Below are 72,089 nucleotides of genomic sequence, written 5' to 3'. Positions count from 1 at the left end.
AGGAATCGAACCGAGGTCGGTAATGTGGCAGGATACTATTCTACCACTAGACCATTGGTGCATTTTGTTTTAAGATTGTCTTTTAGTTTATTTATACTTTTTAATTGTATTTTCGCACGAAAATAACAGACCAAAGTTGGTCGTTTTTGTTAAAAACTAAAATTACCGACCAAAGTTGGTCGGTTTTTTAAAATGACCGGCCGAATTAACCGAACGATTTCGGTTGATTTTTTAATATTAATTTTAATTTATTTTAAATAAAAAACCGACCAAAGTTGGTAGATTTCTTGAAAAATAAATTTTGCAGGACTCAAAAATAGTTTCCCGCATTTTTGTGCCAAAGCAAAACTAACTAAAGTTGGTCAGTTTCGTAAAAAATAGTTAAAAAATAAAGTATTTTGAAAAACCGACCAACTTTGGTCGGTTTTTTGACCGACTAAAATTGGTCGGTTTTTGCCGAATTTCTAGTACTGCAAATTGAATAGCTTTGGCCCTTGAGTTCAGTCACCCTTGAACCAAAAGATGCTTCAACTGACTTATGAACAGAGTAATAAGATAATGAAAGTTAGAAAATGACAGTATATTTCTTTGTATTGCGTGAATATGATGTGTTTTACAAATGATCAGATCCCCTTTATATAATAGAGGAGTCCTACTCTTGATACAATTCTATATGAGGTAAGAAATCTCATGATTAGCTAATTAATCAGCCTCTTCTTGATACGTGCCGGGATTTCCGCCGAGATCTTCGCCCGATAGCAGATATTTCGGCTTTTCGTTATTTGGTTCGATAAACTTCCCTCGATCTTGCTCGATCTATATCTTGCTTGGTGTCGTTCATGAACGATATCGGCCTTGATCGGTCTCTGGATCACGAGCTCGACAATCTAATTTTGCACCATGGTTCGATATAACATGAGGTCGAACCTTGACATATCATATTTCAGTCTCGATTAGTCACACAAAGACAGGCTCGATTTTAACCGTATTAAATCATTTGACTATTCAACGAAAGATTAGGTATTCATTCAACATACAAAGAAATTAAATCAAAGCCATCCATACAAGAAAAATAAGGGAAATTACCAGCTATGTCCATTTATAAGTAGCTCATTACAAAAATTGGCCAATTGATAAAATATTACTAATATTAGCCAAATTAGCCAATTAGCTATTTGTAGCAAAAAATATCAAATTTTTGCTTTGTTTTGAGTGGGTGTTATTAGAATAGATTGGGCACAACTTAAGGAACTTGAATCTCAGTTTTGGAATGATTTGGTGAAGTTTTGAGGTGGTTTGAATTGAAAATTCGAAATAAAAGTTGAACATGAAAAAAAATGATATGTGTATCATTTTTGTATCACATATGTATCATATTTGTATCAATTGTGTATCACATGTATATCCCTGTATACCTCTATGTGTGATACATGCGTGATACATGTTTGATACATGTGTCGCAGAAGACTTTTATGAACTCGATTTAATTACGAATTTTGATACAAAACCAGTCCAAATCACCTCCAATCTTCCTCAATTTTTGTATATTGACTTATCTATATATTTTCAATGAATTTCAACTATACCCATTGAAAAAGTTCCTTTTTTGTTTAGATTTTTGGAATATTGTATAGATTTTTGTATTTCATCACCTTATTTGCTACCCCGTCCATGAAATTTCCTTTCCGTCTTGTATCTAATGTTTCTAATCACGCTTAAAAATATGGAAGGTGATTTTTGCATGTGATTCTTTGAGAGAGAAAACCCTATTATTTGGTTTTTCAATTTTTGTTGGCTAGTTTTGGTAAGTCTATGACTAATGGCTAGAGGTTGGTAAGTTGAGATTTATTTGGATCATTTGTGTAAGTTTCCCGAAAAATAACACTCGTGATTATTCCCTGCATTCTTTTTTACTTTTTTATTCTTTTAATTCTTTTGGTTGCCCGTAATTGTGCCTAAGCAATTAAAAAAAAAATCATGATAGGAAATCTGATACGACTTCTTAGTGGGCGTTTGGACATAATGGCCAAACGGGCTCTTATTAGAAGCAAGTAACTAATAAATTTGCGTTATTACAATACTAATTATGTTATCCATGATGAATCCCTTAATTTTTTGGTAACAAAATTTAGTAGATTTCAATAAGGTAATATAGCATTTGATATCTTTCTTAAATAAGACATTCTATCATAGTATAAAATGACCCTCTATTTTACCCTTTAACACAAACGCAAAATTCTACGTATACACAAATAAGAAAATTATGCCGACCACATAGTGGTTTCTGTTAGCCATTACTACGGTGGTTTTAGCCACTCTCACTAGCTCAATATTATGAATATAATAATATATTTAAATGAGCAAATGGCAAAAAATTGCTAAATCTTCCTCGCAGTTTTGTTCTGCAGAGCAAGTAAGAGCACCGGAATTTTCACATGCACTTACATCATACACATAATGTTTTAGAATGAATCTAGACACTTATTATAGAATAAATGTAGACTCCTTTTTGGTAGTGTACATAAATAGCAAATTTGTATGAATTTTTTTTATTTCTTTCCTTAGTTAGCACATTATGTATATGTATTTGTATTACTCACCTGTTGGAATGATAAAATAAATTATTTTCTCCATTCCGTGCACATGGTATCACTAGAACTTGATAGTTTTTGGAGAGTCCTTTGGTCTGGCGAAGTAACTCTCACCACCAATCCTTTTGATGTACATGTTTCCAGATTCCGGCAGCTGGATTCATTGTTTGTGAAGCCCAAGCGCCGGTAGAAGAATTCTGACATAGTCTGACCTAACGGCGCATGAGGGCGCATGAAAGATCGGTAGGAGACTTGGTTCACTGTTTCCAGGTCACGTCGTTATTTTCGACGTGTCTCTGGTGGTTTCTACTCGAACTGACCACGTTTGAGAATGTTTTCTTGTTCCCAGAAATGTTGCTCATTAACATTCTCGTCGAAAAGTCCCCGGTTACTGATTTTCATCTAAACTTTATTTCTTCTATCTTGATTTGGTCCTTCGTAACTACCTACCTATTTGGAGTTTGAAGATAATCTGGTATATTTGAGTTTTTTTTTTGTGGTGGAATATACTTCATTATTCTTGGATATATTTCCTGGTGGAGTATAGTACTGGTTTGTGTGATTTGTTTGTGCATCATTAGTTCTTTGGTTTGGTCATATTTCTGGTGGAATATGTCTTTGTTGAATACCTACTTGGAACTTAGTTAATCTCTCCTTGAATATATTTTTTGAGTTTTATTAGTTGGAAATACAGAATGACTATAAACAATAAGCAAGGAGGAAACAATGATATAGCTCCAAGTCCAACAATCTTTGTTTCGGATGAGTTTCTTCAATATTATAAATCAATGAAGGAATCTTCTTCAGGTAGTGCTTTTGCTGGGTCAGATAAGACATGTCTTATCACCCTTAATCACCACTTCAAATAAATGGGTGATTGATTCGGGTGCCACAAATTACATGACAGGTAATTCAAATATTTTTTTTCTAGCTTTCGATCACATAAAACACCCTCTTTAGTTACTGTAGCTGATGGAACAACTTGTAGCAGTGTTGGATCTGGGACTATTAAACCAACTTCCTCTATTACCTTGTCATCTATATTAAGTCTATCAAACTTGGCCTTTAATTTGATTTCTATTAGTAAAATCACCAGAGAGCTTAATTATTGTGTAGTGTTGTTTCCCAATCATTGTTTGTTTCTAGATCTTATAACGTAATATATTATTGGTAAAGGATATGTATCTTTTGATCTCTATATCCTTGATGAATGGGAGCCACAGTTTATTACATGTTGTATCGTGTCTCCCTTTGAAGCACATTGTCGATTGGGACATGCCTATCTCCCTTTTTTGAAGAAGTTCTGTCCTCAGTTTTAGAATAGTTCTTCATTAGATTGTGAATCATGTTGATTTGCAAAATATCATCGCATCTCGTTAGGTCCAAGGGTTAATAAGCGAGCTGAGTCAACTTTTGAGTTAGTTCATTTTGATATTTGGGGACCATGTCCTGTTGTTTCTAAAATTAGGATGTATTTTGTTACTTTTGTAGATGATTTTTTCCGAAAAACTTGGATTTACTTTATGAAGAGTCACTCTAAAGTGTTTATTCACTTTTCTGCCTTCTTTACTGAAGTCAAAACTCAATTTAATGCTTCAGTGTGTATTCTAAGGAGTGATAATACTAGAGAATACATGTCAGAGTTATTTCGGTCCTACATGAGCCAACATGGTGTACTACATTTGTCTTCATGTGTTGATACACCCTCTCAAAATGGAGTTGCTGAGAGGAGGAATAGGCATCTACTTGAGACAGTTCGGCCATTTTTTTTTCCAAATAAAGGTTCCTAAACAGTTCTTGGCCGATATGGTCTCCACGGCTTGCTTTTGATTAACCGCATACCATATATTGTGCTTGGTGGTAATATGCCTTACAACATTTTTTTCCAAACAAGTCATTATTTTTCGTGGAATTTAAGGTGTTTGGAAGCACATGTTATGTTCGAGATGTTTAACCATTTGTTACCAGATTGGATCCCAAGGCATTGAAGTGTGTTTTTCTTGGTTATTCTCACCTTCAGAAGGGGTATCGATGTTATTCAACTGAACTTGGAAAATATATGGTGTTAACTATTGTAATATTTTCAGAGACTATACCATTCTTCTATGCACCTCCCGTCTCTACAAGTCAGGGGGAAGAAGATGAGTGGATAGTATACCAGGTTACCCGTACTTTGACAGAACAATCAGATGATGTTCCTCCATCTCCTAGCTCTTCAATCGAGCACCAATCGACTATTGTGCTTTTAGCACCTTCTCCAATTGTGTTCGAAGGACCACCAATTGTTCAAGTTTACTCGCGAAGGCAAGAGACAAATGATACATGTCTTACACCAGTTCGTTCGTCATCTAATCCTCTTCTGCCTGATCCTCCAGAAAACCTTGGCCTTCCTATTGATTTACGCAAAGGTACACGTACTTCCAAATCCACATATTTTATTTTTACTTTTGTTTCTTACGATCACTTATGTAACAATTCGGCCGGTCGTTTTGAGTATTTTAGTCGTGTTCCCTAATTTATTGCCTCCTCTATGTTGTATTATGGTTATGTGACTTTATGGGTTGGTTGGTTTTGTTTTGGGTGAGTTTTGAAGTGAATTGGGACACCTAGTTCCAAAGTTGGAAGGTTAAGTTGAAAGAGTTGATTCGAGTTTGACTAATGTGTAGACGACTCAGGAATAGAGTTTCGACGGTTCTGATAGTTTCATATGGTAATTTTGGACTTAGGTACGTATTCGGATATTGATTTGGAGGTCCGTGGGTCATCTTAGCTTGAATTGGCGAAAGTTAGAAAGTTGAAGGCTGGAATGTTGAGAATTTTGATCGAGGGTTGACTTTATTGATATCAAGGTCGGATGTCAATTCCGAAAGTTAGAATAGGTCCGTTTTATCATTTACGATTTTGTGCAAAATTTGAGATCAATCGGAGTTGGTTTGATGTGTTTCGGCGTTAGTTTTGGAAGTTGAATGTTCATGGTTTCAATAGATTTGAATTTGGTTGCGGTTCATAGATTCTATGTTGTTTGATGTGATTTTAGGCATCCAGTAGGTACATTATGTATTTTGGAACTTGATGGTATGTTTGTACGGAGTCTCGGGGGCCCTGGATGTGGTTTAGATTGAATCTGGTACTATTTTGGATTTGGTTGATTGTTGAAACACTGCTGAGTTTGGTGCAATCGTACCTGCGCACTTTGGGCCGTAGGTGCGGCACCGCAAAAGCGGCCTCAGAGCTGCAGAACCGAGGCTTGGCCTGGTGTACTGGTTCAATAAGTGCAGGGGGAGGCGCGCAGATGTGCATCCGCAGAAGCGGAAGTGGCACCGCAAATGCGGAATTTGGACTTTTGGTGTCGAACCGCAGGTGCGGTCGAGCGCCGCAGAAGCGACTCGCAAAAACGGTCACTAGTCCGCAGAAGCGGGAAAGTATGAGTGATTCCTGACAACAGAAGCGAATTTGCCTGAGCTTAAGTGAAAGTTTCTCCTGTGATGGATTTTCCGCGTGTGCGGAGCCACAGAAGTGGCTGTTGGTCCACATAAGCGGATTCACTGGGCAGAAAAGGGGCAGATCGAGGGTTTGTTCTCATTTTTCATCTTTTGAGTTAGAGACCTCGATTTTGGGAGATTTTGAAATATTTTTTCAAGGAGTTGATCGAGGTAATTTATTTTGACTCGGATTTGGCTATTACACATAAATCTATTATTGTTTAATCATTTAATTAGTGTTTTGAGTTGGAAAAATTGGAGAATTTTATTGAAAACTTCCTAAGCTATAATTTGAGGATTCAAAAGTCGATTTGAGGTCGGAATCGAATAACTTTAGTATGGTTGGACTCGTTATTGAATAGGTGTTCAATTTTTTAAGTTTGGTGGGGTTTTCGAGATGCGGGCCCGAGGTTGACTTTTTGAGTTGACTTTTTTATTTTCTTTAAAGATTGCAACTTTATTATCCGGAATAGTTTCCTATGGTTTGTATTTTTGGTATAAAGTTATTTTTGGCTATATTCGAGCCATTCGGAGTTGGATATTCACGAAAAAGGCTTACTAGTGGAATAAGTTAGCTTGTTTGAGGTAAATACATTGCCTAACTTTGTGTGCGGGAACTAACCCTTAGAATTTGGGTTGATTGTGATACTTGTGATATGTGAAAGCCGTGTACGCAAGGTGACGAGTGGGTACACAGGATATATGTGATATTTCACCTGTTTAGACTATTTGGATTCTTTTCATGTCTTTAATTGAATTGTCATAGCATATTATATTTTTTATTGTTAGTCTACCCTTACATGTATTAATTTACCCTCACATGTCTTATTTGACATTGTTAACATTTGTTCCACATTCTACTTATTATTTTCTCATATATGCTTTAGTTGAAGTTATTGTCTTCCTCATTGTCTGTTACTTCTTTAATTGTTAAATTGTTTACTTGAAGTTGTTTCATGGAATAGCTTCTTTCTGAGTTATTGGTGTTGAAGTTGTAAATGCCGTGATCACATTGAGGCAAGTTGTTTTGTTGAAATACCATTCTTCTTGAGCTATTAACTTTTAGTTTACTATTGTTGAAACTCTTGTACATATTGTGGTTAAGCCATGGGCTATATATTGTGAAAACATTGATATTATTGATCCTTTGGCAAGTTGTGGCATATGGGCACTTGTCGTGTGAGTTGTGATTATGTTGTGATATTGATGCCCATGCGGCAGTATAAGGATAAGGGTTAATGTGCATGTGGTGGCATAAGGTGGAATTTATGTGTATGTTGCTAACAAAGGAATTACTTGAAGCCACATGGCGATATAAGGTGGCTAAAATGCCGTAGCTATTTCGAAAAAACTATTTTCAAAACTATCTAAATGTCGGGCTCACGCGACGGTATAAGGAAAGATTGTCATTATGGTTGTGAGATGAGATACGAGGCGATACCTCGGTTGTGATTTTTGTTGTTATCTTTCATTTACCTCGCTTGTATTTGTCTTCATTGTCTCCTTGATATTCTTATTATGTGTTCCTCCCTTGTTGCCTTTATTCCCTTAAATTCATTTGTAGCTTATCTGTTGTATTTCTTCATTTCCTCGTTTTCATTATTATACCGTACTATACTTGTTCAGCTTCTTTTCTTATCCTAGTAGGTGTCTTGACCTGACCTCATCACTACTCTACCGTTGTGGTGTACTCATACTACGTTTTTGTATATCTTTTTATACAGATCCAGGTACCTCATATCAGGCTAGGCCTCAGTGAGTAGAGCATTCAGTCCGGAGACTTCAAGGCATACCTGCACGACGTTCGAAGGCCTCGGAGTCACCCTCTGTCCTTGTTTTTCTATCACATACTCTTTATTTCGATAGTGATGTATTATGGATGTTTCGGTATGTTCATATAAAGCTTATGACTCAGTCTCACTAGATGTTAGGAGTTATTGTTAGCTATATTGTGGAGTTCTTAAATGCTAGCTAGTTGGTTTAAATTTAAAATTCTATTATTATTTCCGTTATTTCTCCATGAATGTTAGACTTACCTAGTCTTAGAGATTAGGTACCATCACGGCATCCTACGGTGGGAGACTGGGTTCATGACAACTTATCCGTTGCGTCTAGATCTTTGATTGCGTCTTTAGACTCCATTTCTATACCAAAACGGTGAAAGACACTTTGAATCATCCTGGATAGTTCGAAGCCATGCTTGAGGAAACACATGCCTTAGAGGAAAACTATGCTTGGATTTAGTGAATTTACCTAGTCACGTTTATACCCGTTTTTACTTTCAGTCCAAATATATGCCTACCATTAATAAAGTATATAAAATCATCCCAAACCCTAACAAATTTTCAAACGTGGCAGTAGGACCCCTCACTTAATGTGCCAACTAGGCAAATACCAACTCGAGTCTCATTACCTGGTCATACCCATTCAGACAACCCAAAACTCATACCCATTCAAATAACCCATTACCCGTCGGAACCATTTTCCCTTTTAAAACCCGTTTCTTCTTCCACCCCACCCAAATGGCGGCAGACGAGGGAACAATTTTTTTCAGTCACCTGTGCTAAGGCACTGGAAAACGCAAGCAAACCACTCATCAAAATATCCACCTTCGGATACATCAACAACATCATTGTTGAAATCGTCTGCAATCCTTCATGGAGAAAACCAGCGACGAAGATCTGAATTTGATACTGTTTTGAGCTACGGCAACAGTGGAAACTGATGACCCATCCAAAAAAAGAAAAAACTCGCTATATCCACATGCGGTGAATTGCTATTTTTTCCACTGTCCTTTTGTCTTCGTCTTTTTTGGGTGAAGAAGTTGCAATTTGTGGGTGAGAAAGCTGACCTCAAATTAGAGTTAGTTCGAATTTTATTCTAATTTTATGGAAGTTTGTTAGGGCCAAATAAGTGTTAAGGTAAATTAAATTTTAGGAAATGATTATTATATGGATTTCAGGGGGTTTGAAAAGAGAGGGGAAATGGGACAGTTTAATATCGAGGAGGAAGAGTGGAAAGAAAGAACAACTGATCACATCAACAATTATTTTGAAAGCAAACACCATAAATTGGAGCAAAGAGTAAAGATGGCGAAAGGAGAACGGAGAGAAGCTGATGCAATTGAAGCTGGCCTTTATTCGGTGGTTACATAGCACGGAACTTCCGACCGGGTAATTATTATTTGAATGGGTATGAGTTTTGGGTTGTTTGAATTGGTATGACCGGGTAATGAGATTCGGGTTGGTATTTTCCTAGTTGGCACATTAAGTGAGGGGTCCTACTGCCACGTTAGAAATTTGTTAGGATTAGGGATGATTTTGTATACGTTACTAACGGTAGGCGTATATTTAGACCGAAAATAGAAACGGATATAAACGTGACTAATTCTCAATAGTATAGGGACGATTTTAGCCTTTTTTTCCTTTTTAAAATAATAAAAGACATAAGGCATCAAGCCTTTTCAGGCTTCTGAACGCCGACGAGGAATCCAAAGAAACACAGAAACAAAAATTGCTCGTCGTCGACATAGAGCAAGGGGATTCTACTTTTCCTTTTATCTTTTTTTCTTTTTTTGTTACTTTACTTTAATTATCAGTTATATATGAAGATAGTTAATTATAATTCCAAACAAGAGTTAGGATTTGAGCAGTAAAGTAAAAATTTGATAAATTCTAAACCCATTTGAGTTGTTGCCAAGTTTTGTAGATTGGAAACATGATTAGAAATATTAAAATAGTGGAGAATTTATTTTTCATCTAGTAATGGAAAAAGCTTTAAGGGTAAAGTGAGGATCAGATTTGAACGTTGCCAGAGTATTTGGATTATTCTTATGGTCATAGGTTTTGGATGGTCTTATTTAAGCATGGACATGTAATATTTTTTATTTTTACATATGTTTCTTCCTCTCCATTACCAAGTGGTCAAGCATATTGTAGCAGTAAGCTTGACAGAGAACTACAATTTTTTTCACAGATGTGTCGATTATATTGAGTAATTCATGACTTAGAAATTAGTTCAATTGGTGGTGAATTGAACTTGTTGAGTATGAACTGATGATTCTAGCCCAAATATTTGTAGATCGTGAGTTGTTGAACTCCCGGGAAGTTTGAAAGGATGAATTGAAGCTAAGACTTGAGGTGAGCCGATGTTACACCCCATGTTTTTGTACGTGAGAGTACGTCGTAAGTCAATTGATGTAAGCTTAGAAATGAGATCGTCTTTGAAAGTACATAAAGTAAGTTAATCATGTTACCTTGGAGATTACAAATATTTAAGATCATGAGTAACAAGTACCAAGAGTGTTGGAAAGCTTAGAAGCTAAACGAATTGAAAAAAAAATAAGTTTCGTCGAATGTCGACAAGTTGGGAATGTAATAACATGTACTTTTGGGGTAATACTAGGATTCTTAACATGATAAGGAGGTTATGTTATGATTTATTTTAGGCTTATGATAGTCGTGTGTTACGTTTTGAAGTCAAGCAATTGTGGAACAAATGTTGGCAAAGTTCATCACAAGTTACATTCATAAATATGTTAAAAATTAGGTCAAATGTAGCGGCCCTTTTCTCCCAATATACTTGGAACTACGGGATGATCAACATATCAAATTGAAGATATACGGGTCTAGTTTCTAACGCGTTAAACTGTTTTTCAATACGAGATTGGAGTAGAGAGATATTTGTAGTTTTACGAGACTGCGCAGACTACATAGGTGACAAGTAGGTGTGTTACTGAAGCTTTCTGAGCAATACATTTCGTGTGTTATATGAGATCTTTTTGGGACATATTATATACCAAATTGAAGGTCTTGAAATTTAGTTTCCAACGCTCTTAACCTTTCATTCATACAACATCTGGATAAAGAGATACAAGCATCGAAGATGGGCCAATGCTAGGGTGCCAAGCTAGCACCTCTTTCACTTTTCAAAAGTGGATATATGGGTCTTAAGTTGTCTCTCCCTTCCTTTTTACATAGAACACGACCACAGAACACCCATAAAACCTATCCTTGATCTCTCTAATAGGGTCTCAAAGAAAATTAACATCCGGGTATGAAATTGAGAAGCGATAACATTAGAGCAATCCCTACAAAGTAAGTATTATTATACCGCCTATCGTTTTCTTTGTAGTTTGAGTTTTGGAAGGTATTTCATATTTAAGAAAATGTCTAATTTATGTATTTAAGTGTTTAAATATCAAGGAAGATTGATAAATTGGTTTCCTAATAGTTAGAACTCATGGGACGGTGATCGGAAGCCGTGAGTTCCATTTATTCCACTTTTGGTGGATTATTTTGTAGTCTACTCATGTTGGCCTATTGTTGTTCTGATTTATGGAGTTTGGAAGGATAAAAATGGCGTGGAGAAATGCCACATGTGGTAGGGTAGTAGGTTGGTCGCTCGTCGTTGTAGTTTCAGGCTAATGATAACTTGTTGATTGAGTGTGTTATGACATATTTGGGGGTTTTGTCATATTGAAGGTCCCGAATTGTAATTAGGTTGGTTTTGAGTTGCTGATTGTATTGTGTTTGTACTCGCCTATGGTAGGATTTAGGGAGCAGTAAAATTAGGAGAAATGTTGCCCGTTTTATTTTAGAATCGAGTTATCATTTGAGATACGTTATATACTAGTGCCATCTAAGTTGTATATGTATTTCTTTGTTATGGTGTTGGCGCGCTAGTTGTCATGAGCTTGTTGTTGATGTTGTTCTTATTGTATTTCTCTGGTTGTTGTTGTTGATATCTGGTATTGGATGAGGACCTTGTTAGAGGGGAGATGCTGCCCAAATTTACATAAATGAGCTACTAGTTTAAGTTGCGGACTTAGCCTTTACTCAGCACTGATTTTGGATCTCCTTATGCTATGGTATGTTATCGTTAGCTAACATTTCTAAAGGGTAGTGCAAATATGGTAATAGATCTCCTTATGAGACACCCAGATGGTGAACTCTAGAATAGTACAGTCAGATATGAATATTAGAATGTTCAAAAATTTAAGAAGATAGGCAGTGGAATCCTAGAAGAGATAAATAGTTACCTTAGTATGCTCCCACCCCTAGAAAAAAAATAGAAAGAGAGATAAAGTTAGGAGTCCCAAAGGCCAATGGGATGAAGTAAGGGGAGCTAAAAGTGAAAGAATATTTTGTTGAAGTTTTCAATATAAGGTAATAGACGAAAATATTAGCATGAGAATAAGAAGAGAGTATATGAAGCATTATGAGCAAGATGTGATAAATGGGTAATAATGTTAAATCAAAAAATGACAAGACGACAGAGTTTATATTCAAGTGAAGGAAAAGACAAAAGGAGACAAACCTTGAGACTATAAAACGTATAAGCCATGAAGTCATATCCTCATTCCGAGAAATAAGTTGGTGATTCCAACGTGATTACCGGAAGGAAAAGTTAGACCTTGGAGTAATAGAAATCAGTATGGGCGGGAGAACAAGATAAACTGAACATGAATTAGTGAGCAAATGATTTGATAATAGTCGACATCGTGGCAATTTCAGAGATCATGTTCCAGAAATAATAGAATGGACAACAAAATAGTAACCTTTAAAGTTCATTTAGAAAGACGCTTCCCTAAAGCAAGCACTATGAGAAGAGTTAAGCTTAAGGGACTAAGTGTGCCAGTTACACCAGGTGTCACCCTGGTGAGTAAGAAATTTCGTTATCCTTGGTACAGAAGGGTTTCCGCAAGACGAGTAAGATGTCAGTGAATATGTGGAAAAAAATGCCAAAGATGAAGAGGTAACTATGGAATAGTAAAGGAAGAATGTGGTTAAAAGGCGAAAGGAATGATATTTCATTCATTCAAATCCTACATATATGATACGACTCTGGAACATTATGCAAGTATGACGCCAGGGAGAGGCAGTAAAGGTTCTAGCACTAGATGTTATTGATAACTAAGTGCAAATGAACACTTGATACATAAGGAGCCGGTGACCCCTATGTTAGGCGGCATTTTGTTACGTTCTACCGCTGTTACGCCAGAATAACAGGTTCCACACGAGCTCCCTTTCTGCGGCGCGAGGGGTAAGTTAAGAAAAAGGACATAACCCAAGAGAGATTACGCAGAATATAGCTATGAGAGTAGACCAACGAGTTGTTAGTAGTTGATTCAGGAAGAGCATAGTTATGGCTAGACAAGAGGATACAGACAAATCAGCAGATTGTGCAAGATAAATGTAGTGAACCCCAACATAGGGAATTCAGTCTCGCAGATATGACGTTGTAATCCTTGAGAAATGTTCAGATAGGAGTTGTGGTAATTAAAGGTACCTTACAAGTGTTACGAAAATAAAAGAGAGTGCAACTAGGAAGACAGTCAAAAAAATTTCGTTCAGAAGCAACCCTACGAGAACAAGGACGCGGAGGTAAGTAACTAAGGATAATTATAGGCGAGTAAGAACATCAAAAGTTCTTTCGGGTATACGATGTAATAAGCTCGCAACTTTATAGGAGTCAAAGGGTCTCCCCTAATTACTACAAAGAAAGACTAGCTAAGGAAATAAGGAAGAAGGCTTTAACTTAAGAAAACTGACATAAAAAATAAATGGTCTTGTAACAACAGTCTCACTACAACATTGTATGCACTCCATAAGAAAGTGGTACCTATCGTGGCTAATGAACGGGAAGAAGAAAAAAATCAAAAGATGATATTTGAAATCATATGGTTTACAGGAAATTCCAGTATTCGTGGGCAATGAGATAAGCCATGCATTCATACAACAAGTGGCAAAATGACCAGAAAATGTAATTGCTTATGTTTAAAGACAACTGAGAAGGAACAAAAGGAAATCTATAGTGCTAGCAAGAAAAGGAAGGTTGCGAGTAGTATAAATAGATATGTGTAGGTCGCAAGCTAAAGTAAAGTAGAGCAACAAGGTTTTAGGTAGATAGGAGTAAGGATAAGAAAAGATGAGTGAGAAGGTGACAAGAATAGGTAAGGCTTCGGGATTAAGCCCATCAAAACAAGAGAGCTGATGGTTGCCGTAAGTTAAAGAAAGCTAGGTATAGCTTAAATTAACTCGGAGGAGTCTAAGACTAGGTGCATTTAGAAGAGATGGAATGCTTCCCTAGTAGTAGAATAAGGGTGTAATTATGATAAATAAGAGGATGACACGTAGGCCTTTGATTGAGTAATGATTTACAGGAAAGGTATTTCATCAATTGCATGGGATTAGAATACCACCATAAGATTAATCACATTGGGATGCGATGAAATACAATTATTGCAGTATAGTATCATCCCTAGGTGGATCAGGCGAATCACATCAAATGTTCCCCTATGCAACATGAGCCCTAGTGACAATGTATTACGCAAGAGGGTTCAAGTTATCAACGGTAGGTTATGGATCAACATTAAGGTCAATCAATAATGGGTGGATAACAGTTACAAAGTATGAGATGAGATTAGACCGTCATTATTAAGATGAACAGTAATGAGGAAGCATTAAAGGACTTAGATTTATACATATAGGATAAGCAACAAGAGAGTAACCTGGAGTTGGGTAGCAGGCATCGGTAATAATAAATCGAAGTAAGAGTTATGGTATCATATGACCTACCTAGTTGTAGTAAAGCCATAAGCATAGATAACCGAGGCTACGAAACAAGATATATCAATAGTCGTAAGTTCGAAAAAGTACCGAGCGAAGAACTTTAGTACACCTATAGATGCCCAGAGGGAAAGCTTGTGAAAGTTAGTTATACCAGACCTTGACGTATGAACAAGAAAACATGTCCTTAACGGGATGGTACTGACTTTCATACGGGTGTTGCATGGCTGTCATCAGCTCGTGTCGCGAGATGCTTGGTCAAGTCCTATAACGAAGTTCCCAAAGTGAGACCTAGAGATTGGCTAAAAGCTGGAGGAAAAAGGAGAGAAGAATCGCATAGGCGCAAATACATGAACAAAGTTGTACAGACTGCATGACAAAAGGTAGCAACAGTTACGAGATTGGAAGAATTCGGACAACAAGTCGTGGTAAGAGAAAGAGGCCTAAAGGGGGGAATGCCCTGGCCTTGGGATTTATTCGCAGAAAAATTGCTTAAATGGAAAATAAAGTATTAAAGTATTCATAAGAGCTATAGGTTATGAGACTGATAAGCGCATCGGTCAATATTCGAGGACGAATGTTCCAAAGGGGGGAACGATGTTACCCATGTTTTCGTACGTAAGAGTACGTCGTAAGTCAATTGATGTAAGCTTCGAAATGAGATCGTCTTTGAAAGTACATAAAGTAAGTTAATCATGTTACCTTGGAGGTTACAAATATTTAAGATCATGAGCAACAAGTACCAAGAGGGTTGGAAAGCTTAGAAGCTAAACGAATTGAAGAAAATAAGTTTCGTCGAATGTCGACAAGTTAGGAATATTATAACATATACTTTAGAGTGATACTAGGGTTTCTAAACATGATAAGGAGGTTATGATATGATTTATTTTAGTCTTATAATAGTCGTGTGTTACGTTTTAAAGTCAAGCAGTTGTGGAACAAAAGTTTGCAAAGGTCATCACAAGTTACATTCATAAATGTGCTGAAAATTAGGTCAAATGTAGCGGAGCTTTTCTCGCAATATGCTTGGAACTACGGGATGATCCAAATATTAAATTGAAGATATACGAGTCTATTCTCTAACTCATTAAACCATTTGTCAATACGACATCAGAGAAGAGAGATATTTGCAGTTTTGCGAGACGGCGCAGACTGCATAGGTGACAAATAGGTGTATCACTGAAGCTTTTTGAGCAATACATTTAGTGTGTTATATGAGGTCTTTTTGGGACATATTATATACCAAATTGAAGGTATTAGAATTTAGTTTCCAACACTCTTAACCGTTTTTTCATACGACATCTGAATAAAAAGATATAAGCATTAGAAGATGGGTCAATGCTAGGGTGTCAAGCTAGCACCTCTTTGACTTTTCAAAAGTTGATATATAGGTCTTAAGTCGTCTCTCTCTTAATTTTTACATCGAACACGGCCAGAGAACACCCATAAAACCTATCCTTGAGCTCTCTAATAGGGTTTCAAAGAATATTAACATCCCGGGTACGAAATCGAGAAGCGATAACATTAGAATGATCCCTATGACGTAAGTATCATTATACCGCCTCTCATTTTCTTTGTAGTTTGAGTTTTGGAAGGTACTTCATAGTTAAGAAAACGTCTAACTTCTGTATTTAAGTGTTTAAATATCAAGGAATGTTGATAAATTGGTTTCCTAATAGTTAGAACTCATGGGACGGTGATTGGAAGCCTTGAGTTCGATTTATTCCACTCTTAGTGGACTGTTTTGTAGTCCACTCATGTTGGCCTATTGTGCTGCTGATTTAAGGAGTTTGGAAGGATAAAAATGGCATGGAGAAACGCCACATGTGGTAGGGTAGTAGGTTGGTCGCTTGTTGTTGCAGTTTCAGGCTAATTGATAACTTGTTGATTGGGTGTGTTATGGTATATTTGGGGGGTTTTGTTGTACTTAAGGTCCCGAATTGTAATTAGGTTGGTTTTGAGTTGCTGATTTTATTGTGTTTGTATCTCGCCTATAGTAGGCTTGAGGGAGCAGTAAAATTAGGGGAAATGCTGACCGTTTTATTTTAGAATCGGGTTATCGTTTGAGATACATACTAGTGCCATCTAAGTTGTACATGTATTTCTTTGTTATAGGGTTGGCGCGCTAGTTGTCATGAGCTTGTTGTTGATGTTGTTCTTATTGTATTGCTCTGGTTGTTGTTGTTGGTATCTGGTATTGGATGAGGACCTTGTTACAGGGGAGATGCTGCCCAAATTTTACATAAACGAGCTACTAGTTTAAGTTTCGGACTTAGCCTTTACTCAGCACTGATTTTGGATCTCCTTATGCTATGGTAGATTGAGTTTAGTTGTTTGAAGAATTGCTTGGAAGGTATTAAGGACTTAACGAAATTAAGGTATATTAAGGCTATCCCTTCTTTCCTTTTGGCCTGATCCATGTGATACAACGAAATGAGCAAGCACGCAACTTTCATAAATGATTCTATTCTTAGAACTACTAGGGTTGCCTATGTTCTTGATTCTCCATATGTCCTACTATCATTGCCTTTTCATGGGTTTCATGACATTCCAAGAGATCTTATTGACTTACTTTATTATGCATTGAATTCATTTATACATGTATATTGACCCATGACCAGATGGCATTATATATGCGTGTAGTATATGTATATGGGGTATGGGGAAAGCTTATGGCATTATATACGCACCACCACCTGATCATCTGGTATACGAGGATGATTTCGCCCATAGAGGCCGAGATGATATAATGGGATGCCCTCAGAGGCTTGATGATGTTATGTACGCATACACATATGCATGATATGACATTTATACGCATATTCATGACATTCTAAACGTTTCAAGATTCATAGAGCTATTCAGACTTACAGGTTGAGTTCTTTACTCCATGTTTCTTTCATGTCTTTTATATACTGCTTTCATGCTTACATACTCGATATTTTATTTGTACTGACGTCCCTTTTTGCTTGGGAATGCTGCATTTCATGCCTGCAGGTCCTGATAGACAGGTTGGCAGTCCTCCTAGTAGGCTATCAGCTCACCGGAAGGTGTTATTGCACTCTACTTGCTCCGGAGTTGCATGTTTGGTCAGTATGATTTGGATATGTATTGACTGGTGATGTCCCGACCTTTATGACGTTTATGTACTCTTAGAGGCTTGTAGATAGATGTCATGTATATGGATACTTGTATGGCCTTGTCAGCCTATGCTCTGAGTGTGCAAATGATCATGTTGGCCTTATAGGCCCGTATGTCACATGTATAAGTTTCCATATCATGTTGGGTCATCCTATGTCTAGTATTCCCTTATGTTTTATTCTGGTTATCTCATGACTGCCCTTTTGGCCCATTTACCTATGATGGTGTGATAAGAAATATATGTTATATTGGTACTCGGTTGAGTAAGGCACTAGGTGCCCATTGTGGCCCTCTAATTTGGGTCATGACAATCGAGGCTTACTCTCCTAGTAGGGAATTTTGTTAAAACCCTTGTGCTTCATGTGTTCGATAAATCTACGCCATGTCTTTTTGTACTCCATTTCTCATTTCACTTCACTCTTATAAGTATTACTTTATCTGTGATAGAATTTCAAGCTTACTTGTATTACTAATTGTTATGTGCCTTTATTTGTGATATTCACATTCAGTAGGGAAAAGTGGCCAACCTCCCCCAGTGTGAGTGCCATGATTTCAGGGTTACCTACCCCACGCTCGCAGGTGCCAACTGTTTATTGGGAAGATAGGCCCTCGTACGTGTTCCTATATGCTCACGTATGCAGGGCCATTATGCGTAACAATTTTTGTTTTTTTGCAAAGTTATGTCTTAAAATATATATATATATAACTCAGTTTCTATTTCAGATATCAGTTATGGACTCAATTTCTACGTTAAGTTTCAGTTTCAGCTTACAGTTTAGCTTATAGTTTCAGTTTCCAGCTTATTACTCGGTTATAAAATTTTATATGATTTATATGATTTTTCTGTATATACATTTTCTTTCTTATATTTCCCAGAAGGTCTCGCTCCGTCTTTCTAGGAGGTAGCCTACGAGACTTACGAGGTATCCTTTGGTGGAACTTAGCCCGTTTGGGCCTACTATGTCGTGTGGCGGATATTGAGGACGCAGGTAGCGAGGCACGTGGCTAGAGGAGATATTCTAGATTCAGTTTACAAACTTCGTTGATTCATCCCATCGGTAACGGACCCTATTCAGACTATTATTTTTATCTTTTTTTATGTTTATTTTATTTTCGGGGAATGCCTCTGTAGGCTATGTATTTCAATTTTGTTTTCCAGATTCTAGAGGCTCATGACTTGTTAGTGGGTCAGTATTAAAATATTTTTGGATTATTCTTTATTTATTATTTTTATCAGTCAGCTTAAGAACTGCAACTTGATTAGAATTAACATTTAAGCACGTTAGATTCTTTGCTATTGAACTTGAAGTTTGATACAAATAGTACAGGGTTCACTCAACGAGCGGTAAAGGTTGAGTGGCAATCACGCCCCACCCCAGTTTGGGGGCATGACAAGTTCTTCCATTTGCATTGTCCTTGTCCTGCTATGTGCACCTGTAAGACAATATCTCTAATTATGTCAGCACTATCCCTCTTCATCTGTTGAAACCTACGAGCATTCATCTCCTTCCAAGTATGATATATGGTAGCTGCAAATAGGAACCCTCAGGATAGCAGATCTTGGTCTTCTGTTGTTGACTATCTTTGAAAGCCACTTTACCTCTTTTTCCCAACAACATATTTGTCTCCTCACTCTAAACCAATTCAACAATACCTATCATATATTCCTAGTGTAAGGACATCCAAAAAACAAGTGTGACATTGTCTCCTCGGTGTTTAGAGAACACATTACACACCTTTTTTCCACCTGGATCCCCCACCTAGCCAATCTTTCCACTGTGGCAAGACTGCCTTGGAGATCTAGCCACGTAATAAATCGATGTCTTGGGATCAATCCTTTCAGCAATGCGAGCGTCTTCCAAGGCACTTTCTGATAAAGAGGAATAAAAGAACCATAAGATTTTTTTATGCTAAAGTAATTATTGACACAGAAACTGTTCAAGGATTCTAAAATAGATATTCCAGCAGTTAGCCAACTCCTTGCATCAAATATTTTCCTTACCAACCAGGTTTCCTGTTTTGGTGAATCCATATTTGACAGATCTCTTCCTTTTCTGTAGAAATCATGAATCCAACAAACCCAGAGTTTATCTTTTTTCTTTGCAACTGCCATAGAAGCTTATAAATGGCAGCCTTGTTCCATAGAAAGAAATTTAGCATATTTAAACCACCAGTAGATCTAGGTTGACATAGCCTATCCCAAGCTACCAGGTGCCTTCTTGAGTACTCATTACAGCCGGTCCATAAAATTTCCTACATATGCTAGTAACCATAGTAAGTATCTTCTTAGGTAATAAAAAAACTTGCGCCCCATAAGTCTGCATTTCAAATAGCACACTTTTTATAAGCTGCAACCTACCACTGTATGATAGAAACTTGGATGTCCACCATCTAACTCTAGCTATAATATTGTCCACCAATGGAATACATTGACTAATAGTTAGTTTTCTAGGAGAAAGAGGGACTCCTAAATATTTGAAAGGCATAACCCCTAGTTGACCCTTGAAATCAGTAGAAACCCCAACAACATATATTGAACTTTTCTCCAGATTAGCTTTGAGACCAGAAACTGTAGAAAACTGGTCAAAACTCTTTAGCATAAGCTGGACAGAGACTTTATTAGCCCTGCAGCACATAATCAAATCATCTGCAAAGAAAATGTGGACAAGATTCAACCTAGCACACTTAGGATGGTAGTTGAAATCAGGATTGAGTCTAAGTTGCTTCAGAGATCTGTGTAAATATTCAATAGCAAAGACAAAAAGATAAGGGGGCATCAGATCTCCTTGTCTTAGGACTTCTTTTTCTTGGAATTGTGTGGTCAATCCTCCATTTATAATCAATGAATAACTCACAGCGGTTACACAAGTCATTATCAGATTTACAAACTTATAGGGGAAGCCAAACTCAATGAGCACTATTCTTAGAAAGTTCCATTCAACTGAGTCATATGCCTTTCTAATATCCAATTTGGACATTAAGAATATATTTCTTCATGGTGATCTTCACGAAGAGGTGTATATGGAGCAACCACCTGATTTTTGTTGCTCAGGGGGAGTATAGGAAGGTCTGTCATTTGAAGAAGTCCTTATATGGCTTGAAGTAGAGTCCCCGAGCTTGGTTTGGAAAATTTTGTGAGGTAGTTCAAGAATTTGGATTGAAAAAGAGCAAATGTGACCATTCAGTCTTCTACGGGAAATTAACGAATGGATCCATTCTCCTGGTTGTATATGTTGATGACATTGTTATTACAGGAATTGATTATGCAGGAATATCTTCTCTCAAGTTTTTCTTGCATACTGAGTTTCATACGAAATACTTGGGACAACTAAAATATTTCTTGGGAGTAGAAGTAACCAGATGCAAGAACGGGATTTTTCTATCTGAGAGAAAGTATATTCTTGACTAACTAGTAGAAACTGGTAAGTTGGCTGCCAAGCTTGCAGTACTCCAATGGTTCTTAATTTGCATCTTATGAAAGATGATGGTGATCTATTTAATGATCCAGATAGATACATGCGGTTAGTTGGGAGATTAAACTATCTTGTTGTGACTCGTCCAGATATTATTTTTGCAGTAAGTATGGTTAGTAGTTCATGTCCGCACCCACAATTAAAAATTGGGAGGCTTTGGAGTATATCCTATATTACTTAAAAGGTTCTCTTAGACTTGGCATATTATATAGCAATCACGAGCATTCTCGCATTGATTATTTTGCAGATGGGTATTGGGCTGAATCCAAGATTGATAGAAGATCTACTAATGGTTTGTGTGTATTTGTTTGGTGGAAACTTGATATCATGAAGAAATAAGAAACAAAATATGGTATCTCTATTTAGTGCATGATCCGAGTATAGAGCGATGGCACAATCAACTTTTGAGATAATCTGACCATCTTTTAACTGAAATAAGATTGAAGCATCCTACTCCATCGAAGCTCTATTGTGATAATCAAGTTGCGCTCCATATTGCCTCAAATCCAGTTTATCATGAAAGAACCAAACATATCGAAGTTAACTGTCATTTTATTCGTGAGAAGATTCAGGAGAACTTGATTTCCACTGACTACGTGAAGATGATCGAGGCCAACCATGTACTACTACAAAGTAGCAAGAGAGGTCGAAGCAGCTTTTACCCGAGAAGGTCGGGATCGATTTTCACAGGGAGCTAGAGATTGGAACTGAGTTTCTATCTAAGTTAGAGTTGCGTAATTGTTCCTAATTGCACTTTTAAACATTTTTGGTTTTGATATTACTTCTAAATTTATACTACTAAGATGCTAAATTAAGCTAAGTTAAGCTAAGAAGAGAATATTGAAGATTGTCTAATTAGTTAAAAGGCACTAGGGGAGTGACTTTCACCTAGGTGGATAATTGACGGGTTCTCATGACTAAGGCTAGGCTGTCATATTTGGGGATTACGATATAATCATTGCACGATTGTACTCACTCTATACCTCTCGGTAGTTCAAGTGATTTTGCCCTAATTGACTTTCTCAAGATCAATTGGGTATGATCATTTGTGCAAGCAATTGAGGTTCAAGTCGGGTATTACGATTTCTCGGTTTAACCCTTTAATTGGGGCTATCAATTCTCTTGAGTACGCCACAATTCCTTGTTGGACTAATTTTAGAGACTCGGGCTCTCTTTCTCAAGAAGAGCCAAAATCAACTAAGCATAAACTAGTGTTTACAACCACTAATTCAACAATAAAATCATAAATTAGTCAAAATATCAAACATCCATAAACAATCAAACCTTAAAACACAAGACCCATCAATTACCCACACTAGGGTTGAGCCACAACCCTAGCTGATGGGTCTAGCTACTCATGATAATAGAGGAAAACAAAGAAATAGATGAAGATAAACCTATAATAATAAATTGCTAATTAAAACTTGAAGATTCAATGGTAAAACTCTTGTAAAATTACTCCAAATAGTAAGAAAATACTATTCACGAGCGCAGCTCAGCTGTAGAATCTAACTGATGACCTAAAAATGGGAAAAGAAACTATTTATACTAGGCCGAAAATTTTGTACAAAAATACCCCTGCGGGGCTAGTGCGGACCGCACAAAATCAAGTGCGGCCGCACTAAGGCTCTTAACTGAAATTCCTGGTCTCTGAACATGGCCACCGCGGACTGCACAAAATGCACCGCGGCCGCGGTGGCTCCTGTTGCGGTCCGCACAAAATGGAACGCGGACCGCATTGGCATCAATCCTCCAACTTGACAGCTCTCTGAAGTTTAGCTTTGCGGACCGCACAGAATCGAGTGCGGCCGCAATGAAGTCAATGCGGACCGCGCAGAATGGAGTGCGGCCGCATCACTTGGCTGCCTGAAATTGAGCATTCTCTGATCTCTCCTTTGCGGACCGCACAAAATGGAGAGCGGACGCATTGCTTTTCTGCCTTGGATGATTACTCTCTGAAACTCTCCTTTGCGGACCGCACAGAATGGAGTGCGGCCGCATTGGTCCTGTTTTGCTGAGCTTGGACTTGTTCTTGGTACTTGTGCATGTTTCCCTCCTTTTTGAGCTGGTTTTGACGAATTGTCACCTTGTTGATCAAACCCTGCAATCAAGTACAACACGTAAGCCTTTGGGACTATTTTGTATACATTTTTAATCGAAACTCAAGTAAGAAGGAGTGTAAAATGCATCATAATCCCTAGTTATCTGAAGACAAGAGAGCAACTAGCTGATTTGTTCAGTAAAGCATTGAATGGAACTCGAGTTGGTTACCTTTGTAACAAGCTAGGCATGATCGATATATATGCTCCAGCTTAAGGGAAAGTGTTATAGAATAAATTTAGACACTTGTTCTAGAATGAATGTATTTAGTAGTGTACATAAATAATAGATTTGTAGGAATTTCTTTAATTTCTTTCCTTAGTTAGCACCTGATGTACATGTATTTATATTGCTTACGTCTTGGAATGATAATATAATTTTTTTCTCTCCATTCTGTACACATAGAACAAGTTTTCAATAAGGAGTTAAATGAAAGTTAGAAGTACAAATAACATCGCAAGTTATTACCACCATCTCTCGTAGAAGCGCCAAAAGAGCATAAGCTAAGCACAAACATTTTTTGTCCACAACGACCTCATAAGCACAAACATAAACATGAACATATGATCAAGCACAAGCCAATACATCCACCCACTGAAGCACCAAAGAGCGACCATAAACCAAAGCACAAGTCTACACCATCGCTTTTGGCCAGTCACTACAACAAAAAAAGCCTTTAGTGGTAATTATTTAGTGGCAATAACCTAATTGCCGATAATTTATTCTTATATTATGAATATTCCCAGCAAAGAGATATTGGCCGAAAAAAAGGTATTCTTATACTGGTAATAAAAAGGATTGGCCACTAAAAATTGCTTAATTCAGAAAAAATATTTTTATTTTATATTTTCCTCCTATTTTTTCACACTCCTTAATTCAGAAACAATATTTTTATTTTATATTTTCCTCCAATTTTTTCACACTCCACTCACCTATTCCCCTCATATCGTTTTCTCTGTAAATCAAAAATTTTGGGAATACTTCAAAAAGTCTCGATTTGTCTCAGCACCGCCGCTGCAAACCAACCCAACCCAACTCATCTCTCTCTTACAAATCTTAGGTAACACAACATTTCTTTTTACTCGCTCTTTATGTTATTGATTTTATTAGATGTTAAACATACTTTCATATCTCTCTTTCCTTGATCTGGTATTTAGGTGTATGTATGTATGTATGTATGTTAAGTACTCGTATATACACATGATTTCAGTTAATTATATTCTAATTTGATTCTTTTCCATCACACCTCAAAGTAACTAAGGTGATTTTTGTATATCTAGGGACTAGGGTCGGGGTTCCCATTCATCAATTTTTAAGAAAATCAAATGGCTGCTCCACCCGCTAGCGCTCAACAAGCTCATCTTCTTTGGTGACAGCGTTAAGCTTTGTTTTTTTTCCTCAGTTCTAAGTCACAGTTTTATGGGTAATAACTAATATGTGTTCAATGGTGCTAGAGAACTTTTATCGGTCTAAGAATGTAATGGAGATTTGGTCTATAAAATATCATGACTGCTTGAGGATTTCACAGTTAGCATTTTTAATATCGTTCTTGTGCTTGAAATATGCTTCATTTACTAGTACATCTTGCACTTTAATGTGACTTGGTGTGGAAATATTTAATAGATGCTTTATTAGTCAGATTCTACTGTAGCCATGTCATGACCCAAAATCCATTAAAGGCCGTAATGGCGCCGGACACCTCAGTCAGGCAAGCCAACATTTAATAATTAATTAAACTCTCATTTTAATATTTTTTAAACCATAAATTTCATTTAATTTAACTAGTAAAAGTAATCTTCACGGAATAAATAAAAGTGTTTACAATTTTCAATATTGAATATCCCATAATCACCCCAGAACCCGGTGTCACAAGTGCATGAGCTATCACTAGGAAATCAAATGAAGTACAATAACTGTCCGGAATACAAATTTGGACAGACAGTAAATACAATACTCTGAAAGAAACTCTGCTGGTTGCGGGTCGTCTCGAGAGATGCAGCTCACCTAAGTCTCCTTATCAACCATGCTGCTACGCCCACTAGGCCACTAGAGATACATGTGCCTGTGCAACAAAAATGCACAGCAAGTGTAGTATGAGTACGAAAACAACGCGTACACAGTAAGTATCCCGTCTAATCTCGAAGAAGAGTGACGAGAGGTCGACTTCAACACTTACTAGTGGTCCAATAATATACCGATAATATAGTAAATCGAGGATTTTTGTAAACACGGCTGTAACTCAATAGTATGAAGCAAGTAAATGATTCTTTTATTAATAGGGAATTTCCAAATTTATTTTCATCATTTATACATTTATCTCAAGCCAGGGAGGCAATATCATCATTTATAAATTTGCAAGTCAAGCAATACAAGCATGCACAAATCATGTCGAGGTCGTACGGCCCGATCCAACATAATAATAATAAAATGTGCACTGCCAGAGGGTCGAATGACGCAACCATAGATGCACCTATTACCCCGCTCGCGAATCATATATGCGACGCGGTCAAATATAAATATACACACCAAACAGTCAATCAAGAATTCATCAGGGAAACAATTACCCAAAGAAATGGCAACTTCTCTTTAATGGTCAAGAAAATGATGTTTAATTCCTTTAGAAATTCTTTTACCAATTCGATATGATTTAGGCATTTTAAATTGACAACAAGGTTTCAAGTATTACAAGTAATTCATACTTTTGAGTCCTAGACTACCCGGACTTAAGCATAATAGTAGCTACGCACGGACTCTCGTCACCTCGTGCGTACGTATCCCCCCACAAATAGGAGCACATATTCAATTATTTCACCTATGGGGTTAATTCCCTCTTACAAGGTTAGAAAGGAGACTCACGTCGTTCTGAAGTTCCATAACCGGCATTCCACGCCCTCCCGATGACTCTAATCGAGCAAAGCGCTCCAAAACTAGCCAATAATTATGCAAACCCATTAATATATATGCTCAATTACTCATTATAATCCAATTTATAACAATTTCTAACCCCGATCGAAAAGTCGATAAAATCACCCTGAGGCCCACGTGCCCGGTTTCCGAAATTTTCAAAGATAAACTTTACCCCATAACCTCACGAACTCAAATATATAATTTATTCCAAGTTCCATGTCAAATTTCGTGTTCAAAATTCGAAAATATAAATTTCTAGGTCTTCTACCAAAAAACTACAATTTTCATTAATTTCCATGTTAAAATCTATACATAATCAATGTATTTAACTCATAATAGGTGGGGATGGCTTACCTTTCCATTGATGATGAAAACCCCCTATTGAAACCCTTCAAGAATCGCCCACACCAAGAGAAAAGTGAAGGAAAATAGGCCAAATCCCGTTCTTAAAACTACTCACTGCCCAGCGATTCTTCGCACCTGCGGTCACTTGACTGCTTCTGCGATTTTGCATGTGCGGACCAAACACCGCTTCTGCAGTCCTTCATCAGACCCCTTGATCCCGCATCTGCGATCGCCATCCGCTTCTGCGCCTTCGCATCTGCGGCTCCCCGCTCGCAGGTGCGGTCCCGCTTCTGCGGAACTCGGTCGCATCTGCGGTCCTAGTCTTCTCCAGCCTAAGCCGCTGTTGCGCCCCTCATGGCCGCTTCTGCGGCTCCGCACCTGCAGCCCTAACCTCGCAGGTGCGGTTACACCAGAAGACAGCAGCCTCAATTCTTCTTCAAATTCCAAATTTGATCCGTTAACCATCCGAATTCCACCCGAGGCCCCCGAAACCTCAACCAATTATATCAACACATCCCAAATCACATTATGAACTTAGTCGACCCTTCAAATCACATGAAACAACATCGAAATCATGAATCACAACCAATTCAAGCTTAATGAACTTTAGAACTTCAAACTTCAACATTCCATGCCGAGACCTATCAAATCACGTCCGATTAACCTCAAATTTTGCACACAATTTATATTTGATATTATGGACCTACTCCAAATTCCGGAATCGAAATCCGACTCCGATATCAAAAAGTCCACTTCCGGTCAAACTTCTCAAAAACCTTCAAATTTCTAACTTTAGCCAAATGACTCCAAAATGACCTACGGACCTTCAAATCCACTTCCGTTCGCGCTCCTGTGACGACCCAAAGGGTCATCGCCTGTTATTAATTGAATTCTATGACTCCGAGGCCTTGAAAACCTCATTTAGAGTCGCCTCGATTTGCATGCGCATTTCGGGCGCGTAGCCGAAAAGCTTAAATATGAAATTCTGTGAAAAATGCCAAGTTTTGATGTTAAAATGAATAAATTAGACCTTGGTCAATATTTTGGATAAACAGACCCGGACCCGTGATTTGACGGTTCGGAGGGTCCGTAGGAAAATATGGGACTTGGGCGTATGCCCGGAATCGAATTTCGAGGTCCCAAGCCCGAGAAATGAATTTTTTAGTAAAATTGTTTTCTGAAATTGTTTAAGGAAATTTGAAGTGAAAATTGATTAGAACGTGTCGGTATCGGGCCCGTATTTTGGTTCTGGAGCCCGGTACAGGTCTTATATATGGTTTGAGTCATTCCTGTGAAATTTGGTTGAAAACGGACGTCGTTTGACGTGATTCGGACCTAAATTGGAAAATTTGATGTTTTATGAAGTTTGAAAGAATTCATGGATTTTGAGGTTTAATTCAATGTTTATGATGTTATTTTGGCGATTTTATCGCACGAATAAGTCCGTGGGATATTTTTGAGGTTGTGTGTATATTTGGCTTGGAGCCCCGAGGGCTCGGGTGAGTTTTGGATAGGCCACGGGGTGCATTTTTGAACTTAAAAGTTGCTACGCCTGGGCAGCCTTCTTCGCAAATGCGAAGATTTCCATCGCAAATGCGAAGGCTGGGAAATTATGAAGGGATTGCAAATGCAAACCCTGTTTCGCAATTTCCACATCTGAGAATTCGCATTTGCCATATCAGAGACCTGCAATTTTTACACTTAAACGATTTTGAGCTTCATTTTTCATATTTTCTCAAACCCAAACACACTTAGGCGATTTTTCAAGAACAAGTCTTCTTCCAAATCAATTGTAAGTTAGTTTTTACTCATTTCTTTCAATCATTTACATCTTTTAACATGATTTCAACCTAAAATCAAAGATTTTCATGGGGGAAATTGGGTGTTTCGGGTGTCCGATTTCAAAACAAATTACATATTTGAGTTCGTGGGGAATGGGTAATCGGGTTTTGGTTCGAACCTCGGGTTTTGACCACGTGGGCCCGGGGGCGATTTTTGACTTTTTGGGTAAAACTTTGGAAAACTCATTTTCATGCATTGGGGTTGATTCATTTAGTGTTTATTAATGTAATTAAGTGATTTGTGATTAGATACGAGCGAATTGGCGGTGGAATCAAGGGGTAAAGCTATAATTGAGGCTTGAGTTGTATTCAAGGCATCGAGGTAAGTGTTTGGTCTAACCTTAGCTTGAGAGATTAGGAGTTGAGTCATATTTGCTATGTGTTTCTTGTGGAGTACGACGTATAGGCATGGTGACAAGTATCTATACGTCGGTGTCGAGCATGACCGTGAGTCTTAAATTGATATTTGTTGTGTTCTTGAATAATACTATGGTTGCAATAGTGAGTAGATCCGTGGTATTGAGTAAAGGATTAGCTTATTTTCGTAGAAGTTATTTATGAGTTGGAAATGGTGATAATGGAGATGTTTAGAAGTTGAATTAAGATTGGTTATAGCTGGTTCTCCCTCGCCGGGACAAATATACTTGTACTGTTGAGTTTCCTTGCCGGGATAGAGTATTTAATTGTTAATCCCTTGCCGGAATTTTGTCATGATTACTGTGAGTTGTATATTTGGAACGGGTTGCGCGCCGCAATATTTTTATTTATGTATACATATATGGATCGGGTTGCACGCCGCAACATATATTATATTGGATCGGGTTGCACGCCGCAACATATATTATATTGGATCGGGTTGCACGCCGCAACATATATTATATTGGATCGGGTTGCACGCTGCAACAGACATTATATTGGATCGGGTTGCACGCCGCAACAGATATATTATATTTATTGGATCGGGTTGCACGCCGCAACAGATATATTATATTTATTGGATCGGGTTGCACGCCGCAACAGTTATATATATATATATATACCGTACTGTTCCTTCACATTTGTTTAGTCTCTGCTAAGTTGAACTATTTCCCCGAGGCATGTACCCCCTCCCTCTTAACTGCTCATTTCTTGTTTATTTTTCTGCAATATATTGTATATCTGTACAGGTTTATTTGGTAGTCTGGTCCTAGCCTCGTCACTACTTCGCCGAGGTTAGGCTAGGCACTTACCAGCACATGTGGTCAGTTGTGCTGATACTACACTCTGTGCTCTTTTGCACAGATCCAGGTCCCGGAGTAGCATTTGGTCATCAACAGTAGATTGGGAGCTATCCTTCAGTCTGAGACCCCGAGGTAGGCCTGCTGGCGTTCGCAGGCCCGACGTCTCTTCTATCAGTTTTTATGTTCTGTTGTCATTTGTACTCGAGACAGACTATGTTCTTTTCTTTCAAACACTTATTTGTAGTAATCCTAGACAGTCCGTGGATGTTGTGACACCAGGTTCAGGTTAGAGGCATGTGTTGGTCTTCATGATATTTTGGTTTTATATTTTATTTAAGACTTCCGCTAAATTTCATATTCCGCTGCAATTTATTGGTTTATTTCCGGTAAATTTAATTGGTTAAAAAGGAATTAAAACAGAAAGAGTTAATGATTTTTAAGATCGTGGCTTGCCTAGCTTCTACGAGTAGGCGCCATCACGACTCCCGAGAGTGGAAAATCCGGATCGTGACACGTGCCCCATGTGCCTATAAATCCGCCCCTGGGAATAAGTCACTTTCCATACCACTTGTTCCTACTAAAATGTACAGTAAATATATTCGTTAAGCGTTATTATTCACAGCTATCACCAAAAAAGTACCCTCTGCCCTAGCGCCCTCGTTCTGTTACCATCTTATGCAGGGGCTTATCTAGGCCTAAGGGTATGGGTTCACGTGAATCCATACTCCTCACCCTAAAACATGTGTAATTATGTTATATTTTTTCAAAATTACTTAAATATATTTGAGTGCACCCATGCTCAAAGACTCATATGGTGCAATAATTATTGGGTGCATCTCTACGAGTAAAATTGGTGGTTCAAATCCCACTTCAGACGGACTTATTTTCGGCACAGGGCATTGATATATATGTGAAAATCACCAAAAATTTTAAAACTGGCATTGATAAATAATTTTTACAATGTAGTGAGTTCATGGTAAGAGACTAAAGTAAAACACGTGATTCTAGATCCACCTCTTCACACTAGTGCACCCATCCTCTTGAAATCCTGGATTCGCCTATGATCTTATGCACCTACCTTAGGGTCTAACTAAGAGATAATTTTATTAAATAGGAGTACCAGTATTTAGTGTCTATCTTTATTTTCCAGTTTAATGCTATGAACATATCTTGCTTTCAGAACAATATTCTCAGAGTCACAGGTAATGAATCTTAACAACAACAGTAGTAACAAAATGTGCAGAAAGGAATAAAAGAAGGGAGAATATTATTATATGTATGATTGCAACTAAATATACAGTCAATTACAAATCACATGTGTTTTTAGCCAATGAATAAAGCAACTATCAGAACAAGAATTGTTTTCTGGCGTCTATTGCCTCCCCTATGAAAACACATAAATGCTAGAGGGTGAAAAGAGGTGGATTGATGTGGAAATTCAATCTACATACTACAAAGGCTATAATCTTATCATTTATAATAACATATGCTTAACATATATGAAATCTGAAAACTCTACAAGAGGGCCTCAATTGACAGATTCTCCAGCAAAAAGACAAACAAGGTCAGTACTTTGAGCTCTTGGCCTTCTTAACAGTAGCAGCTTTAGCACTAGACTTAAGTTGGGTGGCGCGATTAAAGGAACTTTTGGGGTTAAGAGCCTTTCTGATCTTAAACACAGTCCATGCAGTCCCAACAGCATGCCCTGCCGCATCAAGCCCTTCGGTTGCCACTTTTGCTGCCTCTTCTCCATACCTACCAAACTCATTCACTTCTAAATTAACTTCAAAAGATCTAAGCAGCATATATTTATCTAACTGTAACATAGTGTGATTTCCATTAGTTGAGGATCTGTTGATGACACATGACAAAACAAGTTGCAATGTATTTTAATGGTAAGACTAGACTTAGGAAAAAAGGCATATAGCCAGGAGAAGTCATCACATACTGAAGCATAAGTGTCACCAAAGTTAAGGAGGGGGGAAACATTTTGCTTTTCCTCAATATTTTCTATGTTGTACATTTGAAAGATTTTCCAGTTTTCTTCAGCACTTAGTCCATGCATGTCTACACTAGTAGAGCTTTACCTGTGAGAAACAAGCTCAGTCGTCACAGTGGACGATGTTGACATCACATTTTTTCCAGCTACTTCAACAGCATCACATATTCTGCCTATAACAAAGACAAATATTAGGCTCCTGTCATAAGAAAATACTATATATATGTAGACAACAGACCGATTGCCATTTGCTACAGTAAATGCAAATGCCAAATGCAATGTGGAAAAAGAAACATCTTTGGAGTCTTGGTACAATGGGATTGGCACCATAAAGCAAGCCGTAGATATGGAAAAGTATGTAACCATTTATATCTTTCTTGGCAGACATGTCCTTGATGCTTCAATTTTTACATTCTCTAAAACTGTCTTATCTGATAAATGTGATAGCACAGAGACTATATGCTGCATTTAAGATATACATTCAATTCTTTCTGTCCTGAAGCGATATTAAAAATAAGTAAAAGTCGCTAAGAAGCAAATGGTATATGGACATACAATCAAATCGGTCAAGAAAAGGGAAGACTTTTGACTTACAAAATCCATCCAACGTAGCAAGGACCATCTCCCCTGGCAGCATGCTGAAGAACTTTTTTCCAACTATGGAATTACCAACTGAACTAGTGAAGAATCCTGAAACCTGGAGAACTCCAGAAAGGACTCCAATTGCCACTTTCTCAGTCATCTTAGTTACTCTCTTAACCCTGAAATAACACGCCCCAACATGAGTAAAAAGTTTATTAATGATTTACACGCCCCAACCTATAAAAGGAGAGCTCTTTCACTTCTTTCAAACACACCAACAAAGAGAGAAAGAAAGAGTGAGGCATCTCAGACAGGGTATAAGAAAATAGTCTGTGAGAAAAATAGAGAGTGTGAGCGATATTGTAGTGAGGTGGAATATCAAAAGAGGGTTATTTCTTTTGAGTGTTGTAGTGGTCTTTGTAGTATTTTACTCGGGCCTACAAAGTGTAAAATTCCTTACTATAGTGATATCAGTTGCTCCTCTCGGGGTCGTGGTTTTTCCCCTTATTCAGAAGGGTTTTCCACGTAAAAATCTTGGTGTCATTGTTACTCTTTTATTCTTGTTGATTACCGTATCTCACTGCTATATTATTATTCCGCTTTTATTACCGTGAATATTATTACTGTGGGGGATTTATTCCCAACAACTGGTATCAGAGCACAGGTTCTGCTCGTTCACAAAAATATTCTTCACTGTCGGTAGTACTATACTCGGTGAAACAAAAATGTCCGGAGTAAAGTACGAGGTAGAAAAGTTTAACGGAGATAGCGGTTTCTCAACATGGCAAAGAAGAATGAGGGATCTGCTTATCCAACAAGGATTACACAAGGTACTAGATGCTGATGCCAAAAAGCCTGATGCCATGAAAGCTGAGATTGGACTGACTTGGATGAAAGAGATGCTAGTGCAATCAGGTTGCACTTATCAGATGATGTGGTAAATAACATCATCGATGAAGACACCGCACGTGGCATTTGGACAAGGTTGGAAAGCCTATACATGTCCAAAACGCTGACAAATAAATTGTACCTGAAGAAGCAGTTATACGCCCTACATATGGGTGAAGGTACGAATTTTTTGTCACATTTAAATGTGTTTAACGGACTAATCACACAGCTCGCCAACCTCGGAGTGAAAATCGAGGAAGAAGATAAAGCCATCTTGCTATTGAACTCGTTGCCATCTTCGTATGATAATTTGGCAACAACCATCCTGCACGGTAAGACCACCATTGAGTTAAAAGATGTCACATCGGCTCTTCTACTCAATGAGAAGATGAGAAAGAAGCCTGAAAATCAAGGACAGGCTCTCATCACAGAAGGTAGAAGCAGGAGTTATCAAAGGAGTTCGAGAAACTATGATAGATCCGGAGCTCGTGGGAAGTCAAAGAACCGATCCAAATCAAGAGCCAGAAATTGCTACAATTGTGATCAACCAGGTCACTTCAAAAGAGATTGCCCAAACCCAAGGAAGGGCAAAGGTGAAACGAGTGGCCAGAAGAATGACGACAGCACAACCAGCGTGGTGCAAAACAATGATAATGTTGTCCTCTTTATAAATGAGGAAGAGGAACGCATGCACCTGTCAGGTCCAGAGTCGGAATGGGTGGTTGACACAGCGGCATCTTACCATGCAACACCAGTAAGAGATCTTTTTTGCTGATATGTAGCAGGTGATTTTGGACCTGTGAGAATGGGTAACACAAGTTACTCAAAGATTGCGGGGATTGGTGACATTTGTATCAAGACAAATGTCGGATGCACATTGGTTCTAAAGGACGTGCGACATGTACCTGATTTGCGGATGAACTTGATCTCGGGAATTGCTTTAGACCGAGATGGATACGAGAACTATTTTGCAAATCAAAAGTGGAGACTAACCAAGGGATCATTGGTGATTGCAAAGGGAGTTGCTCGTGGCACGTTGTACAGGACAAATGCAGAAATATGCCAAGGTGAATTGAATGCGGCACAAGATGAGATTTCTGCAGATTTGTGGCACAAAAGAATGGGTCATATGAGCGAGAAGGGATTGCAGATTCTTGCCAGGAAATCACTCATCTCTTTTGCCAAAGGTACAACAGTAAAACCTTGTGACTACTGTTTATTTGGTAAGCAACATAGAGTCTCATTTCAGACATCGTCTGAAAGAAAATTCAATATACTTGATTTAGTATATTCTGATGTCTGTGGTCCAATGGAAATTGAATCGATGGGTGGTAACAAATATTTTGTTACTTTTATTGATGATGCTTCACGTAAATTGTGGGTTTATATCTTGAAAACCAAAGATCAGGTGTTTCAAGTTTTCCAGAAGTTTCATGCTCTGGTGGAAAGAGAGACGGGTCGAAAGCTAAAGCGTCTCCGAAGTGACAATGGAGGTGAGTACACTTCAAGGGAATTTGAAGAGTACTGTTCAAGTCATGGGATCAGACATGAAAAGACAGTTCCTGGAACCCCACAGCACAATGACGTAGCCGAGAGGATGAACCGCACCATTGTTGAGAAGGTGAGAAGCATGCTCAGAATGGCTAAACTGCCTAAGTCATTCTGGGGTGAAACAGTTCAGACAGCCTGTTACCTGATCAATAGGAGTCCATCAGTTCCATTGGAGTTTGACATCCCAGAGAGAGTATGGACCAATAAGGAGATGTCCTACTCACATCTGAAGGTGTTCGGTTGCAGAGCTTTTGCACATGTACCAAAGGAGCAGAGAACAAAGTTGGATGATATTCATCGGATACGGAGATGAAGAGTTCGGGTACAGATTGTGGGATCCCATAAAGAAAAAGGTCATTAGAAGCAGAGATGTAATCTTCCGAGAAAGTGAAGTTGGAGCTGTAGATGATCAGTCAGAGAAGACAAAGAATGGTATAATCCCTAACCTTGTTACCATTCCTTATTCTTCTAACTATCCCACAAGTGCAGAAAGTACGACCGACGAGTTTTCCGAGCAGGGAGAGCAACCTGGTGAGGTTACTGAGCAGGGGGAGCAACTTGATGATGATGTCGAGCAAGTGGAGTATCCCACTCAGGAAGAAGAACAACCTCAACCTCTGAGGAGATCAGAGAGGCGAAGGGTAGAGTCATGCAGGTACCCTTCCACGGAGTATGTCCTCATCAGTGATGAGGGGGAGCCAGAAAGTCTTAAGGAGGTGCTGTCCCATCCAGAAAAGAACCAGTGGATGAAAGCTATGCAAGAAGAGATGGAATCTCTACAGAAAAATGGCACGTACAAGCTGGTTGAACTTCCAAAGGGTAAAAGACCACTCAAATGTAAATGGGTCTTTAAACTCAAGAAAGATGGAAATGGCAAGCTGGTTAGATACAAAGCTCGATTGGTGGTTAAAGGCTTCGAACAGAAGAAAGGTATTGATTTTGATGAAATTTTCTCACCTGTTGTCAAAATGACTTCTATTCGTACAATCTTGAGATTAGCAGCTAGCCTAGATCTTGAAGTGGAGCAGTTGGATGTGAAAACTGCATTTCTTCACGGAGATTTGGAAGAGGAGATCTATATGGAGCAGCCAGAAGGATTTGAAGTAGATGAAAGGAAACACATGGTGTGCAAACTGAATAAGAGTCTTTATGGGTTGAAGCAGGCACCAAGGCAGTGGTACAAGAAGTTTGACTCATTCATGAAAAGTTAAACTTACATAAAGACATATTCTGATCCATGTGTATACTTCAAAAGATTTTCTGATAACAACTTTATTATATTGTTGTTGTATGTGGATGATATGTTGATTGTAGGACAAGACAAGGAGCTGATTTCCAAGTTGAAGGGAGACTTATCTAAGTCCTTTGACATGAAGGACTTGGGCCCAGCACAACAAATTCTGGGAATGAAGATTGTTCGAGAACGAACAAGCAAAAAGTTGTGGCTGTCTCAGGAGAAGTACATGAACGTGTACTAGAACGCTTCAACATGAAGAATGCTAAGCCAGTCAGCACACCTCTTGCTAGTCATCTGAAGTTGAGCAAGAAGATGTGTCCTACAACAATGGAGGAAAAGGAAAGCATGACCAAAGTTCCTTATTCTTCTGCCGTCGGAAGTTTGATGTATGCTATGGTATGCACTAGACCTGATATTGCTCACGCAGTTGGTGTTGTCAGCAGGTTTCTTGAAACTCCTGGAAAAGAACACTGGGAAGCTGTCAAGTGGATACTCAGGTACCTGAGAGGTACCACAGGAGATTGTTTATGCTTTGGAGGATCTGATCCAGTCTTGAAAGGCTATGCAGATGCAGATATGGCAGGTGACAATGATAACAGAAAATTCACTACTGGATATTTGTTTACATTTTCAGGGGGAGCTATATCATGGCAGTCGAGGTTGCAGAAGTGTGTCGCACTCTCTACAACTGAAGCGGAGTACATTGCCGCTACAGAAGCTGGCAAGGAGATGATATGGCTGAAACGGTTCCTTCAAGAGCTTGGCTTGCAGCAGAAGGAGTATAATGTCTATTGTGACAGTCAAAGTGCAATAGACGTGAGCAAGAACTCCATGTACCATGCAAGGACCAAACATATCGATGTAAGATATCATTGGATCCGAGAAAAGGTAGAAAGTGAATCTCTGCAAGTCCTGAAGATCTCCACAAGTGAGAATCCTGCAGATATGTTGACCAAGGTGGTACCAAGAGACAAGTTCGAGTTGTGCAAAGAACTTGTCGGCATGCACTCAAACTAGAAACCCCGATGTTACCTCCTTCAGGTGAATGGGACTGGAGGGGGAGATTGTGGGGTCCATCCCATTTGGTAATAGGCATGTGCCTATGATTACTTTGGCCCCACGTTTGGAAATGAATGGAGGAGAATTGAAGCTCCTCCTGTATCATTCTTGGAGGCTACGTATTCCCTCCTATAAAAGGAGAGCTCTTTCACTTCTTTCAAACACACCAACAAAGAGAGAAAGAAAGAGTGAGGCATCTCAGACAGGGTATAAGAAACTAGTGTGTGAGAAAAATAGAGAGTGTGAGCGATATTGTAGTGAGGTGGAATATCAAAAGAGGGTTATTTCTTTTGAGTGTTGTAGTGGTCTTTGTAGTATTTTACTCGGGCCTACAAAGTGTAAAATTCCTTACTATAGTGATATCAGTTGCTCCTCTCGGGGTCGTGGTTTTTTCCCTTATTCAGAAAGGGTTTTCCACGTAAAAATCTTGGTGTCATTGTTACTCTTTTTTTCTTGTTGATTACCGTATCTCACTGCTATATTATTATTCCGCTTTTATTACCGTGAATATTATTACTGTGGGAGATTTATTCCCAACAAAAATTCTCCCATATTTTTTGCCTACTAGTCAATGTGGATAACAAAAAGAAAAGATTTCCCTTTGTATTTTGGCTACATTGTCCATCACAAGAATTCATCATAGTATCATACCTTTTGATCCTCCTCAATGTCTCAGGCCTAATCTCAGCCTTAGTCCCTGAAGTCATCCTCTGCTTTAAAACTTCATTTCCGCGCTTCAATCGTTCCATTGACACATCTCCACACCACAAAATCCCCTTGATCAGCTGCCCTGATCCTGCAGCAACTAACTTTGCAGCTGATCCACTGTATTCCTCCACATTGGGTGCCAACGTGGTCCAGTATTGAGCGCAACGTTCTTCCAACACTTCCTTCTTCTTTTCCGATTTCAAGTCAGCTGGAGACAACTCCCTTGCCACTGTTCCTCCCATAGCCAAGGCCGCCTTTTCCTCCACTTTCTGAACAGCAAATGTGCTGTAACTTTTCAAAATTGCATCCAACTCTTTCAACAATGCCTCCTGACCCTTGGAAGCAATCGTCAAACCATAATTCAGTGACTCGTTCACCTTTTCCTTATCTTTCTCTTTTTTACCCTTATCTTTCTTTTTCTTACCCTTTTCTTTCTCATCATCACTGGAATCCGAATCATCCTCTTTCATAGCTTGAAACGAGAAGAAGTAATGCGAATCATCTAATTTCACCGCGGCCAGGTCCTTAGTCAACGGCCATTGGATCTCGTCAGCCACACGAGCAAGGATAGCAACAGTATTTTTATCTTGCAGCAGACGAACCAGGGATAAATCTCCGGTGGCTAGCTCAACGGAGTAATGCTTATCGATCAAATGGATGAGGACACCAGGGATAACGAGAAGTGTTTCTTCGAGGGATTCAGGAGGGGCAGATGGAGCAGAAGGGATAGTTTGGTAATCATCGGGGATGAGTTTTTCTGCGAGGTCCTTTTCGTCTATGATTGGATAAAGATTGGGACGAGAAGAAGAGGTTGATTGGAGATTTGGATCATTTTGAATGACCTGTGGATACAATGAGGCTTTGTGTTGATTAGGGTTCTGAGAAGCCATTGAAGAGCTAGAAGAAAATGTTGAGGATGGAGGAAAAGAGAAGAAGAAGATGGATGTTTTGGAGGAATAGCAGGCGAACATGAAGAGACACGTGGCAGATTTGTTTGCATGAATAACTGCTATAACTGTCGGATTTCCCGCGCAAGTCCATTCGGATGTTTTTTTTTTCTTCTAATTTCGTTAGAAGCTAAACTTTTAATAAATTATAAATCATAATTTTTTAGACAAAAAATATTTGAAAAATTATTATCAAAAGAAAATTGTGTAAATCCAATAATAGAAGCAATATCATATAAAAATGGGACAAAGGAAGTAATGTTTTCTTTTCTTATCCCTCCATTGACATCCCATAGTCATAGAGTAAAAAAAAATTCCTAATTCAGCAAAAAAAAAAAAAAAATTCCTTCTGGTCTTAGCACTCATTTTATGTTTTGGACAAAGAATTGGGTATTTCTTATTGGAAAATAAATCATTAAATAGTTAATTGACAGAAGAGAACGCTGTAGAATTGATATGTAGAGGAAATCAAGGTCCAAGGATATGATCCATTTGATCATCTTTATTGGCAGAGAGGTACAATCAGTAGCGGGGGGTCAAAAACATTTTACTCCAATATTATTTTTCTGACTATACATTTGCTTTGTTTGGCAGACATCAAGTTTATTATTATGAATAACTTTGACTAAAAAGAACTATTAGTGGCTCCATGGAGCAGTTCTTTTTAACTTCTTGGGTAGAAAATTAAGCAATTTTCTACTCAAAATTTCACAATGAAAGTCCGTATCTCCATTGGACCAAGCTCGACTACAAGACTAGACATGTCTACTGGACCCCCTCTAACTGGTGCAGGCTCACTGCCAGTGTCGTGTTCGATATTCCAACTCATCTTCTTCATCTCATTCTTGCCTTGATTCGCCGATAAGCTTGTTTCCTTGATTGCCTTTATCTGAATACAGCGCAAAAGATGTGTCATTTCATAACCTCTAACAAGATGAGCGGACTGTCCGGACTAATATCTCTTAATATGCATAAGTTAATCAACACACACAGAGAGAAGTTCCCAATATCAGTATGATTTTAAAGCTGTTATACCGTTTTTCCAGCAAACATCTTTTTCAGTTGAACTTTGGTTATTGTTGAATACTCAGCATCTTCACCAGCCTATCCACATCCACAACACATATAAAAGCAAAAGGGCAAGTAGTGATATCAGTTAGCAAGGGACAGGCATAGAGGTCCAACATATAATGATGTCATGTATCACACTCTCAATTTTACAGTTTCTGTTTCAGACTTCAAATAAATGCAAGGAGTTCTTGATTTTTCATAGGCAGAATACATAGGCAGGCCCTTAAACTTGGCAATATTTTTCACTTGAACACTTAAACTAATGATAGTACCTATTGAACACTTGAAGTGAACACAAATTGTGTCAATTGGACACAAACTGCTGACATGGCATGGTGTATGTAACACACCACTATTAAGGTGCGTGAGAGGCATTATCTTCTCTCTTTTTTATCAATTTTTTCTCCAATCTCCTTCTTCCTCCTTCCTATTTCCACCATAGTCGCTGCTCTGCCACTGTGCAACCACCTCTACCTTTCCGCGTCGCCACCACGACACCACCGTGAACCCCAAGCCAAAATCTAATTCCACTCTTTCACTTCCATCACTTCTCAGTCTGCACTACTATGGATTCCACTTACAAAAATCATCAAACGGTCTCAAATAACTCGCCAACACAAACAAAAAAAATCCATCAGTTCAACACAAAAAATTCATATTATTAGATTTGAAGAAAAAAAAGGCATGAAGAAGGAGATGGGTTTTCACTGAAAATTTGAGCTTTGGGTTTTTGTTCCTATGAGGTCCTGATGGTGAACAGTTCCCTTAAAAAATATTGTTGGATTCAAATAATCAATTTTTTTATGCTTGAATTTGTATACACTCAGATTTATAATCAATGTTATCAATGGGAAAAGCACAGAAAAGTATAGAAGTCTACTGAAAAATGGGGGAAGAACGGGTTTAAGCGAGAATCGGGGTTGTCAACAATTCTCTTTGCTTTTCTTATTTTTCGAATTTGTTTTTTTTAACGTGCTCTCTTCTCAATGGTTTTGCTTGCCACCTCAAGAGCAAGTGATTTACACGCCATTTTGTTTGTAGGGAGCTGCAAAACTTGTGTCTAATTGACATAATTTGTGTTCACTACAAGTGTTCAATAGGTACTATCATAAGTTTAAGTGTTCAATTGAAAAATATTGACAAGATTAAGGGGCTGCCTATGTATTCTGCCTTTTTCATAAGTAAAGTTGCTGTTTCTTTGTCAAAGTACAGCTGAAACAAGGAAATGAGATAAGACATTCATCAACTTCTTATTCATCTATAATGTATATGCTCATGTCTGTTTAAGAAGAACAGGTAGTTTATTTTTACCTCAAATAGATGAGCCAAACGGAGAAGTACACCTCCATTATCCAACTCCTAGAGAGAAAAGAAAAGTATAAATGACTTCATTAATTCATCAAAGGAAGGAATCACTCTAATCACTGCAAGATCACTTCAATAACCTGGAGAGTAATCAATGCAACATTAGGAGGCAGACTATAATTGGGATTCATGATGGTGGCTTTGGTTAAATGAGAAGCTCTCCATTCTTCCTGATTCTGCAAGATCAAGTCGTGCAATTTCCAGACATCAAGCAGTAATGTTGATCATTTAATTTCAAGAAATATGGGGTCTGCAGTATTTGGTCCTCTTCATAATATGTTGAAATTACCTCATGTCCAAAAGCTAAAACAAGAGGTGAATAAATTTCTTGGCCAGTTGTTCTGCGCCAACGTGAACCATCATCGTTTTTATGAATGCCCAGATAGTAATTCCCTCGAACCTGGCCAAGTGATACGACAAGAGAGCAGTTGAAAAGAAGAATTCAAGCCAGAGGTTGCTACATTTTATATTTCAGAAGGACAAATTCCTTAATTAGCTGTTTAGGTGCATCCAAGTCAACCGTGGTTTCCGGATTATCTGATTTAGAGTTGTTTTGCATATTCAGGAAATTTCACTGAATAAGTAAAAAAAACTATAGAGGCCTACTGCTTTGGAATGCCATAATAAACATACCGTAAGTCCCTCAGATGCAGTCCCCACACAGACAGTCTCATCAAGGGCTTCACCCACTCCTCTAGCATCATCATAGAGCAAGCGCCTGGTTAAAAGTAAAAACCATTAACATTGCCAACAATTATATTAAGCAAAATATATTTATAAACAAATTAAAAGAAAAAACTTCAAATCCTATTGAACCTATGCAGCATGAGTTCTATTTCTCCATCATTAATGCTGGCTCCACCTGTTGCACGATCCACCAAAATAGACAACTCTGATTTGTTATCTGTTATGTACATTCCAAGATTCACCTGAAAAAAGAAAATAAGTAGACTACTTCTGAGGAAGAAAAAATATTAACAATAGGCAAGAACTCAAAATAGCCCAAAAAATGTGCAACCATACCTTAAAGTACAAATTATTAAGGGCATATCTAATTATCCCATTTCATTCACATCTGGAAAAGAAGAGTTATATATTGGATTCTCAAGGAAAATGCAACTGATTAGACCATCTCATTCACATCTGGAAATTTTCTACTGTATGAACTAGCAAATGGCGCTCACATATTATATATGAAAAAGTACATAAGCTGATCGAGAGAAAACTTAGGCCTTGTTTTCACAAGTAAAAGGAACATCTATTAACTCCAACATTATTTAAGCACATTCTGGTTTTACCTTTCTTCTGAAGATGGTGCTTATTCAACTTTTCATCAAAACGAACAAAAAAAAGCGATAGAAGCAACAGATGATTTCAAAACAGATAGTGTGGACTTGAGCGTGATGCATCATTTTCAATCTCAACTCAACATTAGTCACAAATTGAGTTGAACTAAGTCCATTGTAATTGATAATCAACAAAATTTTAGATAAGACTTCACCAAGTTTGATAAAAGAATTGCAATTCAATTCAAGAACATCTGTGTCCTGAAACTAACTGGATAATAGTTCCCTGCAACAGGTTGAGTAACTTGGAGGTCCCAATCAGCTCTGTAATCTCTAACCTGATAAGCAAACAAATTATCACTCAACTTAGCTGTTAAACAAACACAAAATTTGAGGTCAATAGAATAAGAGATGAAGTCCAGTTTTAATCTTAAGATGTAGGATTAAAATCCTGGTAATCATTTTCCTAGTTGATAAATTGCCTAAATAAAAATGACTAAGAACATTGCTATTCCAAGAAACACTTATATCGAGGAAATAGAATATCTAGAAAAGCACAGTCAGCAAGATAGCCAACATCAAAGGATTATCAGTTTTAGATTGAATAGATGGGAATACAACTAAGAGAACTCCTTTGCATTTTTTTTACTGAAAATGCACTTTTTTTGCAGGTATGAGGATTTTAAACATTTTATTTATTTATTAGAGTATTATTTTATAGTATTTCTTGTGTAAGATGAAGTAACTTTGTCTATGAAAGTGTCAGACATCAAGATGTAAAAGACAGTAAGCGTGACTATAGAAGGAGAAAAAGTGTATTGACAAGATATATGCACGCAGAAAAAAGAGATTATATTACTGAAAAACACAAGAAAAAAGAGCATTTTTATGTCTCCTTCAGTTTTCTAGAGCTTTACTGTACTTAAAGAGGAATGAAATGTCAAACTTACTCTTTTAAGAAAGTCCCTCCCATTAGAGTCAGTGTAGAACACTTTATCAGTAGCCATATTTGCTGTCATTCTGGTAATGACCTCTTTTCCAACACTATCTTCTGTCGGTATGGGACCAATCTTCAATTAAAGAAGCATATCAGATATACAGTATTAGACTACCCTTCAATGTGAAATGACACACTTGAAGTTCGAGAGAAGAACAGACTGAGGCAAGAAAAGGGCGGAGTTGACTTACAGTGAATTCAAACTCAACATGTTCTTTGTCTTTGTAAATCCTAATTACCTGAAACATTGACATATCAAGACATAATACAAACCAATGCATACAGTTTATAACACAACAAATTGGAAAAAATAGTAGAAATGGCATGAAGGTGCAGAGATGCCCCCTTTTTTTTTTACCTGCCATGTCATTTTATCTGATACCATCCAATCTCAGTGTTTCACCCTAGTTTGTACTCAATTCAAACTTTTTATTTGTAAAGAGATCAATCTTCCCATATGTTAAGAGGCACATTGGTTGCGAGTGTAGGTTGTAGCTTCTTTATATAAAATTTGGACAATCCTCACCGCATGAGCTATGATTTGGGGTTCAATTAGGGCCAAGATCGATTATTTTAACACCATAAAAATATTAGGAGGAGTCTAATTGTAATAATCAGCATTAGTTGGGCATATACATTTACAGCACCTTTTTAAAAAAATCTTATAAGTGAATAGGGTGACCGAACTTTCAGAACTTTATCTAGTTGTAACTTAAAACTTTATTCCCTGAAACAGATAATGCCCTTTATTAATACATCTTAAATAGGTATTACTAGTCTTGAAATGCTGATTGCGCATGTATTGAGATTTCTTTAGGATGCCATTTTACTTCAGTGAAAAGGCTGATTAAAGAACTATGTGCAAACAAAAAGCAGTAGTAAACATAGCACGGACAGATAACAAAATGGATTTTGAAGTAAGAGTTTAAACTCTATGCTGTCTAGGATAAGAATGAGTTTGGTCAAGGAACCATGCACCACACCTGAGATATCCATGAGTTGAATTGCTGGTGAATTTCATCGACGAGGGGTCCACGAATAACCTTTATTGGAACCTGATAGCAAAGAGCAAATTAGTCGCTGCTATGAAGAAAATTTGATAACGTGCGAGATTATTGTATCAAAACTTTAGCATCCTGCAAGTACATAGAGGAACCGATTGATTTAGCAAGAGATGATGAAGCATACTTTCTCTTATCATTTTGAAGTTGTTAAATAACAGGAATTGAAGAGAGAAAAGGTTACTCACTGATCTTGCAACTATAACTGGGGGTGACCCATCCGGTCTGAAAATGTAGGCACCAGAATTCTGCAATGGTAGACAATTAACATTCAGATTTATTGTATCCCCTTTAATAATGCGCTCTAACATTTAATTATACATACAAGAACATCAGCAAGTACCTGATCTGACTTCTGAGTTGAGCCGTACCAAAGATAGCTTTGTTGTACAGGTATATCAACCTGATAGAAGTCATTTGAATTAGTAAGATCGTAACACCAACATAATGCATGCAACATATGTGCCGTGTTGACATTCTGATATATTAAGAACTTACCCCTGTTTTAGAATTATATAGACGTTTAAGTTGTCCGGAATTTGAGGAAAAGGACGCCTTTAAGTTCCCTGGTCCAATTTCAACAGTTTCGTTCAGTGGAATCTCCATCTTTGAGACATAGCCAGTGGAGCTCCCTGTACAATTTCAGCAAACAGATGAAGGATGACTTTGTGATCATTTTACTTTTTGAAAACAGGCAATGCCTTCTGATCTTTGAGTCATCTATAGAGCACATTAGTGATGAAAAAAGACACGGAGAAAGAGCATTTGGTAATACCCTTCTGCGATGCTTTAGAAACAAAATAAGTGTTCCAGCCAAGAGGCGGCACTGACACTCGAAAGATGAGCCAATATTTGGGAGCTTGTTTGGGTGATATTCCTAGATACGCCTCAACATAGAACTTTCTCAGGTTGCTGGTAATATTATCCAACTCTATAAATTGTGCTTCAACCAGATTTCCAGCGGAATCTTGTACAATAAGATTAGCATCATTGACCTGTTAAAGCAAATACAATTGGATACCCATCAACAACCCAAAAGGCAGAAGAGAAAGAAAATGCTGATTTTTGTTTTTTGTTTTTCATTTTGCGGTGCTTGAGTGCTTAAGTGATTCCACACGTAATCCGGTCTATTTCTTCCAAAATTATGGACCGATATAGTTCAATGGATCTAACTTGACAAACAATTATTGTTTTGATTTCCTATTCATTCTCATTGGCTGACTCTTTCTGTAATTTCTGATTACTCAAAATCAGCATGGACATGAATTTTATCTAAGTACACAGCCATCTAACAAGGTAACTACTCAATATGTAATTCTTCCTTCACTAATCAGAATGTTTAGTGAGTTTCTTCAACAGGCTATTCAGTAGCCACAGTGATTTGTAAGTTACCAGTAAGCATACTGATAAAAGCTAAAATTCAAAAAAAATCTGATTACTTGAAGTGGACATGGTTTTGGATATTAGAATGGAAAATTCAATACAAATATGTGGTATAGGGAACCTTAAAAAGGATGGTTGGATATATGGTCATCACACCGATCAAGAATATACATAGCATGCAGTTGCTAACCAGCTATTGTATTAAAGAGGCCATATTCATATACAACTACCTATATTCAGGTCCTAGTAATCATAAACGGAGAAAAGGAAAGAAAAACAGAAAGGATTATTCATTCACCGGGATCTTGATGATATCAGTTCGATTCCATCCAAGAGGATTGTATGCCACAATAACCTGAAAGTGGGAGCATTGGTTTAAAGACAGTTTTCCCGGCATACTCATAATGTATGAATCAGGTTAATAGGTAGAAGGAAAAATTACCAAATTCTTCCCCTCAGTAATATCTTTTTCAGTTGGTGGACAATAACTTATATTGAGCAGTCGACACTGTTTATGAAATGAAAGAAAATGGAAAAGAAGGATGTGTCAGATAGGACCTCCTAGTGACATAAGAGTTCATGCCTGATTTCCAGCTTCCGCTGAAGCTTCTTTCTTTTAGGGATAATGAAAGGAAGCTCAAGTAACTGAAAATTCACCTGGTTGAATAATGATGAAGTGGTAGAACATGGACCTGTTGTGGAATTAACCAGGCATGATAGAGCAGAATTGACCACAGCTTCTGACTGAAAAATCGGGCATATGAAAAGAACTGAGAATATAACATAGCCAAAAAAAATCTGAAATTAAAGTTTAAGGAAAAAGATTTGAGTTCAAAGAATAAGAGGAGCCCACCTCAGTAGCTCCAATAGTCAAGCGTTTTGCATAGTCATTAGTTGTATGCTGTTTTGCAGTACCAGTCACAGCATCATGGTGCTGTGTAACACCCAGAGCATCTCCTAAGCTAAAAGTGTTGAAGCCCTCTGATTTCCTCCCAGTTAAGAACTCAAGCTGGCGAGCAGCCTATCAGAGACAAATCCAAGATTTAAGTTTGATGAGTTCAACTTTTATGTTCGCGCCGCGGAACCCATTGCTCTTTGCAATTATGGAAAAACTTTAATATTTGATGAAACTTAGTACTTTCGCGTATATATCTGTGCTCCCACGAAAAATGTTGGGTTCAATTCAACCTGTTGAATCCATACTGCATCTGTATATGCAGCATGTTTTGCTTCAAATCAGTTCTAACGTCAATTTGTATGACTTCATCCTAATTGAAGTGAAATAAGGGACCACAAAGAATCCAATCTTTTCAAGATTAAGAACATTTACCAATCATTGTATACAGTGAATTACGACCTTAACTAGGATATCCACATAAGTTTCTCACAGAAACTGGTGGATATTAGGACAAGAACAAGATTATTTCAACTTGGAGGTCATAGTTGCACAATTTCTTATACTACATTCAGGTTCTTTGTGAGATAACTGCATGAGTGCACAAGTCTGTAACCACTAACCATCATTTCAGTGCCAGTAAAAGGGTAAAAGGGAAGCGTGGTGCACAAAGCATCCCACGTTCACGCAGGGTTCGGGTAAGGGTCGCACCCAAGGGTGTGATGCAGACAACCTACTCTAATGCAAGCATTAGTGGCTGGATGGCTGCTTCCACGGTTTGAAGCTGTGACCTACATGCACCTTTTGGATTTCAGTGCCAGTACTATGTGAATAACACCGGATACTGAAACCCAACAATAACAACTGCGCCTCAATCCAAATCAAGTTCGGGTGAGTTATATAAGGGGAATATGAAAGCTATAATATGCAACCGTGGAACCTGAATAAAGAAATTAAGCTGGCTCACCAGATAATATCCACTTAGCATACGAACATATCGCTTAAAAGCTGGTCGACTGGTAAAGAAACCAGTCCAATAAGAATTTGCACCATCTGCATATCTGAAATTAGTTATAGAGGTCAGATGAACTTATAAAATGTTCAAGATAAACCAAAAGCCAGAGAATATCAAGCAAGTGCTCACGGAAAATAATCATCAGTTTTTAGAGGCCAGGATTCATTGGTGGCGTGTTTTGCATCTACATAAATTGATGGAGTAGAGTACAATGCATTAACTCGACCATCCTGTTAAAAAATAACTAAAAGCAAGTGAGTCTTCTTTCTAGATTCTCTATGATTTTGCAAATATCCGAAGTGTAAAAACATCAGCATCTACGATAAGTAAACTGATATCTGGTTGCCAGGGGAGGCAGAATGTACTACATCCATAAGACTAATTAGAAGTCTAATATTACCTGACTATCACATTCTAGGTAATTTGCTTACTTGACATTCAACTTAAAGCAGCAGGCCTCGTAAAAAAATACGTATAACTTCACTGAAACTATAGTAAATCTAACTTCATGAAGCCCTCTAGCTAGCCGATAAATATACTGGACAAAGAGTAAAGACCAAAAAAGCTGGCTAAGAATCTTGTTTTGGATTAAGACTTGCCTCTTTCGAATAAAGTTGTTAGAATATTGAAGCAACCACTCTTAAAGTTGAAGAAACATGTCTATAGATTTTGTCAAGGATTTTATTATCTATTTCTGAAGAGCATGAATTATACCTTGTTGACGTAGTGAATTAATTTATCCATTTCCTTGAACCAAGACTCAGCATATTGGTACTGAAAGTCATCTCCCATGGTCCACATGATGTGATTTGTACGTGTCACATTTGCCTGCATATCACATGATCCAGGTTATCATCGATTGCATCAAATCACATGAAAACCTATTTCCTTCGCCACTTATTATGGTTCTATGAGAAATACTTGTTATGATAACTGAAAAGAACTGCAATTTAGGGGTGTACTTGAGTGATTGTGGCATTGATAAAGTCATTAACGCGTATGTCAACATTGAAATCAAAGATAAAAGGATCATCCTGCAATTCATATGGAAAATATATGAAATTAGTTCTCCCTTTATAAAGCACACCATAAGACAGACTAATTCTTGCATTCTGATAGAACCTGGACTGGAACAAAATCATCGTCCACTTCAAAATGGAAACCATTCGGTGGACTATAATGTACAGGAAATGCATTGGTAAATATCTGCAAATCACCCACATATCGTGTAACCACAACGAACAATTATATAAAATATATGGACAAAGCTCAAGAATGCTTCATGAACCTGGGAAGAAGAACCAAATGTTTTAGAAGCACGCCATATAACCTCAAGAGATTTATCCCCCTTACGTTTTGCTCTGTCTTGATAATCAATACGCGCAAAATGAACAGAATCAAATCCTACCTTTGAAAGTTATCGGGGAGAAGTGAAAGAAGGATCAATATTTAGTGTCAGACTAGGATGATAAACTTCAAAATACATAATTTTACTAAGAATTTAAGTATACACTAACAGTATAAAGGTTTATTTCACCATCAGTAGTGTTGTTTAACAAGTGATACCAATTCAGTTATCATTTTTGTCAAGTATCCATTAATGTACCTTATAAGTGACTTGATTGTATAAATATCATCATGCATAGAACTTAAACTCTAAACTACATCTTCAGAACGCTCTCTAGCAATGCTAAGAAGCTTAAATACCTCAGCCCCAAGAAGGTAAGCTTGAACAGCAGAGTGGCCAAATGGATCGATTTGCCATCCTGCACGAGGAGTGATATTGAATTCATTCTTTATCAGTTGATGGCCTAGTGTTGTTTGGTCAATCATATCAATGTAATGGCAAGTTGCTTCATCGTGCATACACCAACCACCATTTCTGTTTCAGTTTTTTCTTTTTTATCAAAAACCACCAAAGAACAGAAAAATTAAAAGTTCATTATATTGCGAGCTACATACATGAATTCCAGCTGACCAGAAGCTACAAGATTTCTCACTTCTTCTTGAATTTCTGGGCTTTGCCGTATCCACCACCGATGGAAAAATGCCTACAGTAGGATTTTACTTTTACTAACCTTATCAAAGGGGTAGCCCGGTGCACAAAGCATCCCGCATTCAAGCAGGGTCCGGGGAAGGACCGCACCCCAAGGGGTGTGATGTAGATAGCCTACCCTAATGCAAGCATTAGTAGCTGCTTCCACGACTTGAACACGTGACCTATAGGCAACACAAAAACAACTTTACCGTTGCTCCAAGGGCCCTTCACTAACCTTATCAAAGAGATTTTAAAAAGAATATATAATGCACTTATGACTAAGAAATGAAAATAAAACAGCTTTACCATTTCAGCAAAGACAAACTTCCTATTAGGGTCACGTCGTAATGACATAACAACAGAGTCCAGCACATTTTCAACACAGGCACCCTGCATCAACAATCATTTTTATTAGCAGCTATACATAAAAACATAATTTCCAATTTCTACATAAGAAAGATGTATGACCTGAATGGTATTATTTGAGCCAACATAGTATTGATCAATAGTCTTTAACCAGCCAACATCATCGTGTGAATGAGGAACCAAATGAACATTCAATTTACCTTCTACAATTCCACGCCCAGTATTGTACTTTACGTACCCATTTACACCAATGCTTCCAAAAGCACAAACTATATAGAAAATGAACATCAGAACTGAAGCTGGAGCACTAAAAGTTCCCATTTTGAAACCCAACTATGGTTTCTCTTAGAATTACGATCAACTAAGTTTACTCTTACATTTATTGGAAGACTTTAAAATTCAGGAATTGTCAACAAGCAAAAGTCTAGTAATATTTGACAAAACTGCATTGGTTTCTCCCACCAGCCGTCCTATAACATTTGGAATTTCTGGGGATATTGGATTTCACGTGCAAGTAAATATGATACTCCCTCCCGTCTATGTTTTCACACAAATTAAGAAATCCACCTTTTAACATTAATTAGCAATGGAATTGACCATATTAACCTTTACTATCTCACATAAACACTCCTAACACATATTCCAACACTATTTACTCCAAGGACAATGTAGGAAAAAAAATAATTAATACATTCTTAAAATCTGGAAAAATCACTTATTTTGGACCACAAGAAAAAGGCCAAAAAATCACTTATTTTGGACCGGAGGAACGAACTATATTTTGCTTTTGGCTGTCTTTATTGCTTAACTTTATGGATGCTTTATTAATAATTCCTATGTGAGTCGTGTTTGATTCCCATAAAAAAAGAAAAATAAAGATGAAAAGGTCGAGTACTAATAGCCCGTTTGGCCAAGCTGCAAAAATCAGGTTATTTTGAGAAGTGTTTTTTTTCAAAAGTGTTTTTCTCAAAAATACTTTTGGTGAGAAGCAGTTTGTGTTTGGCTAATTAATTTGAAAAGCACTTCTGAGCAGCAATTAGTGTTTGACCAAACTTTAAAAAACTACTTCTAAGTGTATTTTTTTCAAAAGTGCTTCTAAAAAAAATGCTTTTGGAGAGAAGCTACTTTTTTCTGCTTCTCCTCAAAAGCATTTTTTTTCCTTCCAAAAGCTTGACCAAATACCTCAATTTTTGGCCAAAAATACTTTTGACAAAAAAAAAAAGCACTTTTAGCCGAACATGCTATAATTGGGGTTGCGTAAATAAATAGGTATGAATTTGATGGGCTAGCGAAGGAAATCAACACTAGGGACAACATCTCTATAGCACGTAAAGTAAATTAATCAGAAATGAAAAAGAAGAACTCTGTCAAACAAGAATTTTTTAAGTAAATGGTTTATCCATTGGCCGTCCTAATGTCCTATCAACAAAATATAATGGAGAAAGGCTTATCTGTTTATTTATTTGTTTTATTTTGTCGGAGTTATTGATCAGTTAATAGGAAAATATTCTGCTTTGACATTTTTTCACCTTAGTTCTTTGAATTGTGTGCTCATATTGTATTTTGTTGTGTTGATATTTTAAATAGTAGGATAATATTTGTTATGGTTGTTATTTAAAATGTATATTATTAAATTTATTATATTACGTGATATTGGAAAAACTCTTTTTATTTAACAAATGCATTTGGTGTGATAGGATTGTTATTTATTATTTTACCTTTTACCTTAATCTTTCATTTTTAACTCCATCTTTTACCCGATTTTTTTTCCATCATATTTTAAGCAGTACATTTTAATCAGTGCTGGTAATCATATTTTGTTTTAATCATATTTAACTACTACTACTTTTTATGTTCTCTTTCTCGCCACTTTCTTGTCACTAATCACTTTATTTTTCTTTTTTCTTTTTTTAGTTTTCAGTTGTTTCTACATCATACATACATACATATTTAGCAACCATTCCTCATTGATACTACTTTTTTCGCCGCTATATACAAATAATCATCCTTCTAGAAACTTTTCAATCTTGTCTTTTACTATCATATTTTATTTTTTATTTTCTTTTAGTCTTCAATTATTGGTAAGTCTAATACTTACTGTACACTCTAACCAAATATTCCTTAATCCAATTAATAATACTATAAAACGATACATTTCACCACAATCCAAACAAACTTTAGAGTACCTCTTGAACCAATAAAATAATGCAATGGGAAGGCCTATTTTTTTTTTTCACTTAATGGAGGTCTGAACTTAATCATTCCGATCTCAGACATTAAACGCCTTTGTTTTTAAAGTCTGAATCATAATTATTCAGATCTTAATCATTAAGTGTGTTTGTTTTTTTTACTTCACAACCACTTAATGGGCCTGAATAGGTCTGTATGGTTAAGATCTATAACATAGACTTAATTTCTTTAAGATGCTATCACATATTCATTATTAACTGCCGCCACCGCCTACCATTATCAACTACCACCACACTCAACCACCACACCACCACCACCTCCACCACCATCACACCACCATCATCCTCAATCATAGCCGCCACCATTATCGACCATCACCACCTGCTATCCCCACCACTCCGACCACCATCATTCTCACCCACAATCAACACTCATCCATCTCAACTACCACAACTGACCACCCCATCACCATCAACAACCACAGCCGGCACTGCCTATCATAATAACCTACCACCACCCACCCACCACCTTCCTCAGTCACAACTACTACTACCACCCCCAATTATTAACTATAACCACCCACCACCACCATCCTCAACCATAATCGCCACCACTACCAATCACTACTAGCTACTAGCATGAACCACCATCATCAACCAAAACTACCACCAACCACCACCTCTAGTCGGCATTCACCCGTTAGCCATTACCACTAACAACTATCATATTTAAATTTTTTTATATATTTTATTGATAGAATATTAGATTAGTTAGTATTTCATTTGAATTTTATGTTTGTTAATTTTCAAGTAAAGATAAATTTTATACATTCAGATTATACAAATTAAACAGTCTTAATTATTTCTATCTAGATCTTAATACACATCTTAATATATTCAGATGTATATTCAAATTCAAATATCTTAATCTTAATATACATCTTGATATTCAAATGTGTATTCAGATTAAAACATCTCTATCATAGTCGTTCAGCGTTCCTGTCAGAAATTAGGCATTTGCCATTTCATGACCAACAATACGGAATAGTGATATTGATCACTATGTAATCTAATACTAATATAGACTTTTTGAGGAAAAATCTAAAGAAGTTGAGAGAATAGTGAAAAGTCCACACTTGGTCATTCTCCTGGATCATGTGTATATCAGTGGAACTGTGTAAGAGCAATAATGTTGCTCAAAATGGAAAAGGAAGCAATATCAAGTAGTTACAACTGAAATCCATCAAATGTATTTGAAAGAACAAAAAAGGAAAAAAGATCAGATAGTTACAATTTCAACCAACTAAGATTGAAGGAAAGAAGACCCAAATATGATTTTGGTCAATTTTCACTCATGATACGTTAAATTCTGAAATTGATTTGAGCACTAGATCCATTTTCTTAAGATAGTACCAGAGATAGAGTCTCTATTATTTGTTGGCCCCTTGTCCACATTTCAAATATTATAATATATTATTTATACTTCAAATTAGGGGCGGACCTATATAGAGGAGAGGGAGTAGTACGCTAAAATTTCATGTATGCACTGGTATTTCACTAGTATTTTATATAAGAAACGTATATGTTTACCCTAAAATCGGATAACAATTGAATTTATACATGGTTTAAGGATACGTGATATAAATCGGTAAATATTAAGAGAATATATTAATATTGAAACTGACTATAAAAGAATAAATGTAAACCACATGAATGAATAGCCTTGGCCCTCAAGTTCAATCACCCTTGAACCAAGGATGTTTCAATTGACATATGAACATAGTAACAAGATAATAAAATCTAGAAAATGACAGTATATAGCTTTATGTTGCGTAAAAAATGATGTCTTTTACAAATGATCAGACCCTATTTATATAGTAGGGGAGTCCTACTCGTGATACAGTTCTATATGAGGTAAGAAATCTCATTAGCTAATTAACTGACATCTTCTTGATACGTGCCGGGATTTCCGCCGTGATCCTCGACCGATTGCAGATATTTTGGCTTTCCGTTTTTTGGCTCGGTTAGTCACCCTCGATCTTGCTCGGTCTCGATCTTGCTCGATGTCACGCCCCCGAACCTGGGGAGACGTGGCAGGCACTCGGTGCCGTACTGGCCCGAGCGAACCACTCTGTAACTCATTTGTTTTTCTTCTATAACTATCATGAGCCAATATGACCACAACTCATAATGTATAACTATAAGAGGGCAAATACTGTATCAATGAACCATCGTTCTTAAAACATGATTACATATGTGCCGTCAAGGCCTCTGACATACTACACAAAATGAACCTCTGTCTACAAAGCCTCTAAGATTATCTAACATCAAACGGGACAGGGTACCGGCCTACCTATAAGTCCGCAGCAAAACTCTGACACGATGACTTATAGACACGACTGCACTCCAAATGATGTGGAGTCTTACCGATGATTCGCTGAATGCTAACATTGTCTACTATGAGGGCTCGTCAAACTGATTATCTATACCTGCAGGCATGAATTCAGCGTCCATAACAAAAAAGACGTCAATACGAATAACGTACCGAGTATGTAAGGGAGAACTGAAACATAACCATAATTCAACATTAATTAAGGACACATAAAAATCAACCTGAAACTCTGTATATGCATACTTACTATACTTATATATATAATGCTTCTCTTTGAGACTATTATCCATATCTTATGATGCATCACTGCCCAACTAATCAGTGGTAACTGCCCGACCGACCGTCACGGTGGTAAATGTATGACTGCCCAAGCGGTGGTAAATAGTGATACATAGCTACCCAACCGGTAGTAACTGCCTGACCGGCCGTAGCCCGGTGGTAAATGCATAACTGCCCGATCGACTGTAGCACGATGGTAAATGAAGATGCATGACTGCCCAATTGGTCGTCACACAGTGGTAAATGAATAAGCATGATTGCCCAACCGGCCGTAGCACAGTGGTAAATGAATATGCATGACTGCCCAACCGGCTATAGCACGGTGGTAAATGAATATGCACGACTGCGCAATCGGCCGTAGTACGGCGGTAAATGAATATGCATGACTGCTCAACCGGACGTAGCACGGTGGTAAATGCATGGAGATGCATGTATCACTATATTGTTAACATTAATATCTTTATCATATGCCTCAATGAAGACATAAGAACATACTTAGACATGCTTGAATATCCCTTTATAGGAATGAATAAGGTAGACATTCTTAACTGCTAAGAGTAGAATCACTTATGGAATAACATTAAGTTTACGTATCGTTACTTGGATCATCCAAAAGATGAAAGGATTGGCCTTAACGTACCTTACTTGAGGAATTTATCAAACACTTATACTTGAGCTTGCCAAGAACAACTTTTGCTCCTTCTAAATCTTTGAACAAGAATAAAGCACTTCTTATGATCATGCCATATTTCATGTTACTGGACATATGGAGTATCACGGATGTATTTTTCTATGTTTCTAAAGTAAGAGACTCCCTATTAATAGAAGGAGAGATTTCAACCTTCTTTCTATACCTCAATTCCAAAAGAAGTATATGTATAATCATGAAGGCTTAAGGCTTACATTTCACGTGTAAATAAAGCACATCAAGTGCTATGACACATGTGCACTTTGGTGCCATCCTTGGCCAACTTCATGCCATGTGGCAACCCACAAATTCCCCTAAAATGCCACCTAATCTCACAAACCAAAGAGTCACCATTTGTCTTGATCAAGACCCATACTTGTTGCCACGTAAATGCTTATCCACCCCACTTATTTGATGACTAAGCCACCAAAACTCCCTAATATTGCCACCTAGCTCCAAGACTTGCCTAGTCAATATTGAATTTCCTACTTGCTGCCACCTTAATCCTTATAAAGTTGATTAGTCATGAGTCCCCCTTATCCTCATGATTGAACGTGGATTCATACAAATGACATTTATCCACTTATAACTAATTTCATATTCTATGACTTTATACCAACATTTAACCAATTATTCACACAATAATTTCCTAGGTCTCGATTCACTTAAATACTAACATATTTCATATACCTTACCATCATGATCATTGGTATAGCACTAGTCCATAAATATGGGGTATTATACCTGTTGATACCCAATTTTTCCCCAAAATATTTTCAAAATTGCATATATACCTTCAAAATCATGCATCAATAGCAGTTGGTATTTTTCCATAATTTTCCTATATTTTATTAATTTACCCAGCATTTTATTTTCAATAAATAATTACAGAATTGCATCACAAGCGATCTCAAAAGCATTTCTTGATTTAATTTATTATTTATGGTCCTATCTAAACCAAATTATTCCGTAATTAGCCAAATTGGCATCGTTTGGCTACAATTGCAATAACATTGCAATTATAGCCCAAGCATATAATTTTATACTATTTTTTGACCGAAAATTAATCATTTGTATTTTTAATACTAAATAGTCATTTTTAACTATTTTCTATGCATGAAATTAATTTTGTGCAATTACCAACTATTTTTGTAAATTGTTTTATTTAATTTAATTGGGTATTTAATAAATAGCCAATTTTATTTCAATTATAACCTATTAAAACCAGCCCAAATCACCTAATTACACTAGCCCAAAGACCCAGGCCCAAACCTAAATCCTACCCGACCCAATCCCTGCTCCAATCTGGACCGTTGATTAATTCTAATCAACGATCCAGATCCCCCCTTTCCTAATTTAACCTAATAGACTAGCCCTCCCCCCAAACCCTCATTTTCCTCTTTTTCACTCCGCCGTTACACTCTCTCATTCTCTCTGCATAACTACGGTTCCTACTTGCCGGCCGTTGGCTCGCCGGTATCAATGGTGGTTCCACCACCACCCCTAGCCTCCTTGGCTCCCCCAAACGCCGGATTCTTGCCATCTCGAAGGTCCTCAAGGGACCAGTGGCTGTTCACTCGCACCTATGGCCTGATTCTCATTGTCCTTAGGCCACCATGGCTCGATTGAGTAAGATCGTCCGATTTTTTTTGTTAGACCTATGGTTTCTAAGCTGGTCTCTCTTTATCTCTGGGTCATTTTTCTCGAAACCCTAATTTTCTCTCTTAACTCTTTAGATCTATAACAGATCTGAGAATATTTGAACTATTTTTCTACTTGTTTTATGAAATCCTTTCGATTTTCAAAGCGTCGCTTCATTTTCCTTCATAACTAGGGTTTCTGAAACTTTCTTTAAGAACGATTTTGATTTCTAAGTGTTGTTCCCTGATCCCTGAGTGTTTTATAGGGTTTTGTTAAGCTTTCCCTATAAACCTAACTAGTTATGTTGAAAACCCCTAATTTTTGGCTTTAGTCTTGGATTCTGAGTTCGTCTCTACTGTTTGTTCATTCGATTTGTCTATATGTTTGATTCTCATGAATATGCTTCGATTAATTAGAGTATTTTATGATTTTCACCCTAGTAATATCTTATTAAGGTTTCCGATTTGATTCTCCTTGTTTATACTCCGTTTATTGGTTTATCCATGGAAGTCTATACTATTTCCCTTAATGTTAGTATTATTTTTCGATTTTTGAATCCTTGATTTACTATGTTGATACCCTTATACCGATTTTCGGCTATTCTTTTCCTGTTTCCATAACCCTTAAATTATTTTTTACCTTATTATGTGGTTGACTGTATTATTAATTGATTCCTACTGTTATTTCCTTAATTAGACGCTTATGTATCTATCTCTAATTATATATTCTGCACCTATGTTGTTTGAATCTTTTCCTTATTTGTTACCTGCTTTCTACCGCTGGTAAAATTACTCCCTTAATTAAGGGAGACTTGGCTGATTTTCATTCTTAATTGATTCTGTAGTTCTATAATTGCTAAACAATTAATTCTTGCCTTATTTACCTAGCTTTCAAACTATTATGTATACTCTCTTCTCTTTTCATTACACACACGAACACATTGGTTCAAAAAACTCTCTCTCACACAAAAAACACTCTTCTGCTCTCTTTTCTTCGGTTAATTGCTATTGTTCTAAGTCAGCCGGCTACAAGCCAAGGCTGATTACTCTACTCTCTTGCTCCTCACTTTGAGTTTACTATCTTCTTTACTGGTATGTTCTGATTTCAATTCAAGTTTCAAAAATAATATGTTTCTTTTACTGCTTCAGTTCATCCTATTTCTAGTATGTTTTCACTTATGGTTTTGTTGTTCGACTTGCAACTAATATGTTTACTTCATCACTTTATCAGCATGCTTCTGAATGTGTCCCCTCCCTTAGACTCATCATGTTTATGAAATGTTATCCCCCTCCTTGTATACCCCAATGTGGCCCTTCCTTACTTATGTTTCTCTGATTTCTGGCATGAACCTCTCTGTGCAAAGTAGTTAGGCTATCCTTAAGTTACATGATTCTGTGTTAATTCTAAAGTTCCCTAACCTCTTAGCATATTGCTGATTCTATGCTTAAGTGCTCCTACAACTATGTGTTTACCTATGTGACCTATGTGTCCCCAAATCCCACTACCCCTGTTTGTGGTTGCTGAACCTGCCTTGGCCCTATGTTTCTTGGTTATGTATGAACCTGTTTTGGGTGCTGTGTTTGGACTGTTGCTTGTTACTCTACTCTCTTTTCAAAAATGTCCTATTGAATAACTCCCCCTGTTGTTTTACAAAACTATTTCAAACAAGTCTCTCTTCAAACTGTTTTCCTGCTTAATATCTCAGCAAGAAGTTCACCCCGTACGAGGCCCAGTATTCTTTATTGGAACGCACCTGTTGTGCTTTGACTTGGGTAGCTCAGAAGCTGAGACATTACTTCTGCGTCTATACTACATATCTCATATCGAGAATGGATCCCTTGAAGTACATCTTATATTTTATGCATCAATAGTAGTTGGTATTTTTCCATAATTTTCCTATATTTTATTAATTTACCCAGCATTTTATTTCCAATAAATAATTACAGAATTGCATCACAAGCGATCTCAAAAGCATTTCTTGATTTATTTTATTATTTATGGTCCTATCTAAACCAAATTATTCCATAATTAGCAAATTGACATCGTTTGGCTACAATTACAATAACATTGCAATTATAGTCCAAGCATATAATTTTATACTATTTTTTGACCAAAAATTAATCATTTGTTTTTTTTAGCAAATCCGCTAGGCAGGTGCCTAGGGCTAGTTTTATTAATAACTAAAAAGAAAAAAGAACCACATAGGAGCAGTACAAATAAGGGGGACAATAGCACTAGTAGTGTTGCCTCTATGCCTTGGCCATATAATCACTCCTCTGCGCCTCACAATGCCCATATGGCAGCCTCATGTAGAGGAATCATGGTGTAGCTGCCAGCAAAGTCTCACGAGGGCATATAATCTCATGGCCACTTGGATATCTTTCCAAAGGCATCGGGCTAGTGCAACACAGACTAGGCTAAACCTTACCTTACTAATCCTATTGAGGCAAATAAAAAGCCTCACCTACTAGCAAGCATGCAAAAAGAACGACTAGCTAGTACTAAATATTCTATGATCATCACAGAGTTTATAACATATTCTGTGATGATATTACATAAAACTATACTAATGTGATGATAGAATAAAAAGATGAAGAAACCACTATGGTGTTCTCTTTTCTCTAATCTTATGAAATCTTCAATTTGTAGATTCTTGTCTTCGTCCACCACTCTTTTCAGAATGTCTTCAAAAATCATGCTTTTTTCTTCGAACGATTGGACTTTGTAGATGTAGTTTGAGTGATCTGTTTTTGTTTTGCATTTCTCATTGGGAGTCTCCTTATGTTTGCATCTTCATTTACTCTGCCGTCCCAACTTTTATCCCTTGTACGAGACTTCTTACTTTTTCCGCTATGCATAGGTGATAAGTCCCCTTTTCTTGCTGCCTCTTCCCTACACTGTTGCAACATTGCATCTTCCTCTCTTTCTTCATACAATTCTCTCCCCAAGTGCACTGGTTGTGGAACATTTTGGACCATATCAAGTGTCACCAATGCAGATTGTCCTTGTGTTTGTGTCACCATTGTCTTGCTTTGATGTAGTTCTATTTTTTGCAACTTGTTCCTGCGCTTACTCACAGGCCCAGAGCTAAAGGTAGTAAGATTTACAGGATTTAACGAATTAGAACTCGCCATTGCATCCAAAAACTGTCTCCCCTCCTCTGAAATAACTAGACAGGTTTCAACAATTTGATTATGTCCAGAATTTACTGCTTTGTCTTCTCAATCACGTATTTGAGTAGCATCTGGAATATCTTTCTTTGTAGACGTTGTTGCATGTGTACTGGTTGTTATACCTGGGAGCTGTCCAGTTTTTGGTGTTGGTGTTGTTGTTCGATCTCCAGTAGGATTTGTATTTGAAGGATTGGAACCAATTTGCTGCTGCTGCACAGTAACTGTAGTAGCTCCTATTGCTGCATTTTGCTTACCAGATTTTGTGTAACTTTTGGGAATAAAAGCAGGAGCATTGAGGTTCAGATTGCTCTTGGGACTTGCTGCTGGCACTTGATCATATTTTTTAATTGCCATTGAGTCAATCTCCTCTCCTGCACTATCATGATCAACCTCTTTATCTGCCTCTTCTGATGAATATCCAGCGAAACCATCACCCCAATCCTCCTCTTCATCATCCTCACATTTGATAGCCATCATCCGCACATTTGCTTGTATTACCTCATTGTTATTCCCAGTTGACACCATAGGCTGCCCAGATTTTCCTTCAAATTCCCTAAAGGAACACAATGACTGAGAGGGGACATCAAATACAGATTTGTTCAAGGTAACCAAAGGTTGTGTAACCATGGTAGCTTTCATCATCATTTCATTATGAGCTTCCTTGATTATTTGTTCTACATTGGGGCTGGAAAAATGCAGAACAGGTGCATTGGAACTGTGAGTTTGGATGCCAATAAGTTCAGCCACTAAATTGGTCGTTGAGTCCTTTTGTCGAACACCCATATTTTTGTCCAAATTACCACTGTCTTGTCCTCCCTTTTCATTTCTGGGCATGGGAACAAGTTGTTTGGATATTGCTTGCTCCTTTACATCAGTTTTAACACCTTCTGGATCCCCAATACCTTTAAGAACCTCGAACATATTTGAGCTGGAATCAATGTTAACGTCATTTCGTCGAACACCCAGGTTCTGCAATTTTGGTGATCCCCCTTTCTTTGTAGGCGATTTTCTACCTGTTACTACTTTCATTCTCCTCCTTTTTTGTTCAGATCCTCTCCCTTACCATTCTTGCTTATTTTTCCAGTAGCATCTTCAATCATTACAAAGTTATTCCCTACTTTTTCATTGCCTGAACTCTGAGCCACAGCTGGTTTATCAGAGATTTGTTCTGCACTTTTTTGCTCACCATCTGCAGTTGAATCTCCTGCTTTCTTGTCTATAGTTCCTTTCCCAGCGTGTGATTTAATACCAGCCTTTCCCTGTTGAGTCAAAACTAGCTTCTCACCAATACCCTCATTGACCCTAACAGTTTGGCCAGCTGCTTCAGTACCAGCTGACAGAATTTTTGCAGCATTAGCCAACTCTGTTTCCTCTGTTTTTTTAGCCTCTGGATTTTTAACCTTATCACCTGAGAAATTGCCATTTAGTGCCCCATTACCTTCCTGTAGCTGACCCTTAGAAACTTGTTCAGCAGCAGCCAAGCCTTTACTACTTTGTACAGCTGCATCAATTCGATTAGCAACATTTTTTGAGCTAGGATCACTTGACAGAATTTTTGCAGCACTAGCCAATTTGTCATAAGCTTCGACAATTGGATTGACAACATTAGAGATCCTTGCTAAAGCCACCTTAGCAGGCACATCTCGAGAAGGCGGATGTGGACCTTTGTCGACCTTTGAAACATCACCAACATGATTACCTACAGAAAATCGATTTGCACTGTTTTGCATAACAACTTGCTTTTCACCTTGAATTTGTAAGCCCTGCTGTCCAGGTAATGTGTTACCAATAGCAGAATTGTTACCAATAGCAGAATTCCTTACATTCCCATTGTTCTGCACAACAGTTTGTGTTCCTCCTTCTATCTGTGAGTCTTGATGCTCATCTGCTCTTTCCTTTGTTGTTTCCTCCCCCTGCTGCCCAGCTCTTTTTGCGTTAAGATAAGCTCTAGCATCTCCTTGCAATCTATCCAACTTGCCCAGACCTTCCCTTTCATCCACCACTGCAACATCTACCTGATTATTCTCGATCCTCCAACGACATGATTTTTCATCGTGTCCCTGGTGTTTACAACAAGTGCAGTACTTTGGTAGATTATCAAACACGATCTGCTGGTAATGTTCTACTATTTTTCCAGAATTCATGTCCACAATATTTATCCTAACTCTCTTAGGATGTTTGTCCAATAAATTGATCAACACCTTAACCCTTGCCATGCTTGGTCGTGTTCGTTCTTGAGTCGCCTTGTCAACTGCAAGAGGCTTCCCTACTGCTGAAGCTATGGATAATAACGATTTCTTTGCAAAAAAATTGGCAGGCAGCTCTGGTAAAGAAATCCAAACCACAACTTTTGAAGTTTCTTCTCGAGGATTGAAACCTATTGTCCATGGGAAAGTCCTAAAGAAAAATTCATCTCCTTTTGCCTTAACGTAACCGGTTGTTCTTGACAACACCTGAACATAATCTTCAAAGAGATCAAAACGTACCAAGATATGATGAAACTCTAGCTGTCCAACGTTGCAATAACCTTTGACGTCGAATTGTTTTGGAATTAACTGTCGTAACTCTTGAACATCTGGTTTTCCATATGAAAATTTGAGAATTACTGCCTGATGCAGTCCTTCTTCGATGGTGAACTTGTTCACCTCTTCAACTGTGAATTCTATAGTTGGTTCTCCATGGATCATATGAACAGGAAGTAATTCCAGTTTTGACGCAATTGCACCAGTTTTTGTTTTCTGAATTTTTGCAGCATAAGACTGTTTTGGATTGTTGTTTGTTACTGTTTCTGAGTTGTTTTGGATTGTCTCTCCCACAACCAAAGGATGAGGAGAGATCGCAGCAGCCATGGCTGCCAAGATCAGAAAAAAAAGTCGCCAACCTAGAGAGAGAAAGTAGAGAGAAGGGAGAGCTTCAACGCGGTTTTTTTAGCAAATCCACTAGGTAGGTGCCTAGGGCTAGTTTTATTAATAACAAAAAGAAAAAAAAAGAACCACATAGGAAGAGTACGAATAAGGGGGACAATAGCACCAGTAATGTTGCCTCTATGCCTTGGCTATATAGTCACTCCTCTGCGCCTCACAATGCCCTTATGGCAGCCTCATGTAGAGGAATCATGGTGTAGCTGCCAGCAAAGTCTCACGAGGGCATATAATCTCATAACCATTTGGATATCTTTCCAAAGGCATAGGGCTAGAGCAACACAAACTGGACTAAACCTTACCTTACTAATCCTATTGAGGCAAATAAAAAAGTCTCACCTACTAGCAAGCATGCAAAAAGAAAGAACTAGCTAGAACTAAATATTCTATGATCATCACAGAGTTTATAACATACTCTGTGATGATATTACATAGAACTATGCTAATGTGATGGTAAAATAAAAATATGTAGAAATAACAGTAATGTTCTCTCTTCTCTAGTGTTGTGAAATCTTCAATTTGAATCCGCTTGTCTTCTTCCTCTACCTTCTTTAAAATGTCTTCAAAATTCATGCTTTCTTCTTTGAACGATTGGACTTTGTGGATGTAGTTTGGATGGCCTGTCTTTGTTTGGCAACTCTCATTGGAAGTCGCCTTACGTTTACATCTTCATTCACCCTGCCGTCCCAGCTTCTATCCCTTGTACGAGACTTCTTACTTTTTCCACTATGCATAGGTGACAAGTCTCCTTTTCTTGCTGCCTCTGCTCGACATTGATTTAGTATATCATCTTCCTCACCCTCTACATATGTATCTCTGCCCACAATCACCGGATTTGGCATGTGTTGTTCAAAATATTGTGTCACCATTGTATTTCCCTCCTGTTTATTAACCAAGCTTGTCTTGTGTTGTTGTTTTTCTATACTTTGCAATTTGTTCCTGCTTCTACTCATACGACCAGTGCTACCAGCAATAACATGTAAAGATCTGATAGGATTTGGACTTACCATTACATCCAAAAGCTGCCTTTCCTCTACTGAAATATCTGGAATGGTTGTCACAATTTGATTCTGCCCAGTCTTTTCTGTTACTGTTGCTGCACCACCAATAATAGGATTAACAGTTGAGTTGATTGGATTAGGCTGCTTCTGCTCAACATCAAGGATTGGGCTGGTTAATAATAGGATTAACAGTTGAGTTGATTGGATTAGGCTGCTTCTGCTCAGCATCAAGGATTGGGCTGGTTGCTACTGTTTGTTGCTGCCCCGATATCAGTGCTGCTGTTGGTCGATCCTTACCAGTTGGAACTATCTGCTGTGTTTGTGTTGCTGGAGCATGCATTGAACTACCAGATGGAGTTGCTGCATCTTGAATCAACTTTCCAACCACTGCTTTGTGACTAACATTAGTTGGAGAATTTCTAGGAACGAAAGCTGGAGCATTGAGGTTCCATTTGGTCGTGGGACTTGACACAGTTGTCCCATGAGGCTTTGGATTTATTGGCAAATCAATCTCCTCCCCTGCACTCTCTTGATCCACTTCCTGATCACCTTCTTCTGAAGAGTATCCAGCAATACCATCACCCCAGTCCTCTTTATCGTCCTGCTCCCTTTGATCTTTCCATAGCTTATTTTTAAAAACCATATTCCTCAACTTAGCTTGAATAATTTCGTTGTTATTCCCAGTTGATAGCATGAGTTGCCCAGATTCCCCTTCAAACTCGCCAAAAGACACTACTGATTGAGAGGGGATATCATATACGGATGTATTTAATATGACCAAAGGTTGTTTAACCATAGCAACCTTCATCATCATCTCATTCTGGGCGTCCTTAATGATTTGTTCTACATTAGGATTGGAAAAATGTAAAACTGGTGCATTGGAGCTATGTGCTTGGATGCCTATAAGTTCAGCTCCCAAATTGTTCTTTGAGTCAATTCGTCGAACTCCCATATTTTTATCCAAATCAACATTACCTTGCCCTCCTTCTTCATTGCTGGACCTTAGAACTAGTTGTTTGGACATCATATTGTCATCACCAACTGTTTCCTTTACTTCAGGATCCCCATCTGTAGCAAGGACCTCAAAAAAATTTGAGCTGGAGCCAACAGGTAGATCATTTGGTCGAGCACCTTGGTTCTGCAATTTTGGTGAAGCCCCCTTCTTTGCCGGAGATTTTCTAGATGTTACTACATTCCACTCTCCTTCCTTTTTGTTCAGTTGTCCTCCCTTAACCTCCTCAATGACATTCCCAGTTCTATTTTCAAACTCAGTGCTCTTATAACCAGTTTTTTCATACCCTGAAGTCTGAGCCACAACCTTTTTATCAGAGGTTTGTCTACTTAATTGCAGTCCACTTCCAGCAGGTTTTTGAAATGTATTAGCCTCAATACCTATATTACCACCTGCTGAAACCTCTCCAATCTTTTCCTTATCCTTTCCGCCACTATTTTGATCTCCAATTTTCACATCAACTGCTGCAGTTCCAGCCTGTGTACCAATCGCAGCTCGATCACTAATAGCACTGTCCAATGTTTGTTTCTCAAATTGAGAATTAACATTGGCACGATCTGTAACAATTTTTAGTGCACCATCAGTTGGTTGTTTTGACAAATCAGCACCAATAGCACATTTACCACCTGAGGAACCAATTCCAACCTTTGCCTTATCTTCTCCTGCATTGTTTTGATATGTTGCTGCCATATGCATTGTTCCATTCCCAGCTTGTGCATTCACAATGGCTCGATCAGCAGCAGTTTTTAAAGCACCAGCAGTAGCCAAATACATCCTTGTAAACACTGTAGATGCAGGGACATCCCTTGAAGGTTTAGGAGGCCTCTTGTCCAGTTTTACACACTCCTCTATAGGCACACCTGGAATTGTAGTATGTGCTGCTGCTATACTGCTTGCTGCACCATCAATACTACACACCACTCCATCTCGATTTTGTTCTGTATTCTCCCTATCATAAGTCTTCCCAGTTGACAGATTTTGTACTGCACTAGCAGGAACAGCACTTACTCGATTCACCTGGATATCATTGATCTCATTAACAATTTGTTTTCCTCCTGTATGCAATACCTGTTCCTCTGCATTTTTTTTGTTTGTCTGCTGCATCACTCAGTTGTACAACCCTCTTAGAATTAGAAATTCCCTAGCATCCCCTTGTAATTTCTCACCACTGCCCAGTTCCTCTGTTTCCTCCCTCTCAACTACATCCCCCTTACTTTTCTCGAGCCTCCAACGACACAATTTTTCATCGTGTCCTTGATGTTTACAACAAGTGCAGTATTTTGGGAGATTATCATACACAATCTCTTGATAATATTCAACTAGCTTCCCAGATTTCGTATCCCCAATATGAATCCTAATTCTCTTAGGATGTTTATCCAATAGGTCTAACAACACCTTAACCCTAGCCGTGCTTGGTCGAGTTCGATCTTGAGTCGCTTTGTCCACAGCTAGTGGCTTTCCCACTGCAGATGCTATGGACATTAGAGACTTCTTTGCAAAGAAATTTGCAGGTAACTCAGGTAAGGAGATCCAAACAACTGCCTTCGAAGTTTCTTCTCGCGGATTAAATCCAATTTTCCAAGAAAACGATCTAAAGAAGAACTCATCTCCCTTCGACTTAACATATCCTGTTGATCTTGATAAAACTTGAACAAAATCTTCAAACAAATCAAACCTTACCAGAATATGACGATATTCCAATTGTCCGATATTACAGTAGCCCTTAACATCAAATTGTTTCGAAAAAATCTGTCGCAACTCCTGAAGATCAGGTTTTCCATACGAAAACTTAAGGATTACTGCTTGAAGAAGACCTTCTTCGATGGTGAATGCATTCACTTCATCTATAGTGAATTCTACTATTGGTATACCATGTTCAAACGTAACTGGACATAATTCTAGTTTTGAAGCTTTTCCGGCAGAAACTTTTCCTACAAGCTGAGTTGCATAAGATTGTTTGTTACTGGGATTTGGACGTGATTCTATGGTATTTTGAATTGCCTCTCCCACAGCCACAGGCTGGGGAGAGGTTGCAGCAGCCATGGCTGTACCTCAACGAGAAGGACAAGTTAGAGAGAGAAAGTAGAGAGAAGGCAGAGCAAAACGTCTAAAAAATACTTCACATCCAACGCGGGGGGGGGGGGGGGGGGGGTTGGGACATTAATACAACACGAATAATTCTGACTTGTATTTATGAATTTGGTAGACAACTAAATAAAATCTGACATACCTAGGAATCACATATTTCTTAAGGTGCCATGAAAAGGCTAAGAAAATAAGAACAGAGCTCGGCACAAGCGACAATCAGCAGTAACAGCAGTGGACAACAACAATTTCTAGCACCTCAAACTCCAGAATATCCATCCTTAGCCAACTCACGCGTCAACACTCTGTTAAGCTCCACTCAACAACCAAACTTCATTTTTTTTTAAAAATAAATCTTTGAATTTTAGATCTGAACTCTTTAATTTTTAGCTCTTTGTTCAGAGAGAGAGCAATCGGGATGAGGGAATGGCGCTAGATTTTCACTTTGAGGGAGGGGATGGTCAGTTTTCTCCGTTGAAGAGTGAAAGAGGAGCGTCGTTGCTCTTAGAAATTGGGGAGGAGAGCTTTTCTTATTTTCTTCTCCTGTGAATGATCCCAGAGAGTAGCGCCGTTCTTTTTCAAGGGGGTCTCCTCATCTCCCCAACGCGGGGTTTTTTTTAAGCAATCCACTAGGCAGTGCCTAGGGCTAGTTTTATTAATAACTAAAAAGAAAAAAAACGAACCACATAGGAAGAGTACAAATAAGGGGGACAATAGCACCAATGGTGTTGCCTCTATACCTTGGCTATATAATCACTCCTCTGCGCCTCACATTGCCCTTATGGCAGCCTCATGTAGAGGATTATGGTGTAGCTGCCGGCAAAGTCTCACGAGGGCATATAATCTCATAGCCATTTGGATATCTTTCCAAAGGCATAGGGCTAGAGCAACACAACACAAACTGGGCTAAACCTTACCTTACTAATCCTATTGAGGCAACTAAAAAGCCTCTCCTACTCACAAGCATGTAAAAAGAAAGAACTAGCTAACACTAGATATTCTATGATCATCACAGAGTTTATAACATACTCTGTGATGATATTACATAAAACTATGCTAATGTGATGGTAAAATAAGAATATGCAGAAATCACAGTGATGTCCATTGTTCTCTAATTTTGTGAAGTCTTCAACTTGTAGACACATGTCTTCATCCTCTACTCTTTTCAAAAAGTCTTTAAAATTCATGCTTTCTTCTTTGAACGATTTGATTTTGTAGATGTTGTTTGGGTAATCTGCTTTTGTTTGGCAACTCTCATTGGAAGTCGCCTTACATTTGCATCTTCATTGACTCTACCGTCCCAACTTTTATCTCTTGTATGTGACTTCTTTCTTTTGCCGCTATGCATAGGTGATAAATCACCTTTTCTTGCTGCCTCTGCCCGGCTTTGGTTTAAGATGTCATCTTCCTCACCCTCTGCATATATATCTCTACTCTCAAGCACCAGATTTGGCAATTGTTGATCAACACCTTGTGTCACCAATTTGTTTTCCTCATGTACTCTAACTATGCTTGCCTGATTTTGTTATTTTCTTTGTAATGTAGTCCTGCTCCTACTCCCACGACCAGTGCTATAAGCATTATTATTTAATGAGTGAGGAGGATCAGTACTTACCAGTGCATCCAAAAGTTTTCTTTCCTCTAACAAGATATCTGGAGCAGTTGTGACAAGTTGTTGCTGCCCCGACTTTGGCTTTGTTGCTACTTCACGGTCACTACTGTTTGGATCACTTTGATGCTGCTGCTCAATAGGAGTTGATGTGATTACAATTCGACTTGTATTCTCGCCTAGTGTGGTCTGCTTTGACGTTGTTGTTGCTTCTTGAATTAACATTCCATTTGCTGCTTTTTTCATAACAGGAGCTGATGCACTTCTGGGAATAAATTCTGGAGCGTGAAGGTTCAATTTGCTCACAAGACTTACTGCTGTTGTCCCATTAGGATTAGGCTTAGCATCCAGATCTTCACCTGCACTTTCTTGATCGACCTCTTGATCCCCCTCTTCAACTGAGTAACCTGCAAAACCATCTCCCCAGTCCTCTTCATCATCTTCCTCTCGTTGATCTTGCCACAATTTGGATTTAATAGCCATAAGCCTCACGTTTGCTTGTATAACCTCGTTGTTATTCCCCGTTGACAACATGAGCTTCCCAGATTCTCCTTCAACTTCCCCATATGACTCCACTGATTGGGAAGGCACATCAAAAATAGAAGTGTTGAGAGGGACCAATGGTTGTTTAACCATGGTATTCTTCATCACCATTTCTTTTTGAACATCTTTGATAATTTGTTTAACTTGGGGATTAGAAAAATGCAATTTAGTAACGTTATAACTGTGGGCTTGAATATTCACCAGATCAATGCTTAAAACGTTCTTTGAGTCATTTAGTCGACTGCCCAACTTTTCACCCAGTTCATGACTGCCTTGTCCTCCTCGATCATTGCTGGGCATTGGAACTAACTGTTTGGATGTCTCATTACCCTTTAAACCTGTTGCATCAGCTTCAGATTCCCCAGCATTACCAAGAACCTCAAATGTATTTGAGTTAGATCCATTGTTAAAAGCGTTCCGTCGAATACTTTCTTTCTGCTGTTTTGGTGAAGCACCACTTTTTGTGGGTGATTTTCTTGATCCTACTAAGTTCCAATCACCTTTCTTATTGTTCATATCTCCTAACTTATCATCCTCTACTATATTCCCAGCCTTACTTTCCTTTAACAAGCTCTTATTACCCATGTTTACCTTCCCAGAAGTCTGGGCAACGTCTTACTGTCAGAGGTTTGGTTTGCAAAATTTTGTTCTCCAGTTGCCCTGTCTAGTGTTCCTGTCTCAGCATGTGAATTACCAGCAGCCTTACCCTATTGAATCAATTCCATCTTCTCACTAATTTCCTCATTGACCTTAGCAATTTGTACAGGCGCCTCATCACGATCAAAATCCTTCTTTGAAGCTGTACCATCTGATAAAATTTTTGCAGCAATCGCCAGTTTATCATATGCTTCTACAATTGGATTCACAACATTAGAAATCCTTGCTAAGGCTAACCTAGCAGGAACATCTCGTGAAGGCTTAGATGGACCCTTATCAATATTGCAAGCATTCCCAGTAACATTAATAGGAACATTAGCTGTATGTTGTCCTTCTACCCTTGGAACTACCTGCTGCTCAACTACATCCTTATTTGGTGCATCATCTAATATCTTCCCATCTTTCTCTGCTACTTCTCTACCAATTTGTACTGCTCTTTTAGCAATTAAATAGTCCCTAGCATCCCCTTGAAGTTGTTCAACCATATTAGTCTCATGACTGGGCAGAATACTTTCCTCTAGCGTACCTTCTGCAACAACCTCCTATTCTTCTTGTTTCTTCCTTAATCGACACGATTTTTCCTTGTGCCCTTGATGCTTGCAATACGTGAAATAACTTGGGAGATTGTCATAAACAACTTCTTGATCATGCACGATGGATTTTCCAGTAATTCTATCCGTCATAAGAATTTTAACTTTTTAGGATGTTTGTCCATAATATCCAGTATGACCTTAACTCGAGCAGCACTAGGTCGAGTTTTCTCTTGCGTTGCCTTATCCACAACAATTGCTTTACCCACAGCAAATGCAATAGATAACAATGACCTCTTTGCAAAGAAATTAGGAGGCAAACCTGGGAATGATATCCACACAACTGCCATTGACATTTCCTCCTTCGGATTGAAACCTAACGTCCATGGAAACGCTCTAAAGAAGAATTCCTCACCTTTAGATTTCATATATCCTGTCGCCTTTGATAAAAATTTAACATAGTCATTGAATATATCAAATCTCACCAACAGATGACGATATCCGATATTACATCGACCTTCAATATCAAACTGCGATGGAAGATTCTTTCTGATCTCTTGCAACTCCGGTTTTCCATATGAAAACTTCATCACAACTTCCTGATGCAGACCTTCTTCTCTTGTAAATTCATTAACCTCATCCATGGTGAACTCAATTATTGGCTCTCCATGCACGACAACAACAGGAACCAAATCGAGTTTTGACGCGGCATATTGTTTTTGTTGAAGCTGGGCTGCGTAAGATTGTTTTGGATTGGAATTTGTTGGATGTTCAGCAGTGTTTTTGTTTGTCTCTCCCACAGCCAAAGGCTGAGGAGAGATCACAGCAGCCATGGCTACCAAAAGCTTAAGAATCGCCTAGAGAGAGAAAGTAGAGAGAAGGGAGAGCGGGGTGTGAATGAGAATCTCAAATCATAATGCTGATATGATTTTTTTTTAATTTTTTTAAGCAATCCACTAGGCAGGTGCCTAGGGCTAGTTTTATTAATAATAAAAAACGAACCACATAGGAAGAGTACATGTAAGGGGGGCATGGACCTTACCTTACTAATCCTATTGAGGCAAAGAAAAAGCCTCATCTTCTAGCAAGCATGTAAAAAATAGGAACTTGAAAGAACCAAATATTCTATGATCGCCATAGAGTTTATAACACACTCTACGACGCTATTACAAATGATGATGCTTTGAAAATGATAAACTAAAACCATGTAGAACTTATAGTGTTGCCCCTCATTTATCAAAATTGTGAATT

At 37.9% G+C, this 72,089-nt stretch overlaps 3 protein-coding genes across 5 annotated transcripts; all 3 read right to left on the bottom strand.

Moving 5' to 3' along the window:
- Nucleotides 30,917–38,597, bottom strand: LOC109210352 (protein EARLY-RESPONSIVE TO DEHYDRATION 7, chloroplastic-like). Its single transcript, XM_019373758.1, has 4 exons — nt 37,638–38,597; nt 32,264–32,430; nt 31,758–31,842; nt 30,917–31,425 (listed from the first exon to the last, which is right to left on the bottom strand). The coding sequence occupies exons 1-4, from the start codon at nt 38,582–38,584 to the stop codon at nt 31,236–31,238; spliced, it is 1,389 nt and encodes a 462-aa protein (XP_019229303.1). The 5' UTR covers nt 38,585–38,597; the 3' UTR covers nt 30,917–31,235.
- LOC109210333 (alpha-mannosidase) lies at nt 39,110–50,676 on the bottom strand. Of its 3 annotated transcripts, XM_019373737.1 has the most exons (29): nt 50,221–50,676; nt 50,059–50,142; nt 49,677–49,765; nt 49,422–49,596; nt 49,003–49,122; nt 48,837–48,920; nt 48,677–48,748; nt 48,429–48,542; nt 47,844–47,944; nt 47,667–47,760; nt 46,658–46,825; nt 46,462–46,548; nt 46,247–46,312; nt 46,103–46,159; nt 45,197–45,416; nt 44,920–45,053; nt 44,765–44,824; nt 44,610–44,669; nt 44,344–44,415; nt 43,552–43,599; nt 43,314–43,433; nt 42,636–42,701; nt 41,894–42,006; nt 41,711–41,795; nt 41,367–41,477; nt 41,158–41,253; nt 41,024–41,071; nt 39,677–39,745; nt 39,110–39,530 (listed from the first exon to the last, which is right to left on the bottom strand). In XM_019373737.1, exons 1-29 carry the CDS (start codon nt 50,437–50,439, stop codon nt 39,342–39,344), a joined length of 3,021 nt encoding a protein of 1,006 aa, XP_019229282.1. In that variant the 5' UTR covers nt 50,440–50,676; the 3' UTR covers nt 39,110–39,341. The 3 variants fall into 3 exon arrangements, with proteins under 3 accessions (XP_019229282.1, XP_019229285.1, XP_019229293.1); XM_019373740.1 differs by lacking the exons at nt 39,110–39,530; nt 39,677–39,745 and adding an exon at nt 39,817–40,319; XM_019373748.1 differs by lacking the exons at nt 39,110–39,530; nt 39,677–39,745 and adding an exon at nt 39,817–40,276.
- Nucleotides 66,522–67,457, bottom strand: LOC109219864. Its single transcript, XM_019384332.1, has one exon. It carries the CDS (start codon nt 67,455–67,457, stop codon nt 66,522–66,524), a length of 936 nt encoding a protein of 311 aa, XP_019239877.1.

Source organism: Nicotiana attenuata, chromosome 2 (assembly GCF_001879085.1).
Source record: "Nicotiana attenuata strain UT chromosome 2, NIATTr2, whole genome shotgun sequence".
Lineage (NCBI taxonomy): Eukaryota > Viridiplantae > Streptophyta > Magnoliopsida > Solanales > Solanaceae > Nicotiana > Nicotiana attenuata.
This window is presented reverse-complemented; position numbering and strand designations above follow the sequence as displayed.

What these genes read in the sequence shown, in the direction of transcription:
- LOC109210333 (XM_019373737.1), bottom strand. Translation starts at nt 50,439, where the DNA reads ATGGGAACTTTTAGTGCTCCAGCTTCAGTTCTGATGTTCATTTTCTAT. An exon ending in CTTCATCATTATTCAACCAG is followed by an intron (nt 46,313 to 46,461) that starts GTGAATTTTCAG and finishes TTTCATAAACAG; the next exon opens with TGTCGACTGCTCAATATAAG. An exon ending in GGAGGGACTTTCTTAAAAGA is followed by an intron (nt 42,702 to 43,313) that starts GTAAGTTTGACA and finishes TTTGCTTATCAG; the next exon opens with GTTAGAGATTACAGAGCTGA.
- LOC109219864 (XM_019384332.1), bottom strand. Translation starts at nt 67,457, where the DNA reads ATGGCTGCTGCAACCTCTCCCCAGCCTGTGGCTGTGGGAGAGGCAATT.
- LOC109210352 (XM_019373758.1), bottom strand. Translation starts at nt 38,584, where the DNA reads ATGGCTTCTCAGAACCCTAATCAACACAAAGCCTCATTGTATCCACAG. An exon ending in ACATTGAGGAGGATCAAAAG is followed by an intron (nt 32,431 to 37,637) that starts GTATGATACTAT and finishes GTGTTATTTCAG; the next exon opens with GGTTAAGAGAGTAACTAAGA. An exon ending in ACTGAGCTTGTTTCTCACAG is followed by an intron (nt 31,426 to 31,757) that starts GTAAAGCTCTAC and finishes TGAGTTTGGTAG; the next exon opens with GTATGGAGAAGAGGCAGCAA.